At 37.1% G+C, this 72,089-nt stretch overlaps 4 protein-coding genes across 10 annotated transcripts in view; 1 reads left to right on the top strand and 3 right to left on the bottom strand.

Moving 5' to 3' along the window:
* The window catches only part of LOC114321586 ((-)-germacrene D synthase), a 4,047-nt gene extending 1,203 nt beyond the window's left edge, over positions 1-2,844 (bottom strand). Inside the window, exons 1-6 of the mRNA XM_082887063.1 lie at positions 2,705-2,844; positions 1,838-2,117; positions 1,334-1,706; positions 883-1,101; positions 651-789; positions 291-539 (exon numbers count right to left, since the gene is read on the bottom strand). Of these exons, the coding sequence (XP_082743189.1) occupies positions 291-539; positions 651-789; positions 883-1,101; positions 1,334-1,706; positions 1,838-2,060 (1,203 nt within the window). The 5' untranslated portion in view covers positions 2,061-2,117; positions 2,705-2,844. The remainder of the gene's footprint in view (positions 1-290; positions 540-650; positions 790-882; positions 1,102-1,333; positions 1,707-1,837; positions 2,118-2,704) is intronic.
* A 15,684-nt stretch (positions 2,845-18,528) lies between these two features.
* On the top strand, positions 18,529-22,662 carry LOC114307714 (B-box zinc finger protein 19-like). The gene is made up of 5 exons (XM_082888666.1): positions 18,529-19,718; positions 20,966-21,081; positions 21,177-21,395; positions 22,184-22,261; positions 22,415-22,662. The coding sequence occupies exons 1-4, from the start codon at positions 19,598-19,600 to the stop codon at positions 22,211-22,213; spliced, it is 486 nt and encodes a 161-aa protein (XP_082744792.1). The 5' UTR covers positions 18,529-19,597; the 3' UTR covers positions 22,214-22,261; positions 22,415-22,662.
* An 11,153-nt stretch (positions 22,663-33,815) lies between these two features.
* On the bottom strand, positions 33,816-36,281 carry LOC145799527 (uncharacterized). The gene is made up of 2 exons (XM_082889117.1): positions 34,982-36,281; positions 33,816-34,420 (listed from the first exon to the last, which is right to left on the bottom strand). Exons 1-2 carry the CDS (start codon positions 36,279-36,281, stop codon positions 33,816-33,818), a joined length of 1,905 nt encoding a protein of 634 aa, XP_082745243.1.
* A 5,124-nt stretch (positions 36,282-41,405) lies between these two features.
* On the bottom strand, positions 41,406-49,526 carry LOC114321559 (zinc finger BED domain-containing protein DAYSLEEPER). 7 transcript variants are annotated; one of them, XR_003650346.2, is made up of 5 exons: positions 49,200-49,521; positions 43,118-45,024; positions 42,969-43,027; positions 42,798-42,858; positions 41,406-41,799 (listed from the first exon to the last, which is right to left on the bottom strand). XR_003650346.2 is itself a non-coding variant. In XM_082887062.1 (4 exons), the coding sequence occupies exons 3-4, from the start codon at positions 43,788-43,790 to the stop codon at positions 43,011-43,013; spliced, it is 690 nt and encodes a 229-aa protein (XP_082743188.1). In that variant the 5' UTR covers positions 43,791-45,024; positions 49,200-49,311; positions 49,421-49,526; the 3' UTR covers positions 41,406-43,010. The 7 variants fall into 7 exon arrangements, 3 of the variants coding, with proteins under 3 accessions (XP_082743188.1, XP_028124525.2, XP_028124524.2); XR_003650345.2 differs by having other exon boundaries at positions 42,798-43,027; XR_014339952.1 differs by having other exon boundaries at positions 41,406-43,027; positions 43,118-43,384; positions 44,897-45,024.
* Positions 49,527-72,089: the final 22,563 nt, after the last annotated feature.

Genomic DNA, 72,089 nt, shown 5'->3' with positions numbered 1-72,089 from the left:
AAAAAAAATTAAAAAGCCAAAATAAGCCAAAAAACCCCACTATTTTTGGCTTATTTTTATTTTTTTGGACTTATTTTGAATTTTTTTATAAAAAAAATTAAAATTTTCGATTCATCTCGTCAAGCTAAATTTAAATGTCTAATACTTTTTATTTTATTTATTTATTTATTTATTTATTTATTTTTAATTCAGTAAAGATGAACAAAGTTCACCACATTAACAATACCGCGTGATCATCGGGATTACAACATAATAAACAATTTTGCAAAACTTCCGATTTATCTTATTACCTTGTGGCTAACTATGTCATCCATGAGTCTGCAAACTACTGATGAAGCTTGAACAATTAAAGGATCACTTGACACCCAATCGAAGGCCTCTTTGGACACCACCTCTCCCATGCCCAACAAGGAAGTGGTTGCTAGCATTGTGTGAGCACCAGTTACTAGAGCAACTCGCATATACTCTTCGATACTTGGAACATAGCCTTGGTGAAACCATTTGGCTTCTTCAAAGTATGCTCTAACTAAATTTTTCATCTAAGATTTGAACAAAATTGATCAGTATTATTGCTTTTTGATCAAATTTCACATATAATCTTAGTGCTAATCACAAATTGTTTGTTTGTAACCAATCAGTACGAGGCTTACTGCAGATTTTGCGTAGTGGACGCGATATGATGTTCCTTTCCTCGCCATCTCTTCATCAATCATGTTGTAAACATCTAGAAGTGCTTGATAACATGGTTTCATGTACTCTGGAAGTTGATCTATGGCACTGATTTCCCACCTGAAATACAGATAGATAATGAACAATTGAAGAGGTTTTGATACTTCTATAAGATCAAATGTAAAGTTCATTGGGGAACGAATAGGTTCGAACCTCTCAATTGCATTAGTGAAGAGCGCAAGTTCTTCTAAAGTACCATAGACATCATAGATGTCATCGATAATGGAAGTCAAGGCAATCACTTTTGTTAGCATCCTTCTAGCAAGTAGGTATTGGGGCTCAAAATAAACTCCCAATGCCCAAAAATAGCACTCCACTATTCTGTCTCTTGCAAAAGGCATTTTCTTTGCAAAGTCCAATTCTTTCCACCACCTGAAATATGTAATAGGATCTATGTTAGTCAATTTTTAAACCACCTCAATATGACTGAAAAAGTTTGACTTAATTAACAACCTTACATATCCATAAAAAAAATATTGAAAAAAGTGCTTAAAATTTAAAATATATAGATGAAAAAAGTACACACTTTAAATTTATACTATACATTTAAATTCTGAGAATTTTCCAATTATTTTTTTTCTGGGCGTAAATTTATGTAAGTCACCTTGTGATTTCGCTTAGCTCATATTGGTGCTTTTTTTGCAATAGGTTGAAATCTAATTTTGCAAAATTCAGTAGAACTTTATTATGAGAATTATCTTGCTCATAGAAGAAGAAGTAACGGGTTGCCTCTAGCCTTTTCAAGCCCTTGTGTATGGGCTGATTCAGAGCATGAATTACTTGTTCTTGAACAAGATTGCTCAAGTTGGGTACCGCAGACTCAAGGTGAGTGATGGTAAATGACAGTGCTTCATCCAGTATATCTTCTCCTCGCACCCTAAGATGTGCAGCCTCATACAAGCTTAGCATTCCTCTCACATCACCAATTAAGGATTCACGAATTTTGCCATTGTCGTCCTTAAATTTGTTGAACACATCTGCGTAACCCATCCGACACATGATATATTAGCGTGACACAAAATAACATATGGACTTGTATGGTTGTGTTTGACTTCTTTTAGCCACGTTCAGATACCAAAACATCAAATGCATGGCAAATGAGACTTACCACAAGAGATGGGATATCCTTGTTGTCTAAGTAACCGAAACGAGAGAGCAACATTATAAAGATCATCGTTGGCTTTGTCATCATGATGATCATAATCGGTTTCATATATATGTTGTAAAGCTGTCTCAATCTCACTTTCAAAATGGTAAGACACGCCTAGGTGTTGGATTGCATCGATGAAATTCAGTTTCTGTGAAGGCTGATCATTAGCTGCCACTAGCATCTTTCTCACTTCTTCTTTCTGCTGCTGAAGCTATTGGCCCATTTTAACATCCACTTCCTAGATAAACAATGAGAATATAGGATATATACAAGGAAAATTATGTTCTTACTCAAAATTTATTCATAAAATACAGCAGGAATAATTTGATAATGTTATTTTTGTAAATGAAATCAGACTTCACTGTTCATAAGTAATGTTATTTTTCAAATGGATATTGTGAATTTGAAAAATAATAACCAAATTAGTTATTATCAAGTCTTTCTATATGAAACAGAGATATGAAAACAGAGCTGTTGCTCCATGTTAACATCCACTTCCAGCAACATGAAAACATATACATATATATATATATATATATATTCATGTGTCCAACAAAATTCCATGATAATAAAAATGGTTGTTCAACAAAATTCCATGTAGTTTCTTTTGTGTCCATGCAGTCAGATTTTAAATATCAGTTGATATGTAATAAGATTTTAGACTTTTGATACTAATATTTATAGATATATTGTTCGATACTGTTTGATATCGATTGATATATAACCGTATCTTTGCTAATACCTGTTTTAATACTATTATTTAAAACCATGCACAAAATTAAAAACAACATTAAATATGTGCAATGCTAGCAATTGCAATTTTACCACGGCATGAGAGGCGTAAGTGAGGAAATGATCTCCCCAAATGCTAGGATGATAATTGGCTGAGCGTCGAGTGACCTCCGGTACCATATTTTTGGTTGAATCAGGAATAGATAAAGCATGAATAGATAATTCCATGTTTTTGTTTTTGGTTGTGTGACGAGAAAATGGAAGTGAACAAGAACTCTTGTGGACTTTTTTTTTTCTTTCACTTCTTGCCTGTGGCTGATATGGACCAAGGAGCTCTAGTGCTTTGCTATTTATACTGCAATCCCATGTATTTGGAGGCAAAACATTAAGGAAGAATCCTAGTATAGTTCTTGTATAAAGGTTGTAAATGCATGGTCCCCATATGTGAAAGGGGTGGATGGCGATCAGCCTCTAAAGGTTGGAAAATAGCGGTTCAACGCAAAAATTGTTGGCCTCCTAAGGATGTGTTTGATTCTTGAATTTGGAAAAAAATTAAAAAACAAAAAAATAAATAAATAAAATGTAAATAAAATATATTTATATTTTACTTAATTTTACACACTTTTTTCTTTTCTCTTTTCAAATCTCTCCAAATCTATAAATCAAACGCAACATAAGAGAATGAACATATATATCAAGTATAATGCTACGTTGTGTCACCGACAAAAAAATAAATGATTCAAGGGCAAAAAAAAAAAAAAAGAAAAAAGGATCTCCACCACTCATGTATACCTACCAGAAGGGAGGAGTTGTCTTTAGATTCTAAGATTTGAGAAGAAATTTGTAATGGGAAATAAAAAGAAAAAATGAAGACATGAATGACATATCAATTAAATTTTTGTCACTTTTCTTTCATTTTTTCTTTCTTCTAAAAAATTCTTATTCAAATCTTGATCCAACACAGATTTATATTTGTGGTTCCAAACCCAGTTTTTTCTACACATGCAAACCACACCCACCCTCTTATGGTTTATAATAGTATATCATTATTTATACATACACAACACAATCATATAAAAAGGTCTATAATATTTATTTGTGTATATATATACGTATCTATCGTCCCAGAGTATCATGTGACTATATTCTCTCACTAATTATCATTCATTATACTCTTTTATATTTCTCAATCACTCAACACAAATAATTAATACTCCACCTTTCTACCAATCAAACAACTATAGAACATCACGTGGCTATACTCCGAGACTACCGAATAATCACCCAAAAAAAAGATGGATCAAACTGTTTGAAAAGGGAGTTTGTATATCATTTTTCATGCAATTACCATGATTGGTTGACAATTAGAAATAATATAAGAGAGAATTGCCTTAGATATTCTAAGGAAATGCCATATTATTGGGTTTAAAAGGTGAGTTTAATGTTTTTAGTCTAAATAGTATCACCTACAAGTCCATTTTTTAGACTAGACCCACTGATGTGTAAGTAAAATGATTTATTGATAATTAAAAAAGATATGAGAGATGAAGTTGCCTTAGATATTCTCCAGGAAATTACTATTCAGAGTGAATTTTGAAAAATTATTACACAAAGGTGAAAAAGTTTATAATTTTAATTATTAATATTTACAATGTTTATCACTTTTTTATAAATTTATTTATTTTTTTTTTCTAACTACCACTGATATATAATTCCTCCGATATTTTAAGGCAATGCCACATCATTTGATTTGAAACGCAAGTGTAATTCTTTTGGCTAAGATCACCCTTCATTTTATAAAACACTCAAAAGCTCTTATAAATAAACTTTCATTTACATTATAAAATCAAAAAAAATATAAAAACTCAAACTACGTGATTGGTATTAACACCATATTTTTATTATTATTATTAAAAAGAAATTTCCATTAATGAAGCCAAACGGCACATACATAGAAGAATTCATCCAACAGATAAACTTACACCAAGCAAAGAAAAGATGAAATCAAGTAATACACAGGAGTAAATATATGAAAATACTCAGACGCACAACTCGTTTAGTTTAGTATTTGCGAGGAAAAAAAAAATGAGGTATATGTTAATAAAATATAAACTAATTTTTTTTCTTCAATTACATTTTCAATTCTAAATTTCTTTTAAACAAAACTTAAGATTTCTGTGTGACACTAAATTTTTTATTTACCAAACAACTTAGAAAAAGGGAAAGTGATGATATACCAGTTTTTTTTTAGACTCATTTTCTAAATTAAATGATGTGAAAGAAAGTTTATTGACTAATAATTAAAGAAGATACAAGAGAGAAAGTTGTCTTAAATATTTTAATTAATTATCACTTAAATTTAAAAATTAGTTATTTGACCTAACTTAAATCAGTAATGATAGAGATCCCTACAAAACATAACCTCTACAATCCCAAAATGATCTGAACCATACATGTCACTGTCAGACACAACACTCAAAAAAAAAAAAAAAATCAAACACATCAATGGTCAATACATCGGTGGGGGTCGTGGGAGTTCTCTTTTATAGGGATCCCCAACATTTTTCAACTTAAATATACTTTTTGATTTTTTTTTTAATTAAAAAAAAATAAAAAAAAGATAGATGTATGAGATAACTTTTGACTTTTACAAAAAAAAAAAAAAAAAAGAAAGAAAGAAAAATGTAATATAAAACAATAGTTAGTGGTGTTTTGAAAAAATGGTAAAAAGTTAAATTTTTGATATTTTTGTAGTTTTTTTACTTTTTTTTGATGTAAAACAGTAAAAAAGTGATGTGACTTAAAAAAATTAAAAATTCAAAAAGTTAGTTTTTTATCAACTTGTCAAAATGCCCCCTTAGTAATGTAAATTTATATTTTTACCCCTCTTTTTCACCAAAAAAAAAAAAAATACAGTTAAAAAAAATGAAGCTTGATGAGACGCGAAGAAATTTTTTTTTTTTTGGTCCTTGCTCCCGCAACAAATGCAGCTTGATGAGACGTAAAGAAATTATTATGTTTAGTTTCAGTTTTCTGAATTCAGTTTTTTAAACATTACGTTTTTTATTTTTTATTTTTTTTATTTTTAGTGAATATTTTTAAAATTTTAAATAATTTTTTAACTTTTTTAGATATACCTTAGATGTATTTAAATAGCAAAATATTTGTGAAAAAAATATTTTAAAAAATTAATAAACACATAAAAATATTGAAAATGCATTGAATTTCTATATTTTTTTTTTGTATTTTTGATATTTAGTAAATTTTTCAAAGATTTTTTTTATAAATATTATACTTTTTAAGTATATTTGTGTTAAGTGTGTCTAAAATTTTTATAAAAAATTACTTAAAATATCAAAAAAAATCATTGAAAACAAAAAAATACAAAAAATAAAAAAGTAAAATTTTTTCAAAAATACTTTTTAAAAATCAAAACCAAACATACTGATGTTGTTTTGGTCTACACGTTCAACACGCAAGAAATGAGGTGTAGTAATTCACATTTTTGTCCATTCGCACTTAGAAATCCCTGTCAAAATATAGTACATTTTGATTTAATTTTTTTGGTTATACTGTTTCAATTTATTTTTATTTTTTTTAACCATGTTTTTTATTTTGGGATTAGGATTATTGATAACAAAAATTTTATAAACGCAAGCTTTGTTTTTGTAAAAAATGATATATGTAATGTTTGAAATATGTTTTTGTGAAATAATTTATACAAATTGTAACAAATTTTTTTTAACCATAATTTGTATGTTTAATTTAGAATTGTAAATATATGAAAATACCCAGATACACAACTTGTTTAGGTAAGTATTTGCAAGGGGAAGAAAAAAAATGAGGTATATGGTAATAAAATATAAACTAATTTTTTTCTTCAATTCCCTTTTCAATTCTAAATTTCTTTTCAAAAAACCTAAGATATAGCGATCCCGGTTTTACCTCGACCTTTGTTATGTTCCGAACTCGGGTTCCGTGATTATGTGTTGTTGTCTATGTCTTGTTTCCTCGCTTTCATTCTTTGAATTTAAGTTTTGAGACTTGTTGGGTGAGTTTGGAACAGGTTGGTTATCAGTTGGTATAAGTGGTTGCTGCCTAGGTTTTGGCTTCTTCGCTCGAACGAGGCTTCCTACGCTCGAACGAGCCTTGGGTATTTGCTTCTTCGCTCTAGCGAGGTTTCTTGCGCTCGAGCGAGGATTGAGAGCCCTCAAGTTGTTTCTCAAATGCAGCTTTCACTCGAGTGAGCATTCTTATGCTCAAGCGAGACTTGTGTTATTTGTTCCTTCGCTCGTGCAAGGCTTCTAGCGCTCGAGCGTGCGTCTGCGTCTGTAGCAGACCTGAAGCTTGGCATTGTGCACTCGAGCGACGCTTCTTGCGCTCGAGCGAGATATTTGTTGTGTCTAGTCGCTTAAGCAACGACTCATTTGCTCGAGCGTGCCTTGTATATATTAGTTTACAGCAGCGGGCTTTTTTATTACTTTTTGATTTTTTTTCATCCCAAAAACCTAATCCGGCAGCCTCTGTCTCTAAAGCACACTCTCTCTCTACAAATACTCCATGATCTAGAACCCTTCTACCCTACTTCCTTTGTTAAAAAGATAGAGTATCGCGTGGGCTTCCTTTTGATCCGAAAAAGTTCAAGTTTGGGGCATCTTCAAGTTCCTCCTTCTTCTTTGAGCTTCTCTATTTGAGGTAGGGATAATCTATTCTTTAATATGAGTTTTAACCTTGATATTTGTCATTTTGTATAAATGGTGGGATTTGGAAAGATTTGGGTGAAGTTAGCTAGGGTTTGGGCTTTGATTTTTGAAAGAGGGGTTTCCACATTTGGTACCATAAGTGTATGAGAGGTCTTAAACATGGTATGACTTGGGTATAATTGGTGAAATTTGATCTTGGTTATAATATTTGGAAAAGGGAGAAGATTGCCCTAATTTGAATTAAATAAATTATTTTGTATAAATAATGAAATTGGTTTGAAAATTATGAAATTGGAGGAAATTGTGATTAAATAGTATAATTGGATTGATAAATCACTCATATATGGAAAATTTGATAAATTATCTGTTGATAGATTTATTTATCTGTTTATAAATATCTGTTTTGGGCTATCGGTGGTGGATAGCCATGATTGTTGTAGAACCTACATGAGGATTGGGAAAATTGAAACTAATCAATTGAATTATGTTATTGAATATGATGGTTTGATTAAACCATTGATTATGTGATTTGAATAGTCACTGTATATGACGACGTGTTTAAATACATTGTATATGTATCATTGTGTGGGAGGAGGTAGGGGATGTACTCTATTGTGTGGGAGGAGATAGGGGATGGACTCCATTGGTAATTAAGTCGGCCGAAGTGTCTATGGTGAAAGACCCAAAATCTTATATATTTATGGGTGCCGGTTCCCTTGGACGTGGTTCCGTAAAATGGCAAGAAAATGGAAGTATTGCATAATGTTTGTTATTGAAGTGTTGATAAATGAGTTGTAGTCTCGTTTAAATTGTTTAGATAACAATGAATTATGTCGATGGATTGACTTGGATAAATGAATAGAAATGGAAATGAATTGAGGTATTGGTTACCCATATTGAATGGTCTTGAAAAGAGTATATGTTGGTTAAGAATGTCACATATTTATCTGATGCTCATATTTTAGTTAATTTTCATAAATTGTTTAGCACATCTCTACTGGGCTTTGGCTCACCCTACTTGAAAAATCATTTTCAGGTATAACTGACATGTCACCTCCAAAGATATAGCTTGGAAGGCTTAGGGGCTGAAGGCTTCATTTTTGCTGTTTCATATTTTGTGTTGAATGTTTTCTTTTAAATCGAAAGCTTTACTTGTATAGAGACTAGACTCTTATTTTGTTGTAACCAAGTGATAACTTGGAAAGATGTAAGCCCATAGGACATTTATTTTGTTGTTATCAATTAGAGTTACATGCTATAGTTTCAAGAAAAATATTTGTGGAAGTGTAATGCATGTAATATCTTTTGTAATACAAATTCTGATGAATGAAAATGTATCATTTCTACTATATCTGTTGATCTTATGATTTGTTGAATTACATCGTGTTTTGAGGGCGTTACAAAAGATTTCTATGCAACACTAAATTTTTTATTTACCAAACAACTGAAAAAAAGGGAAAGTGATGATATACAAGCTTTCTTTTTAGATTCATTTTTTAAATTAAATGATGTGTAAGAAAATTGATTGACTAATAATTAAAGAAGATACAAGAGAAAAAGTTATCCTAAATATTCTAATTAATTATCAATTTAATTTAAAAATTAGTTATTTGACATAACTTAAATAAATATATACTTTTTGACTTTTTTATTAAAAAAGTAGATTAAAAAAAATAGATGTATGAGATAACTTCTGAGTTTTTGAGAAAAAAAAAAAAACGTAATATAAAATAAATCTGCAACAAATGCAGCGTGATGAGATGTAAAGAATTTTTTTTTTCTTAGTTTAACTTTCCTCTAGTTTGTGATCTGACTTGAGGGTGCTGTTAGGCCCGTAGGAGTCCACTACAAGTTCTGTTTTGATAATCTGAATCGTTCAAAGTGTAAAACTTGTCGAGTACTATTTGCCTTCAAAAAATCACGTTGATCAAATATCGATAACTATTTGATCGAATACGATTTCTGTCAACTATTTATTTTTCACCGTCTATTTTTTGTTATACAAAACTGATTTGATCACATAACTATTGATATTCGATCAACGTGATTTTGTAGACATATAGTAATCTATGAGTTCTATGCATTGAACGGTTCAAATTATCTAAACACGACCCATAGTGAGCCCCACAGGCCCAACATCACCCTGCAGTCCGATCACGGATTTGAGAGAAGCCGATCCTTCTTTTTTTTTTTTTTGTTGGTCCTTGCTCCTGCAACAAATGTAGCTCGATGAGACGTAAAGAAATTTATTTAGTACGCTTGGTTTTAGTTTTTTAAAATTGAGTTTTTTATTTTTTATATTTTTTATTTTTAGTTAATATTTTTTAATTTTTTAGATGTATCTTACTCAAATGTATCCAAATAGTAAATTATTTCTGAAAAAATATTTTTAAAATTAATGAATACACAAAAATATGAAAAATGGATTGAATTTTTGTATTTTTGATATTTAGTGAATCTTTTTTAAAAACAGTTATAAATATTATAATTTCTAAGTGTATTTATGTTAGGTGTGCCAAAAAATTAAAAAAAATTACTTAAAATATTAAAAAAATTCATTGAAAACAAAAAATTAAAAAATCAAAAATTAAAATTTTCTAAAAATCAAAACCAAACAAAATGATTTTTTTTTTTGATCCATGCTCCTGCAGCGGCCAGTGATAACTTGTATGGCCATTATTGCATACATGTTCAACACACAAGAAACGAGGTGTAATAATTCACACTTTTGTCCATTTACACTCAGAAGTCTCTGTCAAAATATAGTACATTTTGATTTAATTTTTTTGGTTTTACTGTTTCAATTTATTTTTTTTACCTTGTTTTTTATTTTGGGATTAGGTATATTGATAACAAGAATTTTATAAACGCAAGCTTTATTTTTCTAAAAAATGATATTTGTAAGGTTTGAAATATGTTTTTGTCAAATAATTTATACAAATTGTAACAATTTTTTTTTAATCATAATTTGTATGTTTAATTTTTTTTATTTTTTTTATTTTTTTTTTTTTGCGTTTTGCATGACGATTTTGATAAAAAATTTTAAATTTTTTTCAAAAGTCAGCCGAAATCAAACTTGTCAAATTGAAACTCTTTTCACCCAATTTGTTGCAAAACTCTTATTTCAATGAAAAATAATAATATAAAACAAAAGTGTGTTGTTGAAATAGGCATGTATTTGCAAAACAACACTATTGCTCCAATATATTTGACCTCATTTGTTAAAAATTGTACAAATCTGTTTATTGTGAATTTGTACCGTTTCGTTTTATTATGTTGGCATCACAATTTTCCATAATAAAAATTAACAATTGCCAAGTTTAATAGCAGAATATTTCATGACGATCTAAGAGAAAGAAGATTTTATTTAGTGATTCGTAAATAAAAAATAACTTCTTAAAAAAAATTGAATCTTTTTTTACCCTCAACGTTTCATGACGTGAATGCTTTTTTATTTAACAAACAAAAATAGAATGTTTTAAATAACATAATTTACATTTCTCATATAAACACAAACAATCTTGTAATCTACTTCCTGTTGCCCCCACAAACAAAGCTACTACGCTTGTGCTTGTACTGACAGTGCTCATGCAATAGTCACCCTCACATTGGCCATTTCAATGTCTTCATTTCTTAGAATCATTATATCTCCAATTATTGTCATTATTGGGGGGTTGGGAAGGTCTAGCGCTTCATAGTCCTCAACATTTTGGATATTTTGCATTACTTCATCAACCAGGCTATTTCGTCTTATAAAATTACAAAAATGCTAAACACCTCAAAAATTCTGTCAAAATTTTTACCAAATGTCTCGCATGGATGTGGATCCCATGTGGATCCACACTAATGTGAGATATTTGATAAAAATTTTGGTAAAATTTTTGGGATCTCTAACATTACTCATAAAATTATATAAGCTCATTGATGTTGCAACTACAAGGAAACTTGTACTGTCCGAAAATCATATTTCATAATGTACCTCAAGATGTCCCACCTTGACTTCCATGCCCTAAACGTTCTCTTGATGCAACTACGTAACGAGTGTGCCCTATTAAAGCGTTCGTAGTTGTCCTGTGGTCGTCGGTTGCGATAAGTTGATTGGTGATACAAGTAGCCCTTGAATGGTGCCAAAAACCCTTTCTAATTATTATACCCACTGTCAACCAAGTAGTATTTCTCTGCACAAACAATTATCATATATCACGCAACATTTATATAAAGTAAAGAAATTTATAAAAACTAGTGCATATATATCAAATAATTATTGAATACAATTTTATTAACAATCAACTTTTACCAAGTTCAAGATGCAGGAATCCATACACGTCATTACTTATAACGTAATGCAAAACTGTACTGTTGTGCATGCTCCGATCCTACCCACAGGAAACAAAAGTAAAGTATAAATCAAAGTCACACACCGCAATAATAGCCACACAAGTTATCACCAAGCAAAGAAAAGATGAAATTAAGAAACACACAGAAGTAAATATATGAAAATACCCAGATGCACAACTTGTTTAGGTAAGTATTTGCAAGGGGAAGGAAAAAAAATGCGGTATATGTTAATAAAATATAAACTAATTTTTTTCTTCAATTCCCTTTTCAATTCTAAATTTCTTTTCAAAAAACCTAAGATTTCTATGTGACGCTAAATTTTTTATTTACCAAACAACTGAAAAAAAGGGAAAGTCATGATATACAAGCTTTCTTTCTAGATTCACTTTCTAATTAATGATGTGTAAGAAAGTTGATTGACTAATAATTAAAGAAGATACAAGAGAGAAAGTTATCCTAAATATTCTAATTAATTGTCACTTTAATTTAAAAATTAGTTATTTGACATAACTTAAATAGATATACTTTTTAACTTTTTTATTAATAAAGCAGATAAAAAAAAAACAGATGTATGAGATAACGTTTGAGTTTTAGAAAAAAGAAAAAAAAAGAATATAAAATAATAGTTGGTAATGTAAATTTATAATTTTACCCCTCCTTTTCGACCCCCCCTCCAAAAAAAAATATCTGCAACAAATGCAGCGTGATGAGACGTAAAGAATTTTTTTTTTTTTGGTTTAACTTCCCTTCAGTTCTTGATCGGATTTGAGGGTGCTGTTACGCCCGTAGGAGCCCACCACAGGTCCTGTTTTGATAATTTGAACCGTTTAATGTGTATAACTCGTCGAGTACTATATGCTTTTAAAAAATCACGTTGATTAGATATCGATAACTATTTGATCGAATAAGATTTCTGTCAACTATTTATTTTTCACCATCAATTTTTAAACAAAACTAATTTAATCACATAACTATCGATATTCGATTAACGTGATTTTGTAGACATATAGTAATCTATGAGTTCTATATGTTGAACGGTTCAGATTATTTAAACGGGACCCGTAGTGAGCCTCACAGACCGAACATCACCCTCCAGTCCGTATCGGACTGGAGAGAAGCCAATCCTTTTTTTTTTTTTGGTTCTTGCTCCTGTAACAAATGCAGCTCGATGAGACGTAAAGAAATTTATTTAGTATGTTTGATTTTAGTTTTTTAAAATTGAATTTTTTATTTTTTTTTTAATTTTTAGTGAATATTTTTAAAATTTTTAGCAATTTTTTTTTAACTTTTTAGATGTACCTTACTTAAATGTATCTAAATAGTAAAATATTTGTGAAAAAATACTTAAAAAAATTAATGAATACACAAAAATATGAAAAATGGATTGAATTTTTATATTTTTGATATTTAGTAAATCTTTTTTAAAAACAGTTATAAATATTATAATTTTTAAGTATATTTATATTAAGTATGTCAAAAAATTAAAAAAAAATTACTTAAAATATTAAAAAAATTCATTGAAAACAAAAAATTAAAATTTTCTAAAAAATATTTTTTAAAAATCAAAACCAAACAAAATGATTTTTTTGTTTGGTCCTTGCTCCTGCAGCGACCAGTGATAACTTGTATGGCCATTATTGGACATACATGTTCAACACACAAGAAATGAGGTGTAATAATTTACACTTTTGTCCATTTACACTTAGAAGTCTGTCAAAAAAATTTATAAACGCAAGTTTTATTTTTGTTTTGCGTGACGATTTTGATCAAAAATTTCACAAAATTTTTCAAAAGTCAACCGAAATCAAACTTGTCAAATTGAAACTCTTTTTACCTAATTTGTTCACTACAAGAAAATACACAATTGGCGACCACTTTTGCCGACTAAAAATATTTTGGTTGCCAAAAGTTGTGGAATTGGCGACCAAAAATTATGTTAGTCGGTAAAAGTACAATATTTAGTTACTAAATTTTTTTAGTCGGGGTATATTAATTTTTGGCGACTAAAAAAAAATTAGTCGCTAAAAATCTCACAATTGGCGACTAAAAAAAAATTAGTCACTAAATTTGCCACAATTGGCGACTAAAAAAATATTTTTGTTGCTGTATATATAGTTTTGGCAACTAAAATAATTTAGTCGCTGAAAGAAAAATAAAAATTTATTTTTTATCTTTCGCGACCAAAAGTTTGGTCGGCAAAACTTTAATTTCAGCGACTAAATAATATTTTGGTCGCTGTATATATAGTTTTGGCAACTAAAATATTTTCGTCGCTGAAAGAAAAATAAAAAATTGTTTTTTTATCTTTAGCGACCAAAAGTTTGGTCGGCAAAACTTTAATTTCAATGACTAAAAATTATTTTGGTCGCAGTATATGTAGTTTTGGCAACTAAAATATTTTCGTCGCTGAAAGAAAAATAAAAATTATTTTTTATCTTTCGCGACCAAAAGTTTGGTCGGCAAAACCTTAATTTCAGCGACTAAAAATTATTTTGGTCGCAATATATATAGTTTTGACAACTAAAATATTGTAGTCGCTGAAAGAAAAATAAAAAATTATTTTTTATCTTTCGCGACCAAAAGTTTTGGCGGCAAAACCTTAATTTCAGCGACGAAAAATTATTTTGGTTGCGGTATATATAATTTTGGCAACTAAAATATTTTCGTTGCTGAAAGAAAGATAAAAAATTATTTTTTATCTTTCGCGACCAAAAGTTTGGCCGGCAAAACTTTAATTTCAATGACTAAAAATTATTTTGGTCGCGGTATATGTAGTTTTGGCAACTAAAATATTTTAGTCGCTGGAAGAAAAATAAAAAATTATTTTTTATCTTTCGCGACCAAAAGTTTGGGCGGCAAAACCTTAATTTCAGCGACGAAAAATTATTTTGGTTGCGGTATATATAATTTTGGCAACTAAAATATTTTCGTTGCTGAAAGAAAGATAAAAAATTATTTTTTATCTTTCGCGACCAAAAGTTTGGCCGGCAAAACTTTAATTTCAATGACTAAAAATTATTTTGGTCGCGGTATATGTAGTTTTGGCAACTAAAATATTTTAGTCGCTGGAAGAAAAATAAAAAATTATTTTTTATCTTTCGCGACCAAAAGTTTGGTCGGCAAAACCTTAATTTCAGCGACTAAAAATTATTTTGGTCGCAATATATATAGTTTTGGCAACTAAAATATTGTAGTCGCTGAAAGAAAAATAAAAAATTATTTTTTATCTTTCGCGACCAAAAGTTTGGGCGGCAAAACCTTAATTTCAGCGACGAAAAATTATTTTGGTTGCGGTATATATAGTTTTGGCAACTAAAATATTTTCGTTGCTGAAAGAAAAATAAAAAATTATTTTTTATCTTTCGCGACCAAAAGTTTGGCCGGCAAAACTTTAATTTCAATGACTAAAAATTATTTTGGTCGCGGTATATGTAGTTTTGGCAACTAAAATATTTTAGTCGCTGAAAGAAAAATAAAAAATTATTTTTTATCTTTCGCGACCAAAAGTTTGGTCGGCAAAACCTTCATTTCAGCGACTAAAAATTATTTTGGTCGCGGTATATATAGTTTTGGCAACTAAAATATTTTCGTCGCTAAAAGAAAAATAAAAAATTATTTTTTATCTTTCGCGACCAAAAGTTTGGTCGGTAAAACTTTAATTTCAGCGACTAAAAATTATTTTGGTCACGGTATATATAGTTTTGGCAACTAGAATATTTTCGTCGCTGAAAGAAAAATAAAAATTTACTTTCACTCATCACTCTTTCTCTCTCTTTCTATATATCTGTCTCTCTTTTTCTCTATGTGTCTCTATCTCTGTCTCTCTCTCACTCATCACTCTTCTCTGCCTGTCTGTCTCTCTTCTCTTTCTCTCTCTCACTCATCACTCTTCTCTATCTCTCTCTCTGTGTCTCTCGTTCATCTCTCTTTTCTCTATCTCTCTCATCTCTCGTTTCTCTTTGTCTCTCTTCTGTTTATCTCTCTCGCTCATTTCTCCCTGTATCTCTCTCGTTTATCTTTTTCGCTCTTTTTCTCTCTCTCTCTCTCTCTCTTTGTCTGTCTCTTTTCACCTATTTTTTTTTTATCTTCCTCTCTCTATTCTCTTTCTCTCTCTTACTCATCACTTTTCTCTCTTTGTCTATTTGTCTATCTGTCTATCTGTCTGTATCTCTCTCTGTGTCTCTCACTCATTTATCTTTTCTCTCATTTCTCTATCTCTCTCTGTCTCTTTCGTTCATCTCTGTTGTCTCTATCTCTCTTGCTCATCTCTCTTCTCTCGCTTTCTCTCATCTCTCTGTCTCTATTGTTCATCTCTCTCTTATTTCTATATCTCTCTCTGTCTCTCTCGTTCATCTCTCTTCTCTCTATGTCTCTCTCGCTCATCTTTCTTATCTCTATCTCTCTCTCTGTGTATCTCGTTCATTTCTCTTCTCTCTCTGTCTCTTTTTCTGACTCTCACTCTCTATCTCTTTCTCTCTCTCTCTCTTTGTCTCTCTTCTTTTTCTCTCTCTCACTCATCACTCTTCTCTATCTGTCTGTCTCTGTCTCTGTCTTTGTCTCTTTTTCTCTTTGTCTTTCACTCATCTCTCTTCGCTCTATCTCTCTCATCTTTTTTCTTTCTCTATCTCTCTCATTCATCTATCTTCTCTCTATCTCACTCTCTGTCTTTCCTACTCATCTTTCTTCTCTCTTTACCTCTTTCTTTTTCTATGTATTTCTCTCGATCATCTCTTTTCGCTCTCTTTCTCTCTCTTTGTTTATCTCTTATTCATCTCTTGTTTCTCTCTGTCTCTTTCTCTTTCCTACTCTGTCTCTGCCTCTGTCTTTGTCTCTGTCTCTCTCTTTCTCTCTCTCTCTATCTCTCTCTCTATCTCTCTTCTCTCTCTGTCTCTTTCGTTCATCTCTCTTCTCTCTATCTATCTTGTTCATCTTTATTCTTGAGCTCTCTCGCATCTCTGTCTCATCTCTCTTCTCTCTTTGTCTCTCTCGTTCATCTCTTTTCTCTCTATCTCTCTCTCTGTCTTTCTCGCTCATATCTCTTCTCTCTATCTCTCTCTCTGTCTCTCTCGTTCATCTCTCTATTTCTCTCATTCATCTCTCATCTCTCTCTGTCTCTTTTTCTGTCTCTTTCTCTCTCTTGCTATCTCTCTTTTTTTTCTTTCTCTCACTCTTGCACTTATCACTCTTCTCTCTCTCTTTCTCTCTCTATTATTTATTATTATAATTTTACTTTTTATTTATTATCATTTTGAAGGGATTTTTAAATTAATTTGGTGAGGAACTCTAGAGGGATTTCAAACACACTTAAACACGTCTCTCTCTCTCTGCCATCGATTCTCGCACGTCTGTTTCTCTCATTCCATCACTCTCTCTTTCTCTTCACCCATTTTGTCATCTTCCTCTCTTTCTTCTATTTCTCTCTCTTACTCATCACTCTTCTTTGTCTATCTGTCTGTCTCTCCCTCCATTTGTCTCTCACTTATCTATGTCTTTTCTCATATATTTTCTCTCTGTCTGTTTCGTTCATCTATCTTCTCTCTATCTCTCTTGCTCATCTCTCTCTTCTCGCTCTCTCTCATCTCTCTTTCTCTCTCTGTCTCTCTCGCTCATCTCACTTCTCTTTATCTCTCTCTCTGTCTCTCTCGTTCATCTCTCTTCTTTCTATGTCTCTCTCGCTCATCTCTCTTCCCTCTATCTCTTTGTGTCTCTCTCGTTCATCTCTCTTCTCTCTATGTCTCTCTCGCTCATCTCTCTCTCTCTCTCTCTCTCTCTGTCTCTCTCATTCATCTCTCCTCTCTCTTTGTCTCTTTTTCTGTCTCTCACTCTCTATCTCTTTCTCTCTTTGTCTCTCTATCTCTCTCTCACTCTCTACTACTACTATTACCTCTCTTTTACCACCGCCACTCTATCTCCTTTACCACTACCACAACTTTACCACTAATCTCCTTCGCCATTACTACCACCACCACCAGCACCACCACCAGCACCTCATATCCACCACCTTCACCACTACTGTCGCTCCCTCTCCTCTACCAAAAAAAATTAGTTCTTGATTTTTAGTATAAAAAAAAAATGAACCACAAAAAAATATTTTTAATTGACCATAAAAAAATAATTTTATTTTAACGAAAATTATTTTTCATTGAAATATTAGCCTACTTCTACCAAATAAAAAAAAAAATTCATTAAAAAAAAATGAAACAAATTTTCCCCCTTTTTTTCACTGACCCGCCCGCCCAAACTTATTTCCCCCATTTTTTCCGTCTTTCCCCCCCTTTTTTCATTTCCTTTCAGGTTTGCAGAGCCCTGTTTCGAAACAACACGTCTCTTTCTCTCTCTCTCTCTCTCTCTCTCTCTCTCTCTCACGAAAGCGAGCGACGAGTGGCGAATTTTGGTTCGAGTTATGAGCTTCGAAGCTGCTTCTTCAAAGCTTCTTTACCAATTGCTGGGACCAGAAAATGTGCAGCGTTGGTGTCTAGGTTGTCCTCTGTTACTTCACCAACGATTTCATCATTCAACGAGGTTCCAATCAGCTCAATCTCTGTTTTTCTTTGTTAAAAAATGGTTTTGATTTTTGGGTTTTTGTTTTTTTGTGCAATTCTGATTTCTATCTATGTGGGTTTCCTCTGTAGTTGATTGAGTCTTTGATTAATCAAGTTGACTTGTCGGAATCAGAGGCCGAGGCGTCTCTGGATTTTCTTTTGCATGAAGCTAATGAGGCGTTGATCAGTGCCTTTCTTGTTCTGTTGAGAGCAAAATGAGAAACTTATGAAGAAGTATGCTCTCTCTCTCTCTCTCTCTCTCTCTTGTTCTGGGACCTCACCTACGCAAGGATTGTATCATCTTGTTACAAAAAGGCATGATAAAAAGTAGAGATGTTGTGACCTAAATAATCTAATAAGCTAATAAGCTGGCTTTTTTTAGTTCATGAGTTTTCATTTTTAATATGTGGGCTAGACTTCAGTCATTTGCAAGATTAGTTCTTTCTTTGTAGCTTATGCACTTTAGTCAGTCGATTTTGTGGCTCTGTCTGCGTAGTTCAGTGGCATACATGTATAGTACCCCTTCAACATAATGCTAGCATATCTGTTGCGTTGTTGAAAAAATGCATAAATATTGGTTTAGAGCTACTGTAATTTCATAATCCATTAATTTTCTTTTGATGTTTCTTGGTTTTCTTGAACCTTTTTCTGTAATAGCTGATATCAAAGTAATTACACAATGTTAAGAACTCCATGAAATTCTTCTATGCTTACAAATTTCCAATCATGAGTTGGTCCAAGCATCTAGCAATGGTTCACTATGTAGCAATTTTTCTACTTCTTGACTAGTTTTTTATTTGATAATGTTTTAGCAATACCCTTTTTGATTGAAGCAAGAATGTTAGAAATTAGGGATTTTTTTTAAGGAAATAAAATTAGATGGAAATTTTCGAAATGTTTTCCTTGAGCCTTGTCTCAGTGTCAATGCATTGAAGGATATGTTGAGGAGGGTTCTGAGTTTAATTCTTTTGTCAGTCATGTTGATGGTCCTAGATGGAAATTTTGTGAGGAACCTGGTGTATCATCAAGAGGAAATATGTTGAAATTGATACCAGCATCTGGTTTGCTGCAGAAGTTATGGTGGAGTACTCTTGGACTGCAATTTGGCTGGTCCAAGGTGATTGCTAATTTCATATTGTTCTTTTTCAGTTTTTATCTCAAATTGAGTACTATGGCCTTTATTTCTTTCAATACTAGCAACCCATTTGGACCATGATTGGTATTGCTTCAAGCTAGGAGGTCACCACTGTGAATTTCTATATCGTTTGATGTCTATTGAACTTTCATAAGATATTTGCACCAACTATCTGTTTTGACCCGTGTCTCATGTAAGTTTTTTCATCAATTGGCTTGAATTACAATTCTAGTACATATGTCATATTGTACATCTTTGTTTAATTAGCATGAACACCGGTCATCAATTTATTTTGAACATTGTTTCATTGCAGTTCTGTGAGATACACTCGTCAGTAATATCCGAAGAATTTCGCCCAGAAGCTGTAATAGTGAATTACTTCAGGTTAGGTACTTTTCAGTCATAGCTATCTTTTGAATGTTGTGTTTGGTTTTAAAGCAGATTATGAGAATTTGTGTATTTGTGTAGTTTATTTTTTTTCCCTGAGAATTTAGTTATTGAGATGTTAGAAGGAAAGAGCTCACAAACTGAACAAGCCTAATTATTTAGAAAAAAATGTTGGTGCACTGCTCATGCCAGGTGATACACTTGGGGGCCACCTTGATGACATGGAGCTGATTAGGAACCCACATGTAAATTCTGTTTTCCTGCTCAGTATCACTCATGTCATGAATAGCCATATTCCTAGCTGATGGAAATTACAATGAATCTTTTTTTCTTTTATGTAAATTCACTTTCATTTGTTGTGCATAAATAATGATTAGATGGTTATGTGGAGCATCATGATTGGTAATAAAGCAATAATTTATATAAAAAGAGACCCTAACCATAAGATTTTGGTCGGCACATGTGATGTAAGTTAAGTTTTGTTTTTAATGTTATGATATCTTGTTAAGTTAAGTTTGCGTGTATTAGCTATGTGTGTACATATCTTTTTGTGTTCAAGAGTATTTGTGTCTTTTGTGGGAGTAGCCAAGGCAAGCAGAGCAGCTACCAAGATGATGTTGAGCTTGGCAAGGAATTGGTATTGTTTTCATGAAACTTTAATGCCCCTATTTTTCTCTGAGTTTTATGGTCTATTTATTTCAAATGGATTTATCTATTTTCTTGCATACACTTTGTTACAAAATATTTTTTGCCTAATTTGACTTTGGTGTATAGTTTACTTGATGGGATGACTATATATGATCCTGTGTTAATTGGCTCCTTCCCTTTAGGTCAATACTTTTCCCCTAACAATGTAATTCTAATTTGTCTACCATTGGTTGAACTTGAGTTGGGCTTTTAAGATCCTGAAACTGACTGTAAATAAGAAAATACCTTCTGAATATGGAATTGACTGAGTCAACTGGTTTATTCATTGCATCTCCTTAACTTCCAATTACTTATCATGGGTATGGTACATCAGTTGTTGAAAATTGAAATTGATTGATGCTTTCTCTTGTTTGTTGCCCAAATGTTGGTGTCTAGTTATCTGTTTAAATAGAACCAAAGTTTATGTTTGGGGGTGACTCTGACATATGTGAAAATGCACTTGGTATGCAGATTTTCATAATGTCAAATATGCTTTCTGTTTTTGTAAGAGGGTCAAAAAGGTTTAAACTTATGTTTGTCTCTTTGAATTGTGCATGTGCAGCTTTCTTTTACTGTGAGGTGGATGGAAGCTCCCTTTGTTTGCAGTGCGATATGATTGTTCATGTAGGAGGTAAAAGAACCCATGAAAGATATCTTGCATTGAGGCAGAGAATTGAGGTTTGTTTCTGTGGGATAGAACTGGATCATATTTATTCTTCTGAATGTTATGCTAAGACTCTTACAATTTTTTCTTCCCTCGGTTTTATCTTTAGTTTCCCGGGGATAAGCCTGGCCGTATGGAGGATCCAACTGAGAACAGGAGGGGAGAGAACCAGCAACTCGGATTGACGATGGGAGAGATCCAGCAGAATCACAGGGTTCCAGAGTCAGCTACGAATGCCAATGCCGATGGGCATGCCAACACGAAGACAAATATGATGGATTTGAATATGCAGCCACATCAGATACATGAACAGGCTTCAAATAATCAGGTTAGAATGTCTCCGTTGTTTATCTATCAGAAACAGATTTTGAATTTTGTTTTAATTTGAACTCTATTAACAGATTAGTGTCCCAGTGGAATGGTTACACTTTGCATTAGCATTTGAATGCACTTATTGTTCATATCAATTGGACCGCACTACTCCATTCAAATGTATAAATCATGGACAGGTTTAAAATGATATATCTGACAACTGAAGATATCAGAATAAGTTTTCTAAATGGATCAATTTGGTGTGTAAAACTAAACTAAGCCTGGTGTTCCAATCAAGTAGAGTCAGCTACATGAATCTTTTGTCACCGTCCTGCTCGGTCAAAGGCTATATCTTCAATTAAATTAATTAAATTTTTATCCTTTTTTTACTACCACATCCCATGTCATAATAGGTCATTCCCTTCCCTTAACATTTCCATTTATGGTAATCATATTGCTCCTCTTTACCTTTGCATCTATAGGTATTTGTTGCATCCATGGTGTGTGTATATATAAATAGTGGTGGTTAGACTGAGAATCTCAAGTGTATTTGAAATGGATTAAAAATATTTGAAAAGGAAAATTAAAAAAAATAAAAATTTGAAGTAAATACAAGATATCAAGGACACTTGAAGCATATAATTTCTTGTTGTAAATGGGCTTAGCAAAAGGAGAGAGAAACAAAAGCAGCTAAAGATTTGAGACAGAGAGTAATAGAACATGTAATCTTTCACTCATGTTCAATTATATATTTCAATTATATGCTGCAATGGTTCATCTATAAGACATTATTGTTTCTTGCAGAACATCCTTGTTGTCTCAAAGTATTACTGAAGGATTACCTTGGCGAGACTTGCTGAGCTGCTTTGTCTCATTGTTTAGGTACGCCAATACTTAATTGTGGTATAGTCATCATCAAATGTTTGTAATGTAATCATATAAAGTTTTTGCCATATGGTTAATTTTTTTTTTTTTATGAGAATACTTCATTTTGGATGTTTTTCTAGATTCTAACTTTTCTTATTTTATTTTTAGGTGACTTCCAAAAACGATCAAGCACAAGGCTGATGCTTCAAAACCATATATATTCCTTCCTGTTTTAGAATTTTTTTTGGATTCCTTCATTGATTTTGCTTTTAATTTTTGTTCAATTACTTACTGATTTTCAATGGATGGATGTTTAAAACTTGTCTCAATTAATGTTTTGAATGGAATGATTGTAAAGTTTGGGATTGAGCAGGAAAATATGATGAATTTTAATGTTATATTTAGGTTGGGTTGAATGAATTTTGTTCAATATTGGATTGAATGTTTATAAACAAAAATTGATTGTTCAAAACAAAAAAAAAATTGGATTGAATGTTGGATTGTGTCGAATGTTAATGAATTATGTATTGTGTCGAATGTTAATGATTCAGTTGATTTGTATGATGCTTTAAAATTATAAGTTTATTATGGATTGAATGAATTATTAGGAATTACAGGTGTATTGTTTTCTTGCTTTTGGCGACCAATTTATTAGTCGCGACAAATAAATAATTTTTTTTCGCAAAAAATGACAATTGCCGACTAAGAGTTTTGGTCGCAAAAAATACATCTATTGCCGACCAAAATAACACTTGGTCGTGGAATCTCACTTTTGCCGATCAAAAGTTTTGGTCGCGAAAAGTAACAAATAGCGACCAAATTTTTTGGTCGTAGAAACTATTATTTAGCGACGAAGAAGTTTTGGTCGTGGAATGTAATTTTTGCCGACCAATTTTGTTGGTCGTTGAAAGTAATTTTTGCCGACCAAATTAGCGACTAACATGTATGGTCGTTGAATGTAATTTTTGCCAACCAAAGTCTTTTCGCGACTAAATAGGTTAGTCGCGATAATTATATGTTTAGCGACCAACAATTTAGTCGCCAAATAGAACGTTTTGCCGACTAAAAATCTTTTTAGTCGCTAATTACTTTCTGCGACCCTCAATTGCCGACCAAATTGGCGACCAAAAAAATTGGTCGGGAATATGTTTTGCCGACCAAAAATGGACTTTTAGCGACCAATTTTTTGGTCGGCAAATGTGTTAATTCATGTAGTGGTTGCAAAACTCTTATTTCAATGAAAAATAATAATATGAAACAAAAGTGTGTTGTGAAAATATACATGTATTTGCAAAATAACACTATTGCTCCAATCTATTTAACCTCATTCGTTAAAAATTGTACAAATCTGTTTATCGTGAATTTGTACCATTTCGTTTTATTATGTTGGCATCACAATTTTCCATAATAAAACTTAACAATTGCCAAGTTTAATAGGAAAATATTTCACGATGATCTAAAAGAAAGAAGATTTTATTTAGTGATCCGTAAATAAAAAATAACTTCTTAAAAAAAATTGAATCTTTTTTTACCCTCAACGTTTCATGACATGAATTTTTTTTATTTAACAAACAAAAATAGAATGTTTTAAATAACATAAATTACATTTCTCATATAAACACAAACAATCTTGTAATCTACTTTCCATTGCCCCCACAAACAAAGCTACTACACGTGCGCTCGTACTGCCAATGCTCATGCAATAGTCGCCCTTACATTGGCCATTTCAATGTCTTCATTTCCTAGAATCATTATATCTCCAATTATTGTCATTATTGGGTGGTTGGGAAGGTCCAGCGCTTCATAGTCCTCGACATTTTGGATATTTTGCATTACTTCATCAACGAGGCTATTTCGTCTAAAATTACAAAAATGCTAGACGCCTCAAAAATTCTATCAAAATTTTTACCACATGTCTCGTATGGGTGTGGATCCCATGTGGATCCCACACTAATGTGAGATATTTGATAAAAATTTTACCAAAATTTTTAGGATCTCTAACATTACTTATAAAATTATGTAAGCTCATTGATGTTGCAACTACAAGGAAACTTGTACTGTCCGAAAATCATATTTCATAATGTTCCTCAAGATGTCCCACCTTGACTTCCATGCCCTAAACGTTCTCTCAATGCAACTACGCTACAACGAGTGTGCCCTATTAAAGCGTTCGTAGTCGTCCTGTGGTCGTCGGTTGTGATAAGTTGATTGGTGATATAGGTGGCCCTTGAATGGTGCTAAAAACCCTTTCTAATTATTATACCCACTGTCAACCAAGTAGTATTTATCTGCACATAAACAATTATCATATATCACGCAATATTTATATAAAGTAAAGAAATTTACAAAAACTAGTCCATATATATCAAATAATTATTGAATACAATTTTATTAACAATCAACTTTTATCTAGTTCAGGATGCGGGAATCGATACACGTCATTACTTACAACGTAATGCAAAACTGTACAGTTGTGCATGCTCCGATCCTAGTCATAGGAAACGAAAGTAAAGTATAAATCAAAGTCACACACTGCAATAATAGCCACACAAGTTATCACCAAGCAAAGAAAAGATGAAATCAAGAAACACACAAAAGTAAATCTATGAAAATACCCAAATGCACAACTTGTTTAGGTAAGTATTTGCAAGGGAAAGAAAAAAAAATGAGGTATATGTTAATAAAATATAAACTAATTTTTTTTCTTCAATTCCCTTTTCAATGCTAAATTTCTTTTCAAAAAACCTAAGATTTCTATGCGACGCTAAGTTTTTTATTTACCAAACAATTGAGAAAAAGGGAAAGTGATGATATACAAGCTTTCTTTTTAGATTCACTTTTTAAATTAAATGATGCGCAAGAAAGTTGATTGACTAATAATTAAAGAAGATAAAAGAGAGAAAAGTTATCCTAAATATTATAAGTAATTATCACTTTAATTTAAAAATTAGTTATTTGACATAACTTAAATAAATATACTTTTTGACTTTTTTATTAAAAAAGTAGATAAAAAAAATGATGTATGAGATAACTTTTGAGTTTTAGAACCCAAAAAAAAAAAGTAATATAAAATAATAGTTAGAATGTAAATTTATAATTTTACCCCACCTTTTTGAACCCCCCCTCAAAAAAAAGTCTGCAACAAATGCAGCGTGATGAGACGTAAAGATTTTTTTTTTGTTTTTTGGTTTAGCTTCCCTCTAGTCCGTGATCAAACTTGAGGGTGTTGTTAGGCCCGTGGGAGCCCACCATAGGTCCCGTTTTGATAATTTGAACCGTTCAATGTGTAGAACTCGTCGAGTACTATATACCTTTAAAAAATCACGTTGATTAGATATCAATAACTATTTCATCGAATAAGATTTCTATCAACTATCTATTTTTTACCGTCCATATTTTGTTATACAAAACTGATTTGATCACATAACTATCGATATCCGAGCAACGTGATTTGCTAGACATATAGTAATCTATGAGTTCTACACATTGAACGGTTCAGATGATCTAAACGGGACACGTAGTGGGCCTCACAGGCCCAACATCACCCTCTAGTCCGATCACAGACTGGAGGGAAGCCAATCCTTTCTTCTTTTTTTTTGATCCTTGCTCCTGCAACAAATGTAGCTCAATGAGACGTAAAGAAATTTATTTAGTATGTTTGGTTTCATTTTTTTAAAATTGAGTTTTTTATTTTTTATATTTTTTTATTTTTAGTCAATATTTTTAAATTTTTTAGCAATTTTTTAACTTTTTAGATGTACCTTACTTAAATGTATCTAAATAGTAAAATATTTGTGAAAAAATATTTTAAAAAAATAATAAATACACAAAAATATGAAAAATGTATTGAATTTTTGTATTTTTGATATTTAGTGAATTTTTTTTTAAAAAACAATTATAAATGTTATAATTAGAATTACACAACTAAATAAAACCGGGATAGATAGGGAATCACTGTTTTATGGTAAGCTCTCTTGGGGGCAATGGCTGAATTCCCTAGAGAGTACAACATCCCAGTCGATGTCCACTTGGAGTTGGCCAAGAAAGGAGACACTCTCTGGGGCGAGCTGGACAAATGTCCCTTCACGGTCATGTCTATTGTGGAAGGCGGCTTACGCTTCCCAATTCAACCCTTGATCTGCAAATTTTTGAGGCAGACTAGGTTATGTCCCGCCCAAGTTTCAAACAACACATACAAAATAATAAATGGCATGGCCGCGTTGAACCGAATGCTAGGCCTAAATCTCGGCCTTGCTGAGATATTTCACCAATACACCCTTAGTAAAAATAAAAGCAGCTTCTGCTGGTACCTCAAGGTCAGAAAAAGGCCGAGCAAAGCTCATTAAGGGTAGTCCAGACAAAGAGGTGAATAATGACGACTTCCTGTGAGTGTCTGGGAGGTACGGAGACACCGAAGCGCCCATACTGGGCTGGTACATACATAAAAACTTTGGAAGCGCTGGTGAGCATCATAGCACAGCTTAATTCTTCGGATTCAATTTGTTTAAACTGATCTAACACTCGATTTTATTTTTTCAGATTTCAAACTTTTGGCGGACGATTATTCTAACGCCAACCAGAAGGCTATAAGGGTTGCTCTTCGGCATTCGGCGAAAGAAAGAGAAGCCCAGAAACTGCTCGGATTCAAACTGAGCTACTGATATACTATATCGCGCAAGAGCCGGGTCATCGATTTTCTTCGCACTCATTCTCTAGAACCAGATCCAATTCTCCCACCAATCAGACTAGTTCCCCATACAATCGAACAAGAGATGGCAAAAACCCGTGCTATCAAATCGATGCTTGCGGGCGAGCCGAGCGACACCCAGCACATAGAAGCTGTTGGAGATCAATCCTCCGTACAACACGTGCCAGACAAGAGATCGGTGCTAGCTCTCGCTAGTGAGCGAGCTACTGGTCGGTCCAAGAAGAGATCGAGCTCGGCACCAATCGAACAGAATCTAGTCGATGAGGATTCAGCTGAGTGGCCATCGTCCGATTAGGGAGACCAGACTGAATCTCTCGCCAGGCAATCTATTTGATCAACCGCCCCCCCAGTCTGGTCGCCCGAGTTGACGTACAAAGGTCGAGCAATGTCGGTGGTTGATTCGGTATACGCCGACAAGGACTATTCGCTCGGCTTCAACATGACCAAGGGCTTACTGCTCCCTGTGGACATGAAAAAACATGACGAACTGTCCGATCTGAAAGTTCTCGGCTCGGTGGCAAAGTCAATCGTCCTGGTAAGTAGTCAAGTCTTTGTTTGCGTTGTTTTTCTATGAGTTATTGATCGGTTCCTCGCACTAACTGCTGTCCGTCCGCAAGCTGCGCAGAAAAATTATCTTGCTCACGGGCGAATGATCGCCGTGTGACAAAGTTTGCGGGAGGCCATCACTGATAACAAGGCCAAGACTGCCGAGCTAGAGAAGTTTAAGGCCGCACAGGAGGAGGCGGTGGTTGAGCGCGACCGACTCGCAGAGCGGCTGGCCAAGGTGGATGAAGATAAGCAAAACACCCTCCAGGTGACCAAGGCCAGATACATTGTCAAGCTACGCAAACTCTGCGAAGCGCACAAAGCCGAGCCGGATAAGTAGGTCGATGATGTTGAAGACCGCGGCTATGCAGAGGGTGAAAAAGCTTACGAACGGCAGGTGCAGGGGACCAAGGACATTTTTTTCCAGTGCGATTGGAAAGCCGCAGTGGAAAAACTTGGCCTTGGTCAGGACTCCGACATGTTCCAAAACCCCCCTGCCGCCTTCATCCCGGTCCACATGCAAGCTTATGCCAACGCCGTGTAGAAGAAGCTAATAGAAGAGGCGAAGCTGGCAGCTGCGCCGGAAGTTTCCACCGTGCAACCAACCGAGCAAAATCCTCCTTTTAAGGTTTCTGAGGAAGGAGCCTAAGAGCATGAGGAGACCGAGCAGGAGGTGGACGCGGTGGTTGGCGCTCAAGTGGAAGATGCCGAGATGGGGGGCGACCGACCAAGCGGAGACTGTTGATCTGGATTGATCATTTTTTTTTTTTTTTTTTTATGTAACCAGGCTACGCCCCACTTTTGTAATCACACTTGATGATGAATGAAAAGTTCAACTTTTTGCTCGCCAAGTTATGCAAATTTTTCGTTTGCCTTGTACGGTTGTCATTTTCTTCAGTTTGGCTGAGATAAAATCGTCTCAGTCTATCAAGCAAACTCACCTTGGTTAAAATATTAGTTGAACATAACACCAACTCTATTAAGAACTAGGCAAAGACACCAACATTTTAAGCAGGCGAACAATGTCAGCTCGGCTACAATATAAGTTGAGCGAATTTGATATCAAAATCTGCTCTACATTAGGAAGCAAGAAACATCTCAGGTAATTATGAACAAAATCTGCACTTTAAACGGCGAGCAAAAATTAGCTCAGTGAATGACGAACACAATCAGTCTCACAATTCGAGCAAAATCAGCCCGGATAATTATGAACGAAATTGGCTCGCCCCTAGCTCAAGTTGGGCAAAACGCCAAACTGTTTGTACGAGCGAGCAATGTCAGCTCAGCTCTAGCACAAGCTAGGAAACGCGCCAACTATTTGCATGGGCGAGCAATGTCAACTCAGCCCTAACGCAAGTTGGACAAAACACCAACTGTTTGTTCGGTCGAGCAATTTCGGCTCGGTCCTACCACAAATTGGGCAAAACACCAACTGTTTGTGTGGGCGAGCAATGTCAGCTCGACCCTAATGCAAGTTGGGCAAAACACCAACTATTTGCACAGCCAAAGTCAAGCCGTTGTTGACAACTTGCCCCTGGCATTCATAGTAGCTTAATATCCTTGAAATAACTTTGTACAGAAACGCATAGTATAAGAAAAAGGTGGGGCTATCTTCCATTACATGTCATTGATTTACACCCAATACCAAAAGGCCAAGTTACAAAAAGCAAAGGAATAGAAAAAGTTACATTTCAAAAGTAAAATATCTTAAGATTGGCCGCATTCCATGGTCTGGGGATAGCTTTACCATCTAGGTCTTCCAAGTGGTATGCTCTTTTCCTTGCAAGGCCAGTATCTTGTATGGCCCCTCCCAATTCGCTCCTAATTTGCCTTCGCCAGGGATTGTAACGCCCCCATTTTCATGCTCAAATGGTAATACAATGATCATGGCTCTTTAAGATAAAACTGATCATAAATCCTTATACTTGCATTACAAGAAATAAATAGTTTTCTTGTAAGAATAAAATTAATTTAACAACAATTAATTAAACAACAAATACCCCTAAGGGTTTACAAGTTTTTGAGGCTTGAGTCTGGTTACACAAAATGGTTATTCAAACCCACGCACATAAAGCTCTTGGCTTGAAATCAGAGTCACAACAAACGAGCACATTATGCTCTCTACACACACTTCCACGCCTTCAGTTAGGCGGAATCACCACATCATTTCTTGCACAAAAATCCCATAGGGTGAGCACAAAGCCCAGTAAGAAAATCCTTCACAAAGTATATACATTTTATACAAATCTCATAAGGTGGAATGCTTATGCCATGCCATGCCTTTTTTGATAGTAAAACACACTTTCACCTTTTGAAAACCAATATGCTCAATGATGCCATGTAATTCTCCATTGTTCAAAACTTAACAATTTAACTGAAGGGACGGTAAATACAACTTTGGTAATCCTTAGGTCAGTGTCTGCAAGTAGACTATACAAGTACTACCAATTTGTCATTTTTTACCAGTATCAACTGGAGGGCTCGACACCCATAATCTGTCATTTTTACTAGTCACAGCTAGAAGGCTCGACACCTATTCTTTGTCATTTTTACCAGTCACAGCTGGAAGGCTCGACACCTATCTTCTACATTACCTGTCAAGAATTACCACCGTATTTACCCTAAAACAATTTCATGACAACTCATTTCTCAACATTCTTTCTCAATACAAGTTTTCAAATCAACTTTCAAAATTCAATGCAATGTCACAAGATGAATAAATATTCTTATTTCAATTCATCCAAAGGATAACATAATTCCCACATTTCAAACATTTCCAATAATGTAGTCATCTCAAGACCATATCAACACTTTTAAGCAACAATTTCCAAAACCTCATCAATTAACATATTCCATGGAAAATCATCATATATATGTAATAAATAAACAATTTTCAAACATCATTTATTTTGGCACACAAAAATAAATATAACAACATATTCTAAAGATTTTCAACACCTTCTTTAAAAATTCCCAATTTCTAGGTTTTCTCACCAAAACCATTCATCTTCAAATATTTAAGAAGATCTCACCAAAACTTCTTTCTTTCATCAACATAGTTCACAAACCCCCAATTTCTATCTCAAATGATCAAATAGTGAACCCATTTCCAAAATCACTCTTTTTCTTGAATCAACAATTAATTTTCAAAACTAAACAAAGGATGATTTCGAAAATCATCTTGATCTTGCAAAAATATATATATAACTCAAAGAAAATCCCTACGTCAAGCTAGAAGAGGAAACAAGCATTAGCAATCTCATTGAGGTTTCCTTTCATTCTTGCCATTTCAAAATTCCGTGGGTCAAACCCAGTCATCCTCATAAATGTCAAAATCCCTCCTAGCTTCAACTCAGGCTTGAGGTTACGGTGAACTACGCCTTGGAGATGACAGTAGGCAACCACACTCAAAATATGTACCACGACAGCCTTTGCATCTTCTTCCGAGTATTTTCCACCTCTAGAAAGTATTCTATCCAATAATTCACCTCCTTTGCATAACTTCATTACTACATAAACATTGACGTCATCCTCGTAGGCATTATAAAATTTCTCAAGCCAATATTTACAACTGAATGGAGTTGAACATATTAATAAATAGGCTATTACTAACTCTCATGCATCTCAGGCTTAGTCCTTAGAGTTAGGATTTAAAGTAAACAATCCAAAATAAATAACAAGAAACAATGTATTTACCTCACACAATCATTATTGTCAATGTCAGCAACAAGGAACTGGGAAACTGACAAGGTCCATAATTTAGAATAACATTTCTGTCATCTGTAGCAAAATTAAGATTGAACGCATCTGTCAACAGCATAGTCTGAAACCTAGTGAAGGAAGCACCAATTCGGAGATCTATTTCTTGCCTAATATCAACAGCATCAACAAACAATTGATTAGGTCGAACAAAAGCCTGCACCGACTCACGGATATCCCTTTCTATTAAGGTAGAGAAACGAGCCCTCCACACATTAAGATGAGGATTTGCTTCTGTGCAGACTTCAATAACTTCAAATGCAATGTTTTCTCATTCTTTATCACAATCCAACCACAACACAAGCCACTGGCACTTTCTAGCTTTCTTCTCCCTCTCTCTCTCTTTATATATATATATATATATCGACATATATACACATATCTAAGGTTTCATGGTTTACAAGGTGTTGAAACTGTTGTGGAATTGATGAGCTCTGTGAGTGAGCAAGGGTCGAAGGATCAGCAATGTTCTACAGAGGTGGGAGGGACGATGACGCAGTTCGCATTGCTTGGAAGGTAACACAACCTTGATGACTGAATCGGCACGCAGTCTGCTCCGGCGCCGCATGCGTAGTCCAGTGCCGTCTGTAGAGCCTGGTCATTGGCGTCGCTCCTCGTCACGCACCATGTGGCTTCGACTCCGCCGCTATTGTTAGTGGAGAGAGACAGACCCATCAGGAAGAGGACTGGCATCGCCACCACCACTACTACCTCTAACAGTGATGCCATGGCTGAAAGTTATATGGGTTACTGGAAGAGGAGGATTACTAAGTACTCGTTGTGTTAAAACCCAGTGAAGACTTGCCATGATTTGAGATCATCGAGACCGTTGTTGACAATTGTGAGAGTGGTAGGGAGCTGAGCTCCGGTGGTGTAGGTGTAGGAGTAGGAAAGGAAGATGCCATTGCAGACATGAGAGAAGGTGTGGAGAGCTATTGGGGGGCCATGTTCTCTCTCTCTCTCTAAAAAAAAAACACCACTTGAGCACCCCATCCCACGCCCCTCTTTTTTTTAACTGAGTGTCTTCCCTTTTTGTATCAAGAAGCATCTCACTCATATTAAAAAAAAATTGTCAACCCCATAGTCCACTAGTGTCTTCATTATTATCCACCAAAGACATATATAATATCACCCATATACATGAACCCTACTCCCACCGAATTGAACATACAGATTCCTTTTATTTTATTTTATTTTATTTTTATTCTGGGTCATCATAGGGATCACTACGTTGGCCATTAAGACCAAGTCTCCGACCTTGAATAGCCTAGGATGCACGGTCTTGCTGTATTTCCTGGAGAGCTCTTGTTGGTAAGTTGCTACGTGGATTAGAGCCCGTTCCCTTCGTTCTTCAACTAGGTCAAGTTCCAGGGCTACAGCTTCATTGTTCAAGTCTGCCTAAAAACTTTCAGATCGGATGGTTGGTATGTCGATTTCCAATGGTATAACTGCCTCCATGCCGTAGGCCAAGGCAAATGGAGTTTCCCCGGTTGAGCGCCTTGGTGTAGTGCGGTATGCCTAGAGCACATTGGGGAGTTCCTCGGCCCACTTCCCTTTGTCCTTCTCCAGTTGCTTCTTCAACTCGTCTAGGATGGTTTTGTTTGAAGCTTCTGCTTGACCATTTGACTGAGGGTAGGCCGGTGTGGAGTTGTAAAGCTCAATCTTTAATTCTTCGAAAAATTCACGAAAGAGCTTCCTATCGAACTGAGTGCCATTATCCAAAATGAGGACCTTTGGGATACCGAAGCGAGTGATGACATTCTGCCAAACAAACTTTTTTACATCTTTTTCCTTGATGGTGGCCAACGGCTTGGCCTCTACCCACTTAGTGAAGTAGTCGGTAGCAGTGATGAAAAACTTGCGGTTGCTTGAAGCCATTGGAAGCGGCCCTACAACATCTAGCCTCCAAAGCGCAAATGGCCAAGGACTTGTAAGGGGGAGCAATTCTCTAGCTGGTTGGTGGATTCTGTGAGGAATTTTTTGATATTTTTCACATTTGCGAACATATTTCTGCGCGTCCGCCTATATGCATGGCCACCAATAAGCTTGGGAAATTGCTTAGTAAGCCAAAGATCTGCCCCCAATATGACTCTCGCAAATGCTTTCATGAATCTCAAAGAGGAAAGCTTCTACCTTGCCGGGGTGGACACACTTCAGGTATGGCCTAGTAAAAGACTTCTTGTACAAGGCGCCAGATAGAGAAAGCCAAAACCGTTCGAATTTGGCCCTAATCTTGTTGGCCTCCTTCTTTTCAGTAGGTAGAATTCCATCCTTCAGGAAGGCGATGATGGGATCCATCCAGGACCATCCTAAGTTGGCGTAAAGTACTTCGGGCACCTCTGGTTCCTCAATGCTTGGTCAGGGTATGAATTCTATCGTCAAAGGATTAGGAAAATTCGTTTGCATGGATGCTAGGCCGGCCAATTCGTCGGTTGCATTGTTTTCTTCGCGATTAATTTGTTCTATTCTTATTGCGGTAAACTTTTTGATTTCTACGCGTACCAACGCTTGATACTTGGCCATTCTTTCATCCCTAGCCTCATATTCCTTGGAGACCTAATTGACCACCAGCTTGGAGTCGCTGAATACCATAAGTTCTGATGCTTTCATTCTCAATGCACTCTTCAATTCGGCGAGGAGGGCTTCATATTCTGCCTCATTGTTGGATGCTGGGAAACCGAGTGTGATCGCGTGCTCGATGGTTAGCCCATTCGGGGATGTCAGCACGACCCCTAGCCCGACGCCATGTCTGTTGGAGGCCCTATCGACGAAGAGCTTCCACATCTCGCCAACGCACAACTTCCAGCAGTCGAAGGGATTTTGAGAGTTCCTCAACTCCAAGGTACTGGTCGGCTCATTCTGGTCTCTTTCTATATCTCTGTTGAGCTTGTATTTTGGTAAGCTGGCCGATTTTTCCATTTCTTGCTCGACTTTCTCTTGCCCTTCTGCCACTTGTCGTCCACCACTTGTTTCTATTATTTGAGCCATGGGCTGTGCCAAATCCACGCTAGGCAAATCGACAGGGTAAATAGGGTGTGTTCTAGGGGCAAATTCTATGACGAAGTTGGCAAGAGCTTGAGCTTTGATAACAGTGTACGGCTGGAACTTGATATCGTATTGCCCCAACTCCAAGGCCCACTTCAAAATTCTACCGGTAAAATCTGCCTTTTAAAAAAGCACCTTGAGTGAAAATTCAATTAGCACAACTATTGTGTGGGCATAAAAATAGTGCGCTAGCTTTCTAGAAGCCATCATGAGGGCCAGAGCCAATTTTTCTAGTGGCAGATATCTTGATTCAGTCGGGAGCAGTATCTTGCTAACGTAGAAGATGGGGAGGTGCTAGATCCCGTCAGTGCGGATGAGGACGACACTCACCGCGTGTTGAGAAACTGCCAAGTAGAGATACAGTTCTTTGCCTGATTTTAATGTGACCAGGATTGGGGCCAAAGAAAGGTATACTTTTAGATCCGCTAATGCACGGTCGTACTCGTCATCCCAAAAGAACTTGGCCTTCAAAGTTTTTAAAAAGGGCCTGCACCGATCTAAAGACTGGCTGATAAATCGGTTTAGCGCGGCCACTATTCCGGCGAGATGTTACACATCCTTCGTGGAGTTTGGCCGCCCCTGTTCTTGTATTGCCTTAATCTGGGAAGGGTCGGCTTCGATTTCTCGGTTCGTGACCAAAAAACCTAAAAAAATTTCGGTTCCAACTCCGAATGCACATTTGGAGGCATTCAGATGCAGCTTGTGATGTTTTAGTATGGCAAACATTTCTGTTAGGTCGGCAAGGTGTTGAGACTTGTCTCTGCTCTTCACCACCATATCATCGATGTAAGCCTCCATAGTGCGACCAAGAAGGGAGGCGAACATTTTGGTTACCATCCTTTGAAAAGTTACCCCTGCATTTTTCAGACCGAACGGCATGACCTTGCAGTAGTATAAGCTTCTTGGAGTAGGGAACAAAATGATCTTGCGGTCTAGTTCATACATGGCAATATGGTGGTAGCTACGATATGCATCCAGGAAGCTAAACCTCTGATGGCCAGCGGTTAGATCCACTAGCTGGTCGATTCTAGGGAGAGGGAAGCTGCCCTTTGGGCACGCACGGTTGATCGTCTTATAATCGATGCACACCCGCCATTTACCATTCTTCTTCGGCACTACCACGGTGTTGGATATCCATCTGGGGTACTGCACTTCTTCTATTGCCCCTGTTTCCAGCAAGTTCTTGACCTCCTCAGCCACTATCTCAGCATGGTGCAAGGCCGAGCGCCGTATCCTCTGGATGACCGATCGTGCATTCGGAAAGACATTCAACTGGTGGAAAATGAAGTTAGGGTCGACGCCAGGCATATCGTAAGGCGTCCATGCAAAGGCCTCCACGTTGGAAACCAAAAAGTTGACATAATCGAGTCGTTCGGCGCTGGACAAAGATGATCGCAGAAGAAAGAACTTATTTGGATCATTCTTGTCGACGCGCACTTTCACCAAATCTTCAACCGATTTCTCCTCGGCCTTTATTCCTATGTCTTCTAGGACTTCCTTCCCTTCTGGTCCTTCTATCATTTGAACAAAGCCTTTGGCAGCCCGGCTGCCATTTACTGCAACAAAGCATTGTTTCGCCATTACTTGGTCTCTCCAAACGTCTTTTACTTGTCCGGCTGGCACTGGATAGCACAGGACCTGGTGGTAAGTTGACGTTACTGCCTGCATGACGTGCAACCATCCCCTGTCCAGGATTAAGTTGTAGGTTGAAGGGACCTTTAGCACCCAAAATTCCACTTGCTTCATGACCGATCCTGCTTTGACCGACAATATGATCTTTCTGATCGACCATTCCAGTTGAGAGTTGAAGCCAACCAAAGGAGACGTTGCCGGAGCCAAGTCTTTGTCCTCCAACTTCATCTGTTTGAACGCGTCATAGTACATGATTTCGACCGAACTCCCCTGGTCAATCAGAATTCTTTTGATGTCGAAGTCTTTGATGCGAAGGGTCACCACTAAGGCATCATTATGAGGCATTTGAATTCTCTCTAAGTCCTTGCTTGAAAAGGTCAGGACGTCTTTTTCCTCGATCTTTTTTTTTTCACAGTGGCCTGAATGGAGAGCACTTCCCTCACGTCCCCCTCAGCTCGTAAACCCGTGCTGGTTCGATGATGTCGTGAATGACATTGATTATGCCATGAGGCGCTGTATCCAGGACAGTAAGGCCATTTGGCTCGGCCTATCCTTGGGGAGCGGCTCTCATACCCCCGTCTATGTACTGGTCCAAATGCCTAGCCGCCACCAGTTCCTCCAAATGTTGTTTGAGCGGCACACAGTCCTCCATTTGGGTTCACCTCGGATTTCACTTAGGATGCGGTAAATAGGGATTTTAAAGACAGTGGTGATGCTGGTTCGTGTTTTCAACTTTCTCTTGGCATCTTCCTCTTCATTATGAAGAGTGTTAGCTCAGTCGTTTCTGCGACTTTTGTTCCTATCATTGCAGTTTGAACCGCGATGTTGGTTTCTAGCTCGGTCATTTTTGCGGTTGTCCTCCTGCTCCACCTAGTGAACCTTCCCTGCCACTCTTCTGTCCACCGCAATCGGATTTGCCTTCTCGGTTACGATGGCGGCATCATCCTCTACTCGAATATGTTCGTTGATCTGCTACATCAAGGATTCCATGGTTGTGGGTTGGTGCATCGTGAGCGAGTCTCACAGCCTTTGTCCGACTAGGAGACTCCGCTTGTATTGGGCGATCGCTAGACTGGTGGGGTAATTGAGGATCTCATTGTAGGTTTCCCAGTACTTGGCATTGTATGCCTTCAAAGAGCCTCTAGATTCCATCTTAACGCTCAGGAGATGGTCAACCTTCTTCGGTGTTCGAGTATTGGTTTTGAATCTGGTGACGAAAGCCTCTGCTAGTTATTGCCACCCCTCGATGCTCCGCTCCGAAAGTCTTTCGAACCGCTTCAGGCCTAGTTTTCCCAAACTTGCTGGGAATATGAGACACACCAAGGCGTCATTACACCGGTAGCCAGCCATTACTTGCCGGTAATGACTCACGTGCATGTACGGATCCGTTATGCCGTCATATAGTGTGAACTTAGGTTGGTGGAATCCAGCAGGGATTGGCGTGCTCTCGATTTCTGGGGACGGTGGGGTAGCGGTAAGTCTCGCTAGCTCTCTGTCCACTGGCACTGGGGCCATCACTCTAGGTGCCGACATTGCCACTTCCTCACTGCAACAGATTTGGAGACTCAGCCTTTGCAACGCTAGCAATCTTCGGGTCTCTTTACGGTGAGCCCGCTCCTCCAACACATCCCTCAGGTCCCCCAAACGGGCGGAGTAAGAGTATCTCAACGTCGTCGATGGACGTGAGGAACGGTAGTTACTGTCGCGAGTGTAAGATCTCTCTACCTGTGGGTCGGAGTCTCCAACCCCATAGCTTCTGGTGATAGAGAGAGAGAGGGCATCCTATCTTGGCGACGACTGCCAAAGCGAGGGGGCAGGTGCGCTCACTGTGGTTACACTCTCCAGCAACACCCTTCCTCTTGATCTGACACTTTAGCGCCTCCATTTCAGCCATCATCTTGCGAATGAGGGCGTCCTAGTCTCTAAGTTTGTGCTCCAAGTGCTGAGCATGTGACTCTTCCCGTCGTCATCGACCCTCTGGACTCTTTAAGTGGTCAGTGCTCCTTGCGCATTTGTCTCGCACACCTCTGGAAGAGGTCTCCAGGCCTGCCATAGTCAAAACAGCAGGAGGGCCATCTCTCCGTCGAACAAACTCTGGTGTGATACCATCGACAACGGACAACGGAGTTTCATCATTGTTAGCCATGAAAACGGTCGAAAAAGCTTGAAGAACAAGGTTTGTTTGTCAAAGTTTTCCCACAGGCAACGACAATTGTATGGGGGTGCAATATTCTTCGTTCTCCGTACTCCTTGAGCCTAAGCTTCACGTAACGCTGCTTAACCTGAAAACAGAAAGAAAGTGAGTTGTTCAGCGGTGTGCTACCGGATAAATCCTTCGACGATCAAGTTAGCACACTTGGAGAAGAAGAAGAATGTAGAGAGCGCTCTAGAGAAAGAAAGTTGTGAATTCCTTCAGATTGTTTACCTTTAACGTCTCTCCATTCCTCCTTTTCTAGGCTGGCCATGCAGCCTCAGAGATTGTGGGCGCACTACCTCTGCTGTCCTTCCCTGGACAGGCGGTTGTGCTCCCCTCTAACTTCTTTACATGTGTAGAGATCAAAACTTCCAAACAGTGTTTGTCGAACCGCCAAATGGTATTGACGTATACCAGGAGTGGATTTTCCCTTCTTTATATCATTGGTCCAGGTGGCTCACACAGCCGGGCTGCCACGACTGACCTATCACTCGGGAGAAACACTACAATGACTGGGATGACCAAACTATAATAAATCGGTCTGTCTGAACTGATCGGTCGTGAGGCGCGCGGTTTGACATCTTAGTCTTGCCCCGCTACCTTGTAAAACATCTCGGCCCAAATTCAATCTGGACTATCCGTGGCTCGGCCCAACGCATCATTGCAGATCTAACCGAATATCAGGCCGAATCACAGCTCGATTGAGCACCTACATGTCTCCTTATTTTGGTCGACGGTCTGCTCGGCCAAATGTAATGACCGGGGAGCCACGTTGGTTCAGTTCGGTTAGACATAGTGTCTGGCCCTCACAAGGCCCAACCTCATACCCCGCGCTACCATAGCTCGGCCCTATTGTTCGGCGTAAATCCTTCTCTCAAATAACATGAAAACAAAAGTGTGTTGTGGAAATACGCATGTATTTGCAAAATAACACTATTGCTCCAATCTATTTGACCACATTTGTTAACAATTGTACAAATTGTTTATCGTGAATTTGTACCGTTTCGTTTTATTATGCTGGCATCACAATTTTGCATAATAAAAATCAACAATTGCCAAGTTTAACAAGAAAATATTTCGTGACAATCTAAAAGAAAGAAGATTTTATTTAGTGATCTGTAAATAAAAAATAACTTGTTAAAAAAAATGAATCTTTTTTACCCTCAATGTTTCATGACGTAATTTTTTTTTCTTTAACAAGCAAAAACAGATTGTTTTAATAACATAATTTACATTTCTCATATACACACAAACAATCTTGTAATATACTTCCCACTGCCTCCATCAAAAAAGCTACTACGCTTGCGGTCACGCTGCCAACACACATGCAATAATGGCCCTCACATTGGCCATTTCAATGTCTTCATCTCTTGGCATCATTATTTCTCCAATTATTGTCATTGTTGGGTGGGCGGGAAGGTTCAGCGTTTTGTAGTCCTCGACATTTTGGATATTTTGCATTACTTCATCAATGAGGCTATTTCGTCTTATAAAATTATGTAAGGTCATTGATGTTGCAACTAAGGAAACTTGTACTGTCCAAAAATCATATTTCATCATGTTCTTCAAGATTGCCTACCTTGATTTCCACGCCCCAAACATTCTCTTGATGTAACTATGCAACGACAAGTGTGCCCTATTAAAGCGTTCGTAGTCGTACCGTGGTCGTCGGTTGTGATAAACCAATAAGTGATACCGGTTTCCCTTGAATGGTGCCAAGAACCCTTTCTAATTATTATACCCACTATCAACCAAGTAGTATTTATCTACAGATAAAAAATTATTATATATCATGCAACATTTACATAAAGTAAAGAAATTTACAAAAACTAGTGCATATATATCAAATAATTATTGCATACAATTTTATTAACAATCAACTTTTATCTGGTTTAGGATACGGGAATCGATGCACGTTATTACTTGTAACATAATGTAAAACTCTACTATTGTGCATGCTCCGATCCTAGCCACAGGAAACAAAAGTGAAGTATAAATCAAAGTCACACACCGCATTAATATTTTGTGTGGGAATTTCTTTGTGGCCACCGGTACGGCCCTACGTCAGACTATTTTATCCAGGCCACTATGTGCTACAAATGCAGTCCTATCTCACATGTCTGTGTTAGTACGGAGTTATGTTACACATTGTTGCAAAAATGTAAATTTGTGAAGCATGTGTTAAAGAAAAAATACAAGTATTGCACCTGGAGCGACAAGTATTGTGTTTGCGATTGTAGATGTGGGTGCTGACGTCGTTGCACAACTGTTGGGTCTAAACTTCTACTATGGACGTCCGTGAAAGATATCATTGCCTGCAACACTTCGTGGAAATTTCTTGACACCGTCTCCTCGGAGTGCTGAAGTCGTTCTATTAATGTCTTCTAGGCAAGCCCTACAAAATATTTATGAAAATAGCCACCTTTTGTTTGACCTCTAAATTGTGCTCCCATTTAGGTATCGGCAGGCTAAAGTCGACAAGAACTTAGCATAACAACAAAAAAAGGCTCTTCGGCATGCGTATCACATCTTCGCAATGCCCATGATGGCCTTGAAACAAGTCGTAAATCCATAATTGTCCCGTTAGTATAGAAGTATTTCGTGGTACTTTGTGGAAATTGTTGTAATAATATGTTGCTGCACTGTTGCACACTACCAACAAGTTCGAATCAGTTCCCTCTACCATGTCGGCAGCAATTTCATCAATTGAGCCTCGTAGTCATTGGTTACCACCAAAGTTAGTAGCATCGGTTGAGAATAGTAATCACAAACAATGAAACTTGTGCAACTCATAAATTTGTGAAGTATTCTAACAAATATTGCAATAGTTGGTTGGTGTATCATACTGTCCACAACTTGAAACTAAAAACATTTATTTTAAAAAAATAAATATATATACAACAAACAACAAATCCGTTGTTTGCATAAAAAAAAAATTATGTATACTTTTTTTGAATTTGTCTTTATTTAACAAGCAAAAAAATATAACGAAATTATTGCATATACCAAATTTTTTGGTAAAACAAGAGAAAAAATTGTTTATTTGGCAAACATTTTTTTGACAACTAAATGAAAAATACAATCCACAATTCAAAAAATACCCTCAATTTTGTGTTTTCAATAACCAAATGAAATAACCCACACCTAGGCCTGTCAACGAGTCGGATCTGTCAAAATCCGATCCGATCCGATTAATCATTAACCCGAACCCGAATTCGATTATTAAAAATCCGATTACTCGTGATTTGATCAGATCCGTTTTCCACAGATCTTTCTCTCTCTCTCTCTCTCTGATTAGCCAGCCATATAAAGTCAATAAAATACCAATTATAAAAAATTATTGTTTGTAACATCAAATTTTGAATGCTTATACTACTCATAAGATTATACAAAACTTTTTTTTTTTTAGTATCTAACACAATCAATGTTTTTTCTTGAAAAAAATAAAAATAGAACATAATAAGGGGAGATAAATACAAAAAGCAAACAGATCAACCCCTCATCTGAGTATAGCTAAAAAACCTAAAACAAAAAAGCAAGTATAGATGAAAACAACATTAACAGGAACACAAATGGATAGAACCTCCCTAAGCTGGCCTAAAGCTAAAACAAAAAAACTAAACCCTTAATCATTCCAAAGATGTAAGCATCCATAAAGCTAGCCCCAACCTGCATAGAGAAAACAACACAAGCCATGAAAGAAAAGCAGTCAAGAAAAAGAACTTGGAACACTAATAAATGTATATAATTGGAATTGGCGTATATCTTAAAGAGTATGTAATGTAATGTAATGTAATTCTCATGGCATATCCCAAGCGATAATGGTAGAAACTCTGCTACCCAAGGTGATAGGATATGAAAGCCTCCCTTTGGAAAAAAAAAATTCAAATATAATGAATTAAAATTTAAGGTGAATTAAGTTTTGGCAAGATAAAAATATCAAAAAATGGGTCATAATGTCCGTCCCCTTTTCATAGACACACATAAGTTTGACTAGGGTAAGGCAATAATTGGTGAAAAAGGTATACAGAGATCCTACAGTGGGTGTATATGACAGAATGATATTTAAGTACTAAGGGCAACATACAGTAAGAGAAGGGCAGCCCCATTGCCAGAGCAATAGTGGCTACTTCTAGGGTAGAGCACAATCACTCAATGCATCAAAAAAGTTTTTACTCGACCCCAGCAATAGAACTACCCTCAGAGAAACTCAACAGAATTTTTAGACAAACTAAACAATGTAAATCTTGATAACAATAATTAATCCAAAAATATCAAGCTCCAAGAAGAAAAGTTATGTACCCACATTTCACCACAAGAGGGGTCACCTCTTTCAAAGCCAAAAATAGTGAGACATCTTCAATTCTAAATTACAAAGCCAACGAGAGTCAAAAGTTGACGGGGGAAAAATGTCAAAATTCTGATACACTTCCAATGTCAGTAATAGTTTACACCACAAGAATGGTGATGCAAGTCTTTTACAAACAATTTTTAGTTGCAATCAAACACTTATTGGTAGCTTTACAGGAAAAAGAAACCTCTTGAAACATAAGTTTATTCTAGAGAGAAGTATAAAGGACTGACCTAAGCTAAAGCATAAATAAGCAGTTCTAGTAAGAGAGAGAGCAAATAAATTGTATAAAGGAGACATAATTAAAGCTATATACTCATGATTCTTCCAAGTCAATAACTTTGATAGCAACCACTTTGTTAAGCTCATTATCAAACCTGCAAATCAAGAAAGCTACTACCTTAATATGCAAACAAATTATCAAATTATGTCATAATAAGATGAATAAATGAAAAACCAAGTGATATAAAGTACAAACAAAATTCACCAAGGCATCAAAACCAACACAGAAACAATCCATCTACTCATGTCAGCATTCGTCTACATCTGCAATTTCAAAATAATGTGACATTAAGATATTTATAGAACTAAACTAAAGGACATCTAATTATTTAAAAACTTCAATATTTCACTTACTTATATTTTTGGTTGATTCAATCCAATCATTGTAAGTGATCAAGGCCTCCACAATATCTGGAAGTAATGAAGAAAGTGTCTCATCAATCACCCTACCTCCTACACTAAACGTTGCCTCTGATGCAACCGTAGTAGCTAGAACACTTAAAACATCACGAGCCGTCCTTGCCAACGTAGGAAATTTTGCTTTATTCACTTTCCACCAATGTAGAATATTGAAACTCTCATTACTTGGAAACACCAACTCCTCCAAGTATTGCTCCACCTCTGATTTTTGATAGGCATGAATGTTAGAAACATGTTCTTGGGCATACCACGTATGAAAAGGAGCCAAACTTTCTTGTTTCGAAGAATTGACAAGCAATTGACTACCACTTGAGCTACTATTGTCAAAAACAAGTGCAATGCAACTCATAGAATCAGAAGAATCACTCCTATACTCATAAAAAAGATCAATAAAACCATTACGGATCCTCTGATTATGCTTATTAGCATCAGCACCATAAATAAGCCCAAAGTAGTATTCCACCAAGTCCATTTTAAATCTCGGATCAAGAACCACTGCAATTGCTAACACCAAAGAACATTCTTCCCAATATTTTTGAAATTTCACTCTCATTGGACCAGCAATCAATCGAATGCGATCATACTCACTTTGCTCCCATTTTTTCATTTCAAGTTGAATAAGACAAATATTGGGAAAAAACACATTTGAAGTAGAAAAAGTGGTACCACTAAAGTTAGATATAGCATCAAAAAAAAAAAATATTCAAGCACCCACATATCACATTTGCTACATTCCACTCATCCTCAGAAGGATTGTGCTTATATTGTTTGTCAATTTTCCCTAAGCCGTGGAATGCACTTTTCAAATCTAATGCAGCTTCAAGCATTGAATAAGTGGAGTTCCATCTGGTAGGAACATCGATGGGGACTTTCTTTTTATGATGTAACTTAACATGATTCATTGCAACATCAAATTTTTATTTTCCATAAGGAGACCTCCCTAAATATCTCACACTTCCACAGATTTTTGAAATAAGACTCCCAATCACCCTGAACAACTAAATTCAATATGTGCGCACTACAACGCACATGAAACAATTGTCCACCCAAATGCAATAATCCTTGGTCATGTAGCCATCACTTTAAGAGTGTCACCATGACATCATTACTCGTTGCACTATGGACTAAACAAATGGTCTCCATCATGCGGGTAATCAATGCGTATATAAGCAAGGATTTTCTTCTTTAACTCCCAATCATTAGTCACATAATGGGCAGTCAAACATGTATAGGTAAAATTTTGATGGTCTGAAGTCCATATATCAGTGTCAATGTGATCTTAGAAGAGAGTTCATCCAAAAATTGATATAACTTGGCATTTTCTATTTCATAAACATCAAGGACATCCGGCCTAACAGTGTTACAAGAAACGAGTTTGAACATTGGTTGAAGATTATTGCAAAATATTTCAAAAAATTCATGCTCACCCATGTTGAAAGGATAATTATGCTTGATTGCCATCCTACAAAAATCCATACGACTTCTCTCTTAATCAAATTTAAAAGTTGCAGCCTTAGAAGTAGATTCAGAAGCAGCCTTACTAGCATTCCTAGGGGCATTTGGTCCTTTAAGTACTGGACATGTCTTCGACAAATGATTTTTTAAATGACTAGTCCCTTTCCTACTCTCTCCAACAAATTCCCTATTGCAATGCTTACATCTAGCTATGTCATTTCCATTAGGTCCTTTAAATTTGACAAAGTCATTCCATACCTTTAAAGTTAGTTTTTGAATCCTCTTTGTGGGTCCTTGAGATACATCGTCATCCAATTCGGCATCATCAACAATAATATGTTTGCTATAATCTGAAGACATCTTTGGCTCAAAAACTCAAATATGCACTGCACAAGAAATCAAACATAAAGGAGCAAGAGTTGGCAAGATAATTATGCATCGAACAGAACTGCAGACAAGCAGAAACAGTGTGCACCCAACACTTCAATTTGGAAATTATATAGATTTGTGTGCATGTGATCAATCTATTGTACTGGCATGCGGAATTCATTTAAAAACAACAAAACTGATAACCCAATTTATAATCAAACTCACAATTGGAAGTCTGAAAAATCAAATAAAAAAATATAAAAGAAAAATCAAGAATGCTTGTTAACATGAAGGAAAAACCTAATAAACCACATTCAATGAAGTGGAGAAAAACTTGACAATATGATTCCACTGAAGAGGCAAATATCCCTCCATCAAAAGATACCATGCAACTTAAGCATTTCTCTGTTAAAACATAGGGCAAGTCTGATCCTACAACTAACCAATCTTTTCTACAATAACTCAAATTTAACTCATGTTTGAGAATGTTTCTGTGATTCACCGATCAATATACTAAATTTAGGTGAAATATGGTTTTCTAACATCTAAGAAACAGAAAACCCAGAATCTGAAACAAATTATGACATATAAATGATATGTGTAGATGAGTAGGAAGAACCAAAGTGTAGCAAAATGAAGCCTCGTTGTATTGAACCATGCAAACAAAGATTAGTAAAGTAATGCCTTCCTTCTTGAAGCATTAGTAAAAAAATGATGTCTCAATCCACTAATTTTTTCAAATAACCAAACAAAGCAAATGAGACTCAGGATCTGACATTTATTCTCCTTGAGAGTTGGTGCTTTGTACAAAACTTCCAAGACCCTAAACATGATTAAGCTCTCTATTATTCTCTCTCTTTCTTATCCATTCCATAGCCGCCACCACCACCTAAACTAAAGCTGATGTCACCTTGAGCATCATTTGAATTTTGAAGTTTTGAATTCTGTAACTGACTAAAAATCTAGAAGAAAAGAGAAAGTAACCCCACCAAGCCCATATAAACCCAAGTGCTATCAAAAAGCAATCTTCTCTGAAGTCAAAGACAACAACTAGTAAGTGGACTATCTTATTATCCCAAGGAAATATAGTAACTGCCTCCAGAAACCAAAATCGAGACCGCCATATATATTCAAGTCACAAAATAAAATATGCAAACATGACTCCCAATCCCAAATAAATAATACTTCAGTGATGAAACATTTTGTCACCAATAAAACAACATTTTGTCACCAAAAAGCCTCATTTTTGTCACCAAATAGTTGTTCAGTACCATATTTATAACTTTAGTTGACGAATAAATTTGTCACACATGTTGATAATTGATAAGGGAATAATTTCATCACGATAAGATGTAAAGTTGACGAAATTTTTCGTCTCCAAATGTCATACATGGGTGACAAAATATATTTCGTGGCAAAAATATATATACATGACGAAATGTTTAGTCACCAAACAACAAAATCAATGAAAACTTTTATATATAAGTTGCAATAAATTTTGTCACAAAACATATTTATTAGCAACGAATAATCACTTTTTCGTAATAACAAGTACAAATGACGAAAAAATTTGTCACTAAACTTGTCCCATATTTTATATTTCAATTTAAATTATTATTTCACAAATATTCTTGCTCATATCCCAATTGCCTTTTAAATGTACTAAGAAATGCACCAGCTATTATACACACTCCACACAAAAAATTTACTCAACAATTTATATTATAAATCAAAATATATCCATCAAACAAATTTAATAATAATCCATTAAGTATAACAAAGAAAAAAAAAAAAAAAACTATCATAGCAAATCCCAAAATGAACCAATGTGGAGTCCGCACAAAAAATCAACTCTAGATCTTGATTTACAACTAGAACTAAGTATTAGTTTAGGGGAAAAAAAAAAAAAATTCAGCACTTGATCTTGATTTGCAAGTATGCTTCCAAACGTCATCAAAAACTAATCTACAAAGAAAATAAACAAGGAAAACATTAATATATTAGCAATTACATCTAAACTCATATTTAAATAATTTATTTTATAAACCAATTTAGTAGAAATGCATATAACAATAAAAACTTCAAAGAGTTAAAGTGATCCTTGATGACAAGCAACATGGATAACAAAAGATTACAGGAATAAAAGCAAACTTCATGGTAAGAACAAAGGACAAGAAAGCAATTACTAACAATTAACAATAGAGGACTTAAATTAGTACTGAAAAAAAATCACTGTAAATAAATTAATTCTTCAGGGCAATAGCTGTGTAGGTGTTATATGAGAGGAGGGAGATGAATGATATATGACAGACCATGGGACAAGAAAGGGAAAAAAAAAAAAAAAAACTAGAGTGACAAAGTTATAAAGGATGTGGTAGTGATGTGATAGACAAGGAAATTTGACAGAAAATTAAGGGTAATATTGATTTGGTGGTTTGATTATGTGACTTTGATTTCAATTGTCTTGCAAGACTTGTGGTCATTTGTTGTTGCTTTAAGGATTTGGTGGTTTGATTATGTGACTTTGATTTCCCTCCACATGCACTTAATTAATTTCCCATGGCTATTTGTGTAAGTTAATATACGTCAACTCTTGCTTATCTTTTCTCAGGTATACATATATTCCAACGGTAACAGATTGGTACAAGGGCTCATATTCTCAATATGAAAGAAAGTACTTGTGTGTATTTTTCGATACCATAGTGGGGTATATTACACACTCCTTGAATGAATTCCTTTGTTTTAAAAAACTATTATATTATTGTTTTATTCTAGGTAAATCATCATTCACTACTATTATGTGTAGGAACAAGAAAGAAACAAGCAGTTATGTTGAAATATCGGAATCTATGGGAGTAGATAGGCCATCAGAGATTTTATTTGTGACTGATGTCTATCAAGAAGCCATAGCTGCCAAGGCAGCAGGTAAGGTGCTTAACTTTTGATCTTTTGGAAAGGTTTGAATGATGCAAACCATTGATTAGGCCGAATGTAAGGAGAAGAAGACTTGATGACAAAGAAAGACAATGTATAACATGTAAAAATATCCTACTATGCATTTTGATAAATCAATGACATTTACATTCCAGGTGGGTTAAAAAGTCTCTCTCTCTCTCTCTCTCTCTCTCTCTCTCTCTCATAAGTTTATAGAAGTTATGTTAGTGCTAACTTTTAAAGTAAAATTGCAATTCACTAATGAAACAGTCAGGCTCACCAATATAGTTCCAGCAATTTTCAGAAAAGCACTAAAAGAAATCAATTATAAAGGCATGTCCATATACAATTAAGTGGTCAATTTCTATCAATGCCAACAGCTTTGAATTTATTCCTACAAAGAAAAATACATCCAATTTGACATACCTTAGCATAATAATAAATATTTTCTTTCTTTTTGCCATTACCAACAAGACCTAAATTAAAATAAAATCACAATTCAAAGTTGATTTTGATTTTGATTTTTAATCAAACACTATGGAAACACAAAAGCAAGATAGTAACAACATTAAATTCCAATCTCAGTGGCACCAAGTACCATTACAATAGAAAACACACACTATAGGCATTAGCTTGAATATGTTCTACCCAAAAAATGGGTGTGGAAAATATCGCCCAACCTGCCTACGCAATTCAAAGTTCTAGAAAATTCTATCTCTGCTTGTGCAAATAAAATGATAGTAAGGCTGTGTTTGGGTCATGGAATTGGGGTAATGATTTGGAAATGGAAAGGAAAATGTGAGGGAAACAGTGGAAAAAACACAGTCTAATAGACAACAACCACCAAGTTGAAACTGCTTAAATAAATCAACTGACCCACTGATTCATAATTGATAACAAATATATGATATTACATTCAAACAAACAACCCAAAGTACCCATCAAATAAAAAATATATAGAGTCCCAAAAACATCCAAGAAAATGTTTCAGAATTGATTTTCCATTCAAACAAACAACCTAGACTTCTTATATAAAGGAGAAACACAAGTACAAGGTAGTAAAAAGCAGATACAATGACAAACACAAATGGAGCACAACCATAAACCCGCAAAACAAAAATTCAAAATAGATACACTAGATCCACTCGAAGAACATCAATCGTCAAAAAACCAGAGAAACCTAAGCCCAAGCTTAGAAATCAAAAACAGAACAAAAATCAAAGCCAAAAATTCAGAGAAAGCTTAGAAATTCAATTACCTGAAATAGTTTGATTTTGAGCTCTCTTGATCTGAGCTTGTTTCGTCGAAGTCGGAGAAGAAGACGATGAAAGATAGATTTGATACTGACCAGAGAGCTCACCGAAGAATACCTAGATCAGAAACAACAGAGAGCTCAATTTGGCTAAGTTCATCGTCATGAATCGGAGCAGGAAGAGACGATGAGAGAGAGATTTGATTATGAGAGATCTGATTTCAAACCTAATGCATTTTTCAGATCTAGTATTATTCGATGACAAATGATGAAAGAGACGATGAGAAAGAGATTTGATTCTGAAAGATCTGATTTGGTTTCTGGGAATTCAATCTAATTGGGTTAGGCAAACAAATGGACCAGATCGTATTTATCCGAATCCGACCTATTTTAAATCGGGTTACGCATATACGGATTAAACAGATATTCGGATTCAGATTTGTATAAATAGATCGGGTTAATTGGATCGGATTCGGATCAGATTCGGGTTATACTCAATCTGTTGGCAGGCCTGCCCATAACCTTACTGTATGAAAAATAAAATAAAATTATTACAAGATAAGTTTTCTAAAAAATACTAAGGACCAGGACAAAAAATGAACCTTATTGTATGTAAAAAAAAATTATTATTTGTTGTGAAACACTTATATAAACCACATGTATAGACATTGCATTACGAAATAAGTTGGTGAAAATTGGTTTTTGTTATGCAAATAAATACTAATTTCTAGTTGACATCTTGATTTGAACAAAAAAACAATTCAAACAAAACAAAAATGTCAAAAACGGGTTGAAACACATAATGAAATAAACAAAATGTGTATAGAATGAGAAACCAATCATTGTGCATTTTGAGGACAACCAAAAAAAAAAAAAACCATATATGAAAATTTCTTATTGCTGCAAATACCACTCGAGGAGAAGAAAAAAAAAATTTCCCAACATATTGTTCACATTCTTTCAATCCTTTCACACAGAAGCAGTGGGACGAACAACCAATTCAAACCACCTGTTTGAGCTTGGTATATGAAAATCAATAAATTTTTTCTAAGTTTGTTTAGTATGACAATAGTGAAAGTTACAAGAAAGTTAATTTCCTTGTATAACTCATAATAGCATGATAACTAAGCTTCTAATTTCTTGCAAAAGAATACAGAAAAATACAAGAAAATTTAAATTTGTTATGAAAATAGTTACTTATAATTAGGATTCCTATTTTCTTGCAAAATTTTCATCTTAATCAAATTCATACAAGAAAATTTATTTTCTTTTTTTTAACATTACTTTATACCATTTTCACTTTTGAACACTTATTTCTTTCTAATCAAACGGAGCCTTATAAAAAAAATAAAAATAAAAATTCAAAGTTTGATCTTTTAATAAAATAAATCTTTAGTTTTTTTATTTTTTAATTTAAATTTTAAATTTTCATTTATTTTTAATCTAAATCATTTAGCTATTTTCATTAAATAAAACTGATGGAACAACGATATTTAGTCATTAAACTCAACGAAAAAAAATATTTAGACATTTTATATATACCTATATTTGTTGGCACCATAAAATATTCTTATTCTTATTATTAGTATTAGTATTGTTCGTATTTTCAAGACACGTGGCATCCTCTTATTCATTTGGAAGTTAAAAGAAGTTATGGAGATAATGGAGAACATGAGGACAAAGTGGAGAACATGGAGCATGAATTAAAAGTTAAAGGAAATTATGAAGACATGGAATATATGTGGTATTGTGGGAATGAAGATGGAAGAATGTGTAGTTTTAGGTGGTTATTGGGTAGTTATTGCTAGAAGTTTTTTCCTACAAATATTTGCCTATAAATAGCCATTCATGGCTACATTGTAAGGGACCCAGACTCAAATTCAGAAACCAGTTTATTTACTTCTTATTTCCTTTCTAGTTTTTACATTTCTAGTTCTTTATATTTTCAGCACTTCAATTCCTGTACTACACTTTATTTCCTAGGACTAGTTTTAAGTAATTACTGTAGATCTTTTCAAGAGTGGATCATTTCATTGTAAGTTCTTATTCACTCAATGAAATTCAGTTTCTAAATTGTTTTGTACTTGTTATTTCTTATAAATTTCTCTTAAAACAAGTGTCACGACCCAAACCCGCCCCCTATAGGTTTAGCGTCGTAACCGACCAGTAATCCTTGGATTACCAAAGGCCTTTGAACAGAATAACTTATAATTAGGGGTTTCGGAAACAATTAAAGAAACATACATAGTCCAATAAGCTGTGGAGACATATATGGGTCAAAAATTTTAAACTTATATACACATATGCATGACATCTTAAATACAATAGTCTTATGTCACCCATTTACACAGATAAAGTCAAAAGGGAACCTAGCCCAAGTATAGATAAATAGAACAAAACCAAATAAAGCCTTGACGTGGACCTCTCAAAGGAACCTCCTTAGGAGGTGCGGTGGTTGGCTAACCAAAGAGAATCTTAGGCCGTCAACTTTGGGCCTGGCCACGTACTTGCTCACCTATATAAATATATAATATAGTGAGCTGGAGCCCAATGAATAATAACAGAGTAAAGGGTTTAATGAATGTTGTCCATAACAATTATAGAAAACATAATTCAGTTGTTATTAGAAATGAATTCATAATCATGTTCAGAAATCATACGTCATAACAGATACAGATTCAGAATCATATTCATAATCAAAATTTGTAGTTAATCATATGTGGTACATTCATTAGTACTAGCAGAAACAGTTGACCCATAAAGGGACGACCATAAAGGCATACAATTGACCCATAAAGAGACGGCCATAAAGACATACAGTTGACTCATGTGCACGAAGACGGTACAGTTGGCTCATGAGACGTACAATTGGTCCATAATTGGGACATATACAGAAGGATCCATAACAGTTGGCTCATGAGATGTACAGTTGACACATAATTGGGATGTAACAGAACAGATAGCAGATGTCATCTGAAGTTAAGAATGCCACGAATACATTTCAAAAACATTGGACAACCATTCATTCATATAGAAACTAATATTTCAGAAACAGATCATCATATATCATTCAGAAAATACTCATAATTGAACATAGCTTTACAAAGTTATTACTCATAGATGCCTCCAAAGTAGATGGACAGAACAGATAACCGAATAGTCTACGACGCGTGACCTACACAACACATAAAAGATACACATTTGAAACATACGCTCAAGATATAATTCACTCATTACGTTTCATTCTTAGCGCGTTCTCAGCCTTTATCCTTATTATTGAGTCTTAATCTTGGCCTAGGAATGCCTAGGATGCAATGAGGATACAAAAATGTATTTGAAAATACTTGGTCAAAAATGCTGGAAACAGGGGTCTCGCTCGAGCGCAACTTCCTTCGCTTGAGCGATCTGTAAACTTTGCAAAAGTACTGGTTGCTCGATTTTTTTGCTCGACGCTCGCTCGAGCGTGAGACTCAAATCCTGGCTCGAGGGCAACTCTTGCTGCTTCAACGGTCTGCAAAACATGAAACTTCTGGGAGCTTGCATTTTATGCTCGAGCGAACATCTGGTCGCTCGAGCGAACATCTGGTCGCTCGAGCAAAAGTGTAAGATCACAGAGTGGTCGCTCGAGCGGAGAATCCGTCGCTCTAGCGGGGAAGCAGAATCTAGAATATCCATATTGCACTCTCTAGCTTAAAACTCGAATTCAACCCTTCAAAACACAACTCTTGGACCCTAAAACTTGAGGAAACAAGTCTAAACTTGGAAAACATAAAGAATTAAAGATCATTTCATGAAATCAAGGCCCATAAGTGTGTTAATTATACAAACTCAAGCTTGAATTGTGAAAACATAACATGAATATGACATGCATGGAGTGATTTAAGCTCCAAGTTTCCAAATCACAAGCAAATGAGATGTTAGCTCGAAAACTTGTTGAATTCTTTAAACAAAACCAAGATATGGACATGCATGTGGAAATTCTTGAAAATCAACTTACAAAATTATGAGAATTATGTATTCATGCATGAGATGCTCTTCTTTCCCACTTCCTTAGTGCAAATCATGCAACCCATGGCCAAATTTCTTGAATGTATGTACCAACCAAGTAAATTACAAGACTAGAGGCTTGATTGTTTACCTTAGATGCTTAATGGTGTTCTAGAGGTTCAATTGCTTGAGTTTCTAAATCCAACCTTCAACTCTCCACAAGTTCTCTTCCAATTCTTGAGTTCAAACACTCTCTCTAGGCTCCCCTCTCACTCTCCCACGTTTTTTTTTTCTCTCACGGAGATGAAATGAGAGTGTAAAAATGCACTTTAGAGCTCACTCATGCCTTATATAGGCTAAATTATGAAGGCTTAATTAATGGTTAATCAATTGACATTATTTACTCTAATTTAATCGTTCCAAATTGAATTTCAATTGAACCTACCTTAATGTTCTAAAAATTTCAAATAACACATATACCAAGTCAATTTCGTGATCGGATGCCGACAAGGCCTTTAATTCGCAAAATAGAACAAAACCAGAGACAAATATTCCTACACAGAACAGATAGAAACTCATATAACACATAACACATGTAATGAATGCAAAATTTCATCTTAATTACTTATTAAGCATTCGTAATCATGGATTATACGTTAATCAGAGATCGGGGTTGTTACAGTCTTCCTCCTTAAAGAGTTTGGTCCTCCAAACTCGAAGTACCTTCATTTTGGAAGAACGTTGGCTCCAACGGAATAAATCTGGATATCTCTTTACCATGTCTTCTTTAGTTTCCCATGTAGCATAACTTCCTCCATGATTCTACCAATCAACTTTCACCGGTGGTATTTCTTTGTTCCTCAAGCTTTTGATTCGGCGATTCACAATCTAAATGGGCTTTTCTAAGTACGTATAATTATCTTTCAGAAGCACGTAAGTTGGTTCAATCACATGGTGTGGATCCTGCAAATATTCCAGAAGCATCGAAATGTGAAAAACATTGTGCATATTTTCCATAACCGGTGGTAAGGCTACCTGATACGTCACCAAATTAATCTTTGCAAGGATTTCATACGGTCCAACATATCTTGGTGCCAACTTGCCTTTCACTCCAAACTGTGTTTGGCCTTTCATTGGAGTCACTTTTATGAACACATGGTCCCCGACTTCATACTCCTTATCTCGCCTTTGAACATCTGCATAACTCTTTTGGCGGCTTTGTGCAGTTTTCAATCTCTGTTGAATCTATTTCACGTTTTCAGTGGTTTCTTGCACAAATTTCGATCCCAACAAAGGTCTATCACCTACTTCAGCCCAACAAATCAGTGATTGGCACTTTCTACCATATAAAGCTTCATAATGAGCCATACAGATACTCGAATGGTAGCTGTTGTTGTACACAAATTTGGCTAATGGTAAATAGGTTTCCCAATTGCCTTGAAAGTCTAACACACACGTCCGTCACATGTCCTCCAATGTTTGAATGGTCCGTTCAGATTGGCTGTCTGTCTGCAGATGATAAACACTGCTCAGTCTTAACTCAATCTCCAAAGCTCATTGTAGACTCTGCCAAAATCTTGAAGTGAACTTAGGATCTCTGTCAGATACTATGGACACTGGAACTCCATACAATTTCACAATCTCATTGATATACAAGTTAGCCAACTTGTCCGCATTATACAAAGATTTAATGGGTAAAACGTGAGCATATTTAGTTAAACGATCAACAATGACCCAAATACAGTCCATACCTTGGGAAGAGTGAGGCATTCCAACAATGAAATCCATGGTAATGTGCTCCCATTTCCATTCCAGTATTGGAAGCGGCTGTAGCAGCCCAGCGGGTCATTGATGTTCGGCTTTAACTTATTGGCAATGCAAAGATCTCCCCACAAAATCAGCAATGCTTTGCTTCATTCCAGGCCACCATAAATTCTATTTCAAATCATGGTACATCTTCGTATTCCCCAGATGCATAGCGAATTTAGAATTATGTGCTTCGGTCATAACACGTTTTCTCAAGTCACAACAATTCGGTATACAAAGTATTTTCTGGAATTTCAATACATTATTCTCAAACACAAATCCCGGCCTTGGTTTTGAGTCAATCTCATCAATAATTTTCTTCAAAAATTCATATTCGTGTTGTTTCTCTCTAATTTTTTCTATAATAGCAGACTGGGCAGAGATGGCGGCTAGAATCCCGCCTTGTTCACGCAGGACTATCTCAATTTATTTTTCTCCAAGTCAGCTATTAACTATTTCTGATCAGTAAGCAAACATGACAAGATTCCAACTGATTTCTGGCTCAAAGAGTCTGCCACTGTATTTGCTTTTCCCAGATGGTATAAAATTTGCAAGTCATGGTCTTTAATTAGTTCGAGCCATCGCCTCTATCTCATGTTCAGTTCTTTTTGGGTTAAGAAATATTTTAAGCTTTTATGATCTGTATATACCTCACAAGTTACTCCATACAGATAATGACGCCAAATTTTCAAAGCAAACACCACGACTACCAATTCAAGATCATGAGTTGGGTAATTCTTTTCATGCAAGCAGAGTTGTCGAGAGGTATAAGTAATTAGTTTCCCATTTTGCATTAACACGCACCCCAAACCCTTGTAGGAAGCATCACTATAAATCTGAAACCCATCGGTTCTATTGGGCAATGCCAGGATTGGTGCAGTTACCAGTCTAGTCTTCAGTTCTTGGAAAGCCGATTCCCATTGATCAGTCCAATCAAAGGGTACATTTTTCCATGTCAATTGTGTTAATGGCATAGCAAGTTTTGAAAAGTCTTTCACAAATCGACGATAATACCTTGCAAGCCCTAGAAAACTTCTAACTTCTGACACGTTGGTTGGTACAATGGCTTCGATTTTCTGTGGGTCAACGAAGATACCATCCTTGTTGATTACATGTCCTAGAAATGCCACATTGTCAAGCCAAAATTCACATTTGGAAAATTTTGCATATAGCTTCTTTTCTCTCAAAGTCTGTAACACAGTCCTCAAGTGATTCTCATGATCTTCCCTGCTTTTGGAGTAAATCAAAATATCGTTAATAACTACAACAACAAATTCATCTAGATATGATTTAAACAGCCTATTCATAAGGTCCATGAAGGCAGCAGGTGCATTAGTCACCCCAAACGGTATTACCAAAAATTCACAGTGTTCGTATCTAGTTCTAAATGCAGTTTTCTCTACATCTTTTGCCTTAACTTTTAACTGGTGATACCCGAATCTAAGATCTATCTTGGAGAACACTTGTGCTCCCTGAAGTTGGTCAAATAGATCATCTATTCGGGGTAATGGATATTTGTTCTTCACAGTTACCTTGTTTAACTCACAGTAATCAATACACAGCCTCAAGGACCCGTCTTTCTTTTTGACAAACAACACTAGAGCACTCCAAGGTGACGTGCTCGGACAGATAAATTTCTTGTCTAAGTTCTTGGAGTTGAACTTTTAACTCTTTCAGTTTAGAAGTTGACATTCTATATGGGGTTTTGGAAATCGGTTGTGTTTCGGGTACAACATCAATAGTAAACTCAATTTCCCTATGAATTAAGTCTCCCGACAATTCAATTGGAAATACATCAGGAAATTCATTTACTACAGAGATGTTCTCTACAGTGGGATTATCAGAAGTCATCATCAAAACCCAACACATATACCCTCTACATCCCTTCCTAAGCCATTTAACAGCTTTTATGGAAGAAATCAAGTATGGGGGAGGGACCGCTCCATTCCCAATAATCACAAACTCAGGTAACCCAGGTGGACAAAATTTAATTGACTTATTTACATAGTCAATAGTTGCATAGTACTTTGTTAACTAGTCCATACCCCCAAAGGTAATAAATCAACATACAATATCACATCACCAATCACAACATCACATGTCGGGTACACATATACACATGCCATAGAACCCCCAGATGGAATAGTTACAGACAATAAATAATTCATGGATTCTAATGGTCTTGTTAATTTTTGAGAAAAAGCATGTGACACAAAGGAATACGTGGAACCAGAATCTATTAATACATAGGCATTCTGAGCACAGATAGAAATTATACCTGACACCACTGATTCAGTATTCTATACGTCGCTAGGCACAAGTGTAAAAACTCTACCTTGTCTCAAGGATTCTCTTCCCGTATTAGTTCTAACATTTGTTCTTGATCCAGAAGCAGATCCTGCTAAACTTGCTACAGGACGGTTGGCATTCTCTGACAAAATTGGACAATCTCTTATCATGTAGCCCGTCTTGCCACACCGGAAACAAGCACTAGATACCCGATGGCAAACTCCTCTATGTCTCCTCCCATATTGGGTACAAACAAGTGCAGACCCACTGTTTTAAATTGAGTTACTAGAAGATCCCGTATTTTGTTTCTTATTCATAGCAAATGAACGGCCTTTCTTGAAGCTGAATTCAGATCTTTTCCCTTTCCATTCAGTTGTTGGGGCAGGAGCTTGTTTTTCGCTACCATCAATGCCATATCAAGCACATTCACATACGTAGGCAGTTTGAGGACACCTACCCGATCAAATATATCTAAATCCAATCCACCCTCAAATTTCTGAGCGTTCTTGTAGTCTGCATCTACCATATGAGGCGCAAACCGAGCTAGTTCAGTGAATTTAGCCTCATACTCGGCTACAGGCATGCTGCCTTGCTTGAGTTCCTGAAATTCTGAAACCTTTCGGTCCCAAAAGCGCTAAAGAAAGTATTTGTTATAGAAGATCGTATTAAATTGAGCCCATGTCATATTCCAATTACTATTTTGGACCAATAACCACCATCTTCAGGCTTCGTCTTTCAGGATGTAGGTGACCAAAAGAACTTTCTAAATCTTAGAACACGGAAACACTTCAAATAATTTCTCCATTTCTAACAACCATGTTTCAACCTTTAATGGTTCAATACCTCCCAGGAAAGTTGGCGGTTTCATCTTCATGAACTTCTGAGTCAGGTTGATTATATCACTGTTATCTGGCTCATGTTGTGCTGGTGGAGGCGAAGGAGGCAAGGGTTGTTGCCTCTGTTATTGTGTTAGTGTTTCAGTCAGAGCTGGGAGCATTTGTTCCATACGACTCATGCGTTCTTCCGAGGATTCGCTTGTATTATTACTTCTTTCATTTTCCATGACACTATAGAGAGACAAGGTAATAATAAACATAGGAACAATCTTATTCGTTTCTTTCAATTTCATTTGTTTAGGTTCGACACACATGTAGATGAAATGTCCCTAATTCGTTTCTAGGACATCTTATAACTCATATGGACTCGTGTGTGTGGTATAACATGTGCTCTAATACCACTCTGTCACGACCCAAACCTGCCCCCTATAGGTCTAGTGTTGCAACCGGCCAGTGATCCTCGGATTACCAAAGGCCTCTGAATAGAATAACTTATAATTAGGGATTGCAGAAGCAATTAAAGAAACATACATAGTCCAATGAGTTGTGGAGACATATATGGGATGAAAATTTTAAACTTATATACACATATGCATGATATCATAAATACAATAGTCTTACATCACCCATTTACACATATAAAGTCGAAGGGGAACCTAGCCCAAGTACAAATAAACAGAACAAAACCAAATAAAGCCTTGACGTGGACCTCTCAAAGGAACCTCCTCGGGAGGCGCGGTGGTTGGCTGACAAAAGAGAATCTTAGGCCGTCAACTCTGGACCTGGTCACGTGCCTGATCACCTACATAAATATATAATATAGTGAGCTAGAGCCCAGTGAATAATAACATAGTAAAGGGTTTAATGAATGTTGTCCATAACAGTTACAGAAAACAGAATTCAGTAATTATCAGAAGTAGATTCATAATCATGTTCAAAAATCATAGTTCATAACAGATACAAATTCATAATCAAATTCATAATCAGAATTCGAAGTTAATCATAAGAGGTGCATTCATTAGCACTAGCAGAAACAGTTGGCCCACAAAGGGACGGCCATAAAGGTATACAATTGACTCACATGCACGGAGACGGTACAGTTGGCTCACGAGACATATAATTGGCCTATAATTGGGACATATACAGAAGGATCCATAACAGTTAGCTCATGAGACGTACAGTTGACCCATAATTGGGACATAACATATAGATAACAGATGTCATCTGAAGCTAAGAGTGCCACGAATACATTTAAAAAAACATTGGACAACCATTCATTCATATAGAAACTAATATTTCATAAACATATCATCTTATATCATTCAGAAAATACTCATAATTGAACATTGCTTTACAAAGTTATTACTCACAGATGACTTCAAAACAAATGGACAAAACAGATAACCGAATAGTCTACGGCCTGTGAGCTACACAACACATAACATATACACATTTGAAACATATGCTTAAGATATACTTCACTCATTACATTTCATTCTTAGCGTGTTCTTAGCCTTTATCCACATTATTAAGTCTTAATCTTAGCCTAGGAATGCATAGGATATAATGAGGATGCAAAAATGTGTTTGAAAATACTTGGTAAAAAATGTTGGAAACAAGGGTCCCGCTCAAGCAAACATAAAAAACGTGATTGGTCGCTCGAACGTAACTTCCTTCGCTTGAGCGATCTGTAAACTTTGCAAAAGTACTGGTTGCTCAATTTTTCCGGTCGACGCTCCCTCGAGCGTGAGACTTAAGTCCTCACTCGAGTGCAACTCTTGCCGCTTGAGCGGTCTGCAAAACATAAAACTTCTGGGAGCTTGCATTTCATGCTCGAGTGAACATCTGGTCGTTCGAGCAGAAGTGTAAGATCACAGAGTGGTTTCTCGAGCAGAGAATCCGTCGCTCGAGCGGGGAAGCAGAATCTAGAATATCCATATTGCACTCTCTAGCTTAAAACTCGAATTCAACCCTTCAAAACACAACTCTTGGACCCTAAAACTTGAGGAAACAAGTCTAAACTTGGAAAACATAAAGAATTAAAGATCATTTCATGAAATCAAGGCCCATAAGTGTGTCAATTATACAAACTCAAAATTGAATTGTGAAAACATAACATGAATATGATATGCATGGAGTGATTTAAGCTCCAAGTTTCCAAATCACGAGCAAATGAGATGTTAGATCCAAAACTTGTTGAATTCTTTAAACAAAACCAAGATATGGACATGCATGTGGAAATTCTTGAAAATCAACTTACAAAATTATGAGAATTATGTATTCATGCATGAGATGCTCTTCTTTCCCACTTCCTTAGTGCAAATCATGCAACCCATGGCCCAATTTCTTGAATGTATGTACCAACCAAGTAAATTACAAGACTAGAGGCTTGATTGTTTACCTTAGATGCTTAATGGTGTTCTAGAGGTTCAATTGCTTGAGTTTCCAAATCTAACCTTCAACTCTCCACAAGTCCTCTTCCAATTCTTGAGTTCAAACACTCTCTCTAGGCTCCCTTTTCACTCTCCTACGTTTTTTTTTTCTCTCAAGGAGATGAAATAAGAGTGTGTAGACCGCCCGAACTTCCTCCGCACGCCCCCCCCTTTCGGAGAGGGCGCGAATTAGGTTTATACTACTACAGTTCAGACTCTTTTCACGGTTTTGAATCTAATCTCACAAAGTGCAATGTGAGACTGATAAACACCAAAGAAGTCCAATCCGGAAAATCGTTTTGGAAAATCAGATTTTGAATCAAATATTTCCCAAACTGGACTACTTTGCCAGATTACAGAGTCGCCACCTAAATATTTTATTTTGAAAAATTTAGGCAACCCTGACTCGTGCCAAAGGCCACATGTCTGTCATCACCAAAGTTGCCTCGGCTCGAGAACTTGGGTACGAGAGGGGAAGGTCATGAAATGAGCACCCCCGCTCGCCCGATCAAAGGATCGCCCTCTACTAAACATGATATATTGTTTTTATAAACACATGCGTTCTTATCCGATTATTATTCTAGCTTTACTATGTGATGCGCACAACATACAAGTATAGACTAAATCACTCAAATTGGAACAAAACATCTCATGTTTGCTTTTTTGAAAATTGGTTTGAAAGTGCTACTTGCAAGTTGGCTAAAGCGCGGATTTGCCACCCTCAAGTGGGCTTAGAAAATATGATGATTTGCCACCCTCGAGTGGGCTTAAAACTCACATTTGATGAATTGTCCCAATTCAAGCGATGAAGCCATCATCCACAGGCATTCATGCAGTTAAATCACTTAAGCAAATAGCCTCATGGAAACACTCACACTCATGTAAGGATGCTAAAGCATAAACACTTATAGTGTACTCCGAGCCAAAATGAGAACTAGTTAGAAATCAAGATGCCTAATGCAACACATTCAAAAATGCAACTAATAGGCTCGGCTATCTAAAATGGCATATGAATGCAACACTCAATAACATGCTTTGGAACACGTATTCAAGTAGTGTATTGAAATACAATGCAGTTTGAATGATGTGCCGAGCCCGGTGCATGCAAGACAAATGAATGATGCACGCATGCAAAGCATAAGGTATGCTAATAGAAAAATTCCCTAAAACTAACCATTGAAAGCGGTTAAGTAAAAGGGAGAAAGAAGTGGGGTTGGAAGACATGCACACACATACGCACCCTTATTACAACATTGCCCTCACGAAGGAGGGTCCGAATGAATTTGCTAAGCTAATCTAAGCTAAGCTAACTAACTAATCTAATTAAACTAATTAGACTAATTATTATAAACCATTCGAATAACTAGTAAACTACTTACTAATTATTACAACACTTAACTAATTAGCACACTAATTAATTAATTAAATTACAAATTTAAGCTAACTAACAAGTAAAACTAATTACAAATTACACTGCCTCAGCTTTGTTCCAAGAGGTTGAAGATGCATGCTCGGTTTCCGCCCCGAAAAGCTCTCCGGTTTGCTCTTTAGAAGCCCTATTTACAAGGTGTCTTCAAGAACATGCTATTGAAACTTACTAAAACAATGCTGGGGAATGCACCAGTGGTCTGCCGGCCAGGGGTGTGCCTCTGCCAGCCAAGGGTGAAGCACTACCGGCCATCAGTGAGGGGGTGCCGGGCACTAGTGTGCTGTGACACCAAACTGCAATGGAGCACAAAACAGAGGAAATTGAGGGTCTCCCAAGGATATGTGTGTACTATGCCCCTCCATATCATCTCAAAACATCAAGAGAGAGGCATCATTGGATCCAAAACCATCAATCAAGCATGCAATGCATGATGGCCAAAGATCCAACTTGCACAAATTCAATGAATGCACAACAAACAAGACACTAAGACCATTACTTCATCATGAGAGATCAAAGGCAATGGAGGCAAAAGAGATTCGTTCATTTCATCCTCGTGTTCAATATAACTTCCGATTGAACACCATGCAAAGCAAACAACATGCTATGCAAACAACATGCTAATCTTGACATGTTAAGGTGGCATGCACAAGACTCTATCATGTAAGCAATGCATGCAAGACATGTTAAGGGGCCAAGAGCACTAAAGCAAGTGAAGAACATTACACATGAGGCATGCACTATCAATCTCAAATGGTCAAACCAGCTATGGACAGACCTAAGATACTCCAAAACAGTGGCCAAAACACACTAAAACTTAGGCACAAAAAGCAAGAAATGCATACTCATATGATGGCCCGCAAACAAGGAATAAAGCTTAACTTTCAAACACATTGAAAGAGTGATATATATGAGAGCATGATAGAGGTACAAGCACTGAAATCATATGCCAAATGACGACATATCATGCAAACAGCACAAGTATAGCATGTTAGGGTCCTTAGAGCTCAAAGCTAGTCAAGGGCTTTACACAAGGGGCATGCAATACATAGCCTGAACAATCAAACCAGCTCTGGACAGAGCTCAACCACGCCAAATCAAAGGCGAAAACATGCTAAAATGATAGCCCAAAAGCTTAGACGAGCATGCATACAAATTGGCTCATGATCAAGGCATGAGGCACAACTTCAAAAGGTATTGAAAGAGCATAACATGTGAGAGTGTGACTACACTATACACTGAAATCATATGAGAAATGAGGCTAAGGCATGCAAACAACTCAAGTAAAGCTTGCTAGAGACTTTGAAACTCAAAGCTAGTCGAAGCCACTTGCACTACAACCATACAAGGCAAGCCTCAAAAAGCCAAGACCACTTCAAACAGAGCTTAAGCATGTCAAATAAAGGCCAAAAACATGCTGGAGTAATGCCAACACATACTAGAATGATGGACCAAAGCATCAAGCATACAAGGCTAATTAGCAAAATTCCCCTACAAGTGTAAGAAGCATGCAAGCAAAGATTAAACCAGCCTAAAACAGAGTTATGGAAGGTCCAAAAAGTCACAAAAACATGCTTGAACTCAGCTTAAGAAAATGACAAACACATGCTCACTTGATAGGCCAACAACACATGCAAGCAAGACAAAAGGAGAGGGGACTACCCCCTCCCATTTTGCACCTTAAGACCACCTTTCCACCACTGAAATTCCTCTGAGTTTCAGTGGCAGAAAGGCCAAGCAAAGGCTCTTACAAAAGCTAAGGAAGGTGGGTCAAGAGGCTTTGCAAGCCAAAGAGCAAAAGAGGGGAAACACCCCCTAACCAAACAAGACTCAAACCAACATTTTAAAGCCTTAAAATCAAAGTTTTTAAGAGGTTAAAATCAGCCTTAAAATAGCATACAAAGGTGATCAAACACTTAATCAAAACAAAGCTTAAGAGGGACAAGTTTTTACCCTTGAAGAACAACGGCAAGATAGGTCTTCCTCTGAGCCAAAACTAGTTTTTTGAGCTCCAAACAAACCTTCAAGAACCTCAGCTCCAAGGTAGTGGTGTGTGACTAGGTGTTTTAGTGCAAATATGTGAAGAAAACACACTTTAAGGCACAATAACACACAATATAGAGAGAAAGAGTGAAAATTCAAGAGAGAGAGAGAGAGAGAGAGAGAGAGAGAGAAATTCCAGAACTGAGATTTTTTTTTCAACCTCAAACAAGGGGAAGGGACCTCCCCTTATATAGGCAATGCAAGCAAAAGCTTGCTTGGCAAGCTTAAAGTTTGTTTCCATCCCTCCATGTATGGAGGATAGCTCAATGAGCCACAGCTGGCTCAAAAATATCTAAAATATATCTATTGAAATAAAGACGGCCGACCGGCCATCAATGGTGGTCGGCAGTGCCTCAGTGATGGCCGACAGGGCCTATTGGTGGCCGGCAGGGCAAAGACCATGGCCGGCAGGCCATCAAAAACACCAATATGCAAAGACCAACACATGGTCCAAATATGAGACAAAATGGAAATAGGGTCTGGAAGGATCAAACCTGGAGCATTCCGTCGTGAAGGTTGAGTACTCGACGAGCGATCAAACTTGTTGCTAGATGTACCCTGCAAGAACATCCAAGTTTTGAGGACGGTCAAAAATGGGGTGTCTACAGTTGCCCCTCTTTGACAGAACTCGGAAGTCATAAAATGACGGGAGTGAATGTCAAAGCCCAGAGACGACCTATTTTTGACAAGGCCGAAGACTCGGACAAACACTCAAGATAACTATATAGATGCGCCCGTAGGTTGGGGCAAAATGCAAATGACATGCATGATGCAAAAGCATAACTTATGATTCTGCAAAGAGGGCTGTAATGAAGCATTTATGCAAAATAAATACAACATTTTAAGCAAACCTGCAAGTTATAGCAGTCTCACACATTTCAACAGAAAGGATGTAAGAAAATCAGGCAATCTTCACTGCGTCTCACGCAGGAAAGGCTAAAAACGACTACTAGGAATACCCGAAGTCTCAAATGAAACACCTCTTAATGTATCACACGCGAGAGAGGGAAATGAAGCACCTCTCAGCGTATCACACGCGAGAGAGGGAAGGGAAACACCTCTCAGCGTATCACATACGAGAGAGGGAAGGAAAACACCTCTTAGCGTATCACACGCGAGAGAGGGAAAGGAAAGCACCTCTCAGCGTATCACACGCGAGAGAGGGAGCACCTCTCAGCGTATCACACGCAAGAGAGGGAAACGAAAACACCTCTCAGCGTATCACACGTGAGAGAGGGAAGGGCAACACCTCTCAGCGTATCACAAGCGAGAGAGGGAAAAGAAGCACCTCTCTGCGTATCACACGTGAGAGAGGGAAACACCTACGAGATGTTGGTGCAGACATCGGGAGTAATTGAATGTCTCTAACCAATGAGGTGTGGTGTAAGGACCGGGCGTACCCAGATGCTTCTAACCAAAAAAAGGTGTTCAAAGGACAGGAATGATCTTACCTGGACTCCCTCTGAATGAACCGTACATACAATATCGTGCATGTATGAGAAAGAAACCTGATAGGGATAATGCAATACAATGCACGTCTCACGCCAGACGAATGATCGTAACACGATGCCATGGCATGCTAAATGCTCGACATGCAATAGGTGAAACCGAAGCAAGTTCTATGCGAGATACTCAACGATGCATATTCAAAGCAAGATAATCAACGATGCATAATCAATGCGAAAATTTATAATGCATGTTCAATGTAACGTGCAAATGCTATGTGACAACAAAAGCATGCTCGATAAAGACAACTCGAAGGCAACTTCTGGTTTACCTCCCGGGAGAGTTGCGACGTATTAAAAAGGATACACCTTGTGTGTGTTGATGGGCGATGACCGCCGCACATCGAGGACACGATTTTGGGCTTCTACGGAGGCATTTTGAACCAAAATTTGAGCATACCTTGCATTTCTTGGAACCCAAGGACAAATATCAAAGGAAACGAGGCATAGAAAGATGATAGAAGCCTGCCGGCCATAGAGGGAGGCTGACGGCCCCCTGCCGGCCATCGATGTGCCACTGCCGGCCATCGATGGCAGCTTTGGGAAAAACTATCTTTTCAGCCGTGGCTCTTTAAGTAGAGGCAAAATCACTTCATTTCCTCACAACCCCTTGCACAAAAATCATTTCCCTTGCTCTCTAGGTGTGCCTTTTCTCTAGATCCGTGTGTTCTACGCGTTTCCCGACACCCTAGAAACATTTTCTTCGCAAAAACCCTCTAGTTCTCTTCAATTTGAACCGATAAGAATTTGATTTCGACACTTCTTTGGTCATATCCACCATTCAAGGATCATTTCCCTTGAGTTTCTCCCAAGGTTAGTTCACTTTGTTCGGGTTTTGATTTTCTTTAACTTTTTCTCTCTCCTAGGTTTTGACTTGTTCAAAGTTTCACCATTTTTCCGTATTTTTCCACATTTTGATTCTCTTGCATCTATTTCAGATGGCAGACGATGTCCCACATGACGGAGGCTTCCCTGTGCTTCCTCCAATAGCGTTTACAGCAGACTTCGAGGCTGAGCCTGAGGTTGAGCCTGAGCCACTACCGCCAAGCATTCGCCCATTCGATCCGACGAGGTACCACCCCGAGACACACATAATACCAGTTACGGGAGGCATCAAGGCCTTCACTGATTTTGCCGAGGACGCACCAGACGACCTCTTACTAAGAGAGCCCATGTCTCACTTGTCGGCCATAGCCGTAGAGGTACAAACTTCGCTTTTCTGCAATACCACCTTTAATTGTTGCATTTCTTGCACTGTTTTGATCTGACTGCATCACATGCCTTAATCTGACTGTATTCCATACGCTGCTGCTTCACATTCAATTGTACTTCATACCTCACTGTGTTGAATTCAACCGTACTTCATACATCACTACTCTACATTCAACTATACCTCATTCATCACTGCTCTGCATTCAACTATACTTTCAATTGTACTTTACACCTCACTTGATCTAATTGCATCACATGCATTAACACAGGATGGATTCCGTTCCTTCCGAGGCTACAGTACCACAATAGCTCGGGATTGGTACGACAAGCTTTCGGCTGGGGTCCGTGACATCATCGACAGGACCGGCTTCGGTCTATTTTGCTCCAGTTTGACACGGGTCATAGCGAGCCGCCCTCTCTTAGGTGTTCTTGTGGGGAGATGGTGGGATATCACTAACTCTTTCCACTTCTCCTCCACGGGAGAGATGACGATGACTCCCTACGACTTCGCCATGATCACTGGCTTAGGCATAGGAGGTGATCCGATCCCTCTTAATCCTGACATGGGAGAGTAGGAGGCTGCATGAGCCGCACTGCTCGGGGTAGAGCCACCAACACTTCGGTCAGGTATGGTTCGATACAGCTGGTTTGAGGAGCAGTTTAGAGGAGTTGAGCCCGAGACTGTTAAGCAGACCGAGCAATACGCCAGGGGCTTTCTCATGTTCCTCTTTGGTACCACCTTGTTCTCAAACAGGTGGAATATCGTAGGTTTGTATCTGCTGAGCGCATTGGTGGTGCTGCAGCGAGTCCCATTCTACGACTGGGGCGGAGTCGGTCTCACCACTCTATACGGATACATGAGCTCGACCTCTCGGATGTGCGGGACCTTGATCGGTGGCTACTAGTGAGCCTGGGAGGTATGTAGCTTAATTCCCCCCTCTTTACTTTTACATTTTATGCTCAGCATTTCCTGTTTTACATTTGTGCAATACATGTACTTTCTGCATTCTCTGTATCTGCTCTTGCACTGTATGCTTTCTGCTTTGCATTTTTCTGCACTCTATTCATACATTGTATTGATCACGTTTCCCTTGCAGTTGTGGGTGTACGCATACTTCCCGGCTCTTGCTCCGAAGCCCATAGAGGAGACCCCAGTGATGGTTCCGTTCTCTCGGGTATACGACGGCCAGCTTCGCCATAGGACCCGGGAGAACTTCATGTTTTTTCGTCAGTACTTCGGCACGATCACGGCGCACGAGGTAATCTAGAACAAAACAATCTGCTCTTCAATGAACTTGATACACATATCGGTCAATCGGCAACGACTGATCATTTGCTCATTCTCTTATTTTCAGATCACATGGCAGTCGTGGGACGTGATACCGTCAGGGGCCAGATTTGCATACGAAACTGCTAGGGTCGTGGCTCGCTACCACATCCTTCTTAAGGGACCGATCTGCCGTGCTTGGGTCTTAAGCAAGCGCCTCGTGCGCCAAACCCTGAGCTTACCTGCCCAGTTTATACCGATGGCACCTCCCGTATCTATGTGAGAGACACAGAAGCTTACTGAAGAAGAGGTGATCCAGTTCATGGTAGGACTGGATGCAGACTTTTTCCACATGGAGGGCGACTACGCGACCTTCATTCAGACGCATCTGATGCCGCCTCTGACCGGCATTCGCGGAGGCGAGGGAGTTAGAGCTCCAACTGCGAGAGGGAGGGGCAAAGGGACCAGGGCGACCAGAGCCCGTAGCAGGAGACATCCTGAGGTGAGGCAGGAGACTGGATGGCCAGAGCTGCCTACTACGTTGACTTACCAGAGACGTTCTGGGGAGACTTTCCAGATCCCCATCGAGCCCGCATCAGCTGGGCGTGCACTTGTCGGAGTTCGAGGCCCGACTCCAGTATGTATCAAAATTTACATTTTGGTTCTGCATATTCACTTCAATTCAATTATGCTGTATAGAATTGTAATCCCTTCAATGCATTTGCAGGTACCCATAGAGTACACAAGGCAGGCCCTTGAGCTAGTGGCTTCCTTGACGGAGATGGTACAGACGAGCTTGAGTCTGCTCAGCCTCTACAGGATCCCGGTAAGTTCCTTCCAACTGTATTTCATGCCACAAAACCTCTTGTTGACACACTAGCACTTACAAAGTTCCACATTACACTGATCTAATACTTTGCACTAAAACAATGCATTGATACACTGTTCCCATACACTGCTCATGGCATGCATACACTGCAATCAGTTACTGCTCATGGCATACACACTGTAATCATCCACTGCTCTCAGCACATCATCTTTTGTATTAGATATACTTCACAACTAATGCATTCTCACAAATTGCCCTTTTTAGATTCCTTTTGAGATGCCAGCCCCGTCATACACCCCAGCAGGAGCAGAGGCAGGACCTTCAGCACCTCCCCCATCAGCAGAGAGGAGAGGGAGACAGGCTCAAGCACATAGCCAAGGCAGAGCTAGGGGCACCCATAGCGGGAGTGGCCCTTTCAAGCCCATTCTGGGCGATGATGATGACGAGACTAGTACGGAGGAGCCAACGAGTCCTCAGTCAGATTCATCCAAGGGTGGAGGTGAAAGCACCGACTCAGATTCTGATCCAGCTTCAGACAGCGGTGCTGACAGCGACAGTGCTCTAGAGTTCGTTCTGCCAAGGAAGAGGACGAAGAGGGCCTCTCGATCTTGAGATTTACCGGCATTGACTTAGATGCTTCTTTTTTGTTTTGTTTTCTATTTACTAGTAGTTTTAGCACACTGTACAGCCTTAGGCAGTTTTATTTTATGAAAACTTACACTTTTTTTGAAAAAAGAATCCATGATGGAATAAAAACATCGTTTTGATTAAAAAGTGTTGCATTTGTATTCCTACGCATCGCATCACACCATTTTGCATAAAAATGGGATTGATGGAAATGAACATTTGTTTATTGCAAAGTCAGGTAGTGAACTGACACAACAAACAAAACAAAACAACTTAAAGAACAACTCGATAAGCAAAACAATGACTCGGTAAACAAATTGCAACAACTCGATAAGTAAAGCAACAACTCGATGAATGGAGCAAATTCAACAAAAAGAGTAAAACCGAACAACAGAACGTATCTGAAACAGAACAAGACACAAATTTCCAGCACTTCGACCACTTCAGAAGGATCAGAGGCTGCTTGCTGGAGAGAAGGAGTTGCTGTCGGCCACCTAAGGTGGCTGTAGGCCACTCAAAGGATGTGTTGGCCACTTAAAGGCGCCGGTCGGCTACTTGAACTGGCCGGTCGGCCAGTGAGGCCAGGAACCTTCAGATTTTCGCCACCTGTCTTCCACTCACTCCTTATCTTCTACAAAAGCTCCAACTTCGTAGTTCTTCATTTCAGCATTGTTTTTGCCCCAAACGGAAGCATTTCTCGCCCAAAAACTCTCCAACTGGCTTGTAGCTTTAGATGGCTCGAAAAAGTTAAATTTTCGGAGTTTCGGAATGAATGCACTATTCACTCTAAGCCACACCCCGCTGCATTTTCCGTTCCTCCATGCTGCGGCTAGGTGCTGGAACCCGATCACTCATGTTTTTAGCTTTGGCGGACAAGAGATAGGTCCCACTTTTGAAGATTTCCAAGCTTTGATGGAGTCTCAACGTGATGAGGAGATCTTGCCCCAATTCCGTTTTGGTCACACTCAAGCTCTAGGACAGATATGTGGGCTTACCTTGCATGATGCTCGGTCTTTTATTCGCGACGGAGAGCTGGACATTCCGAGCTTGATTCATCGGTTTTCTGATGCCGGTGACCGCGACGACCATCTTTGGCAGAGTTTTTGACGACACGCCCTCTGCTTGTGCATGTTGTCTCATTTTTTGCTTGCTCCAGGCTCTGGAGGGTCTAGCGTCTGTTTGATTGAGGTTGCCCAAGGCTTAAAAGAGGGTAAGAGCTGCATTGGTATGACACTAGCTGAGACTCTGATGGGTTTGGATGCCTTCCATCACTAGGAGACAACTAGATTCGCGGGGAGTCCACTACTCTTGCAAGTAATGTTTCCCACCCTTCTCATATGTGTGTCTCACATCACTCGGCCCTCAGGCTCTGTTTTTCTCTAAAAACCCTTTTCTCACTTTTCTCTCCACGTACACCTCTCTATTATTTAATCTCTCATTTTTCATCCCTCTCCAGATATGGCTGATAGATAAGTTGAAAGTAGTGGACCCATGCCCAACATATTCAGTACGCGGCTATTTCTTCCAGCAACGACAAGTTGATGGCCCAGACGAGCGATGGTGGTGCGAATGGATCTGCAGCCGATCTGCTGTTGACATCACTTGGCGCTGCCACTGGCTTAATCTGCCGGCGATAAGCTATAGCATGTCTAGGCAACCAGGCATTCAGTTGGTTGGTCTGACACACTGTGTCTTCTACTTCCCATTTCAATTCCGGCGCCAATTTGGACATGATCAGACTCGCCCAGAAGAGGGAGTGGAATACCCGACTTCATATTTGATCAAAGACTCACATCTAGCTCGATATGCCACAGCATGGAGAACAAGAGAACTTCTGGCTCCCGCTCCTACTTTCAGTTGGCACCCTTTCTGATGAGTGCATAGCTTGGCTCGATGAAGAGGCGTAGACCAGGCCTACTTTGGCATCAGAGGCTTCCACAAGCTCTGGGAGGGGGCGCAGGAACACCTGACTTATCCATGCCCCGAGTTTATTTGCTTTATCAGTACTTTCAAGTTTTCTTTATGAATGTAATAAAAAGCAACTTCAATTTGTATTCAAGAGTAGGAGAACTCTGTACTTAAATCAAAGTAATTGAAGGTTGTGGGTATTGAAAATTTTCCGTTATGGTCCAAAAATGGTCTAAGTCGTAAAAAGATTAATTTGAACAAAATCAACTTTTAATAAAACTTTTCAAAACCATTTTCGATATGGATCACAACTGGACACACCCGAGATCTATCACTGGGATATACAACGCCGAATCCCAACAATTGGAAAGTTGCCCCTAGTCTGAATAACACTACACTGGAGATCATAACCGAGCTCCTGAATGCAGAATAGACAAAGATGACCAACATGATCACATGGACAAAGTTGATTTGGAAGTGTTTATGGCTGGACTTCAGAGTGAAGTTTCCTACGTATCCCGAAGATGGGAATCAAGCCTTACGTAGTTCGGCTCGGGTTCACTCGGTTTTTAACACTCTCCTTTTGCGCTCTAACTTTTACCAAGGCCGCCCTTTTGGGTTTTTAACCTTACGAGCTCAGTTTTTTTTATTTCAAATTTTTTTGTGCTCTAACTTTTGCCTAGGTCGCCCTTTCGGGTTTTTAGCCTAGTGAGCCACTCAGGGATAGTA

Source organism: Camellia sinensis, chromosome 9, assembly GCF_055761805.1.
Source record: "Camellia sinensis isolate YWXY chromosome 9, ASM5576180v1, whole genome shotgun sequence".
NCBI classification, from domain to species: Eukaryota; Viridiplantae; Streptophyta; class Magnoliopsida; order Ericales; family Theaceae; genus Camellia; species Camellia sinensis.
Note: the sequence above shows the minus strand (reverse complement) of the source record. Positions and strands in the feature narration are given on the sequence as shown.

Coding starts and splice junctions, on each gene's coding strand:
- LOC114307714 (XM_082888666.1), top strand. CDS start 19,598: ATGAACACCGGTCATCAATTTATTTTGAACATTGTTTCATTGCAGTTC. Junction 19,719..20,965: donor AGTGAATTACTTCAGGTTAG/GTACTTTTCAGT, acceptor GTGCATGTGCAG/CTTTCTTTTACTGTGAGGTG. Junction 21,082..21,176: donor CATTGAGGCAGAGAATTGAG/GTTTGTTTCTGT, acceptor TTTTATCTTTAG/TTTCCCGGGGATAAGCCTGG.
- LOC145799527 (XM_082889117.1), bottom strand. CDS start 36,281: ATGCCTCATAATGATGCCTTAGTGGTGACCCTTCGCATCAAAGACTTC. Junction 34,421..34,981: donor GCATCTGAATGCCTCCAAAT/GTGCATTCGGAG, acceptor TTTAAAAGGCAG/ATTTTACCGGTAGAATTTTG.
- LOC114321559 (XM_082887062.1), bottom strand. CDS start 43,790: ATGAAAAAATGGGAGCAAAGTGAGTATGATCGCATTCGATTGATTGCT.